Source organism: Homo sapiens, chromosome X (genome assembly GCF_000001405.40).
Source record: "Homo sapiens chromosome X, GRCh38.p14 Primary Assembly".
Classification (NCBI taxonomy): domain Eukaryota; kingdom Metazoa; phylum Chordata; class Mammalia; order Primates; family Hominidae; genus Homo; species Homo sapiens.
This window is the reverse complement of record NC_000023.11, coordinates 149469987-149520974: the sequence shown is the minus strand read 5'-3', so window position 1 is coordinate 149520974 and position 50988 is coordinate 149469987. Positions and strand designations below refer to the sequence as shown.

The 50988-nt window shown below is 45.4% G+C and overlaps 1 protein-coding gene and 1 long non-coding RNA gene across 5 annotated transcripts, besides 15 other annotated features; both read left to right on the top strand.

Annotated features, from left to right (window-relative positions):
• Nucleotides 8363-8657: an enhancer, noted in NCBI's record as "tiled region #15241; HepG2 Activating non-DNase unmatched - State 12:CtcfO, and K562 Activating DNase unmatched - State 12:CtcfO". NCBI's record gives its function as "activates a minimal TATA promoter and a strong SV40 promoter by Sharpr-MPRA in HepG2 and K562 cells {active_cell/tissue: HepG2 | K562}" and the evidence as "EXISTENCE:reporter gene assay evidence [ECO:0000049][PMID:27701403]".
• Nucleotides 9343-10542: an enhancer, noted in NCBI's record as "CDK7 strongly-dependent group 2 enhancer chrX:148591963-148593162 (GRCh37/hg19 assembly coordinates)". NCBI's record gives its function as "activates an origin of replication core promoter dependent on BRD2, BRD4, P300/CBP, MED14 and CDK7 cofactors, with strong dependence on CDK7, by STARR-seq in HCT116 cells {active_cell/tissue: HCT116}" and the evidence as "EXISTENCE:reporter gene assay evidence [ECO:0000049][PMID:35650434]".
• On the top strand, nt 15669-43987 carry IDS (iduronate 2-sulfatase). 4 transcript variants are annotated; one of them, NR_104128.2, is made up of 9 exons: nt 15669-15940; nt 16682-16818; nt 17486-17663; nt 19938-20026; nt 22668-22868; nt 24459-24629; nt 29308-29437; nt 30535-30661; nt 33662-33844. NR_104128.2 is itself a non-coding variant. In NM_001166550.4 (9 exons), exons 2-9 carry the CDS (start codon nt 16805-16807, stop codon nt 38227-38229), a joined length of 1383 nt encoding a protein of 460 aa, NP_001160022.1. In that variant the 5' UTR covers nt 15669-15940; nt 16682-16804; the 3' UTR covers nt 38230-43987. The 4 variants fall into 4 exon arrangements, 3 of the variants coding, with proteins under 3 accessions (NP_001160022.1, NP_000193.1, NP_006114.1); NM_001166550.4 differs by lacking the exons at nt 29308-29437; nt 33662-33844 and adding exons at nt 33877-34050; nt 37757-43987 and having other exon boundaries at nt 17530-17663; NM_000202.8 differs by lacking the exons at nt 29308-29437; nt 33662-33844 and adding exons at nt 33877-34050; nt 37757-43987.
• Nucleotides 15765-15924: an enhancer, noted in NCBI's record as "active region_30015". NCBI's record gives its function as "activates an Ori minimal core promoter by ATAC-STARR-seq in GM12878 lymphoblastoid cells {active_cell/tissue: GM12878}" and the evidence as "EXISTENCE:reporter gene assay evidence [ECO:0000049][PMID:35858748]".
• Nucleotides 15917-16418: an enhancer, noted in NCBI's record as "H3K27ac hESC enhancer chrX:148586087-148586588 (GRCh37/hg19 assembly coordinates)". NCBI's record gives its function as "activates a minimal SCP1, AML or CMV promoter by ChIP-STARR-seq in naive H9 embryonic stem cells {active_cell/tissue: H9 hESC(naive)}" and the evidence as "EXISTENCE:reporter gene assay evidence [ECO:0000049][PMID:30033119]".
• Nucleotides 16481-16580: a silencer, noted in NCBI's record as "silent region_21040". NCBI's record gives its function as "represses an Ori minimal core promoter by ATAC-STARR-seq in GM12878 lymphoblastoid cells {active_cell/tissue: GM12878}" and the evidence as "EXISTENCE:reporter gene assay evidence [ECO:0000049][PMID:35858748]".
• Nucleotides 16481-17090: a biological region, named in NCBI's record as "H3K27ac-H3K4me1 hESC enhancer GRCh37_chrX:148585415-148585963".
• Nucleotides 16542-17090: an enhancer, noted in NCBI's record as "H3K27ac-H3K4me1 hESC enhancer chrX:148585415-148585963 (GRCh37/hg19 assembly coordinates)". NCBI's record gives its function as "activates a minimal SCP1, AML or CMV promoter by ChIP-STARR-seq in naive H9 embryonic stem cells {active_cell/tissue: H9 hESC(naive)}" and the evidence as "EXISTENCE:reporter gene assay evidence [ECO:0000049][PMID:30033119]".
• Nucleotides 17905-33281: a non allelic homologous recombination region, noted in NCBI's record as "sub-region b, recombines with sub-region b' within the IDSP1 recombination region". NCBI's record gives the evidence for it as "EXISTENCE:nucleotide sequencing assay evidence [ECO:0000219][PMID:9801874]".
• Nucleotides 17905-34230: a biological region, named in NCBI's record as "IDS recombination region". NCBI's record gives its function as "recombination_partner: LOC106050103".
• Nucleotides 25673-26680: a meiotic recombination region, noted in NCBI's record as "meiotic double-strand break mapped by DNA meiotic recombinase 1 chromatin immunoprecipitation followed by single-stranded DNA enrichment and sequencing in the germ cells of some male individuals with the PRDM9 A/C genotype". NCBI's record gives the evidence for it as "EXISTENCE:chromatin immunoprecipitation-seq evidence [ECO:0000229][PMID:25395542]".
• Nucleotides 26133-26148: a nucleotide motif, noted in NCBI's record as "nucleotide motif; similarity to the predicted 16-mer PRDM9 C-type binding motif, CCNCNNTNNNCNTNNC".
• Nucleotides 31904-34230: a meiotic recombination region, noted in NCBI's record as "meiotic double-strand break mapped by DNA meiotic recombinase 1 chromatin immunoprecipitation followed by single-stranded DNA enrichment and sequencing in the germ cells of some male individuals with PRDM9 A/A, PRDM9 A/B and PRDM9 A/C genotypes". NCBI's record gives the evidence for it as "EXISTENCE:chromatin immunoprecipitation-seq evidence [ECO:0000229][PMID:25395542]".
• Nucleotides 32562-32787: a non allelic homologous recombination region, noted in NCBI's record as "sub-region a2, recombines with sub-region a' within the IDSP1 recombination region". NCBI's record gives the evidence for it as "EXISTENCE:nucleotide sequencing assay evidence [ECO:0000219][PMID:9097969]".
• Nucleotides 32788-33267: a non allelic homologous recombination region, noted in NCBI's record as "sub-region a1, recombines with sub-region a' within the IDSP1 recombination region". NCBI's record gives the evidence for it as "EXISTENCE:nucleotide sequencing assay evidence [ECO:0000219][PMID:9097969]".
• On the top strand, nt 48838-50071 carry LOC107985667 (uncharacterized). The gene is made up of 2 exons (XR_001755972.2): nt 48838-49426; nt 49598-50071. It is a non-coding gene; the product is annotated as an uncharacterized LOC107985667 (long non-coding RNA).
• Nucleotides 49723-50017: a silencer, noted in NCBI's record as "tiled region #6851; HepG2 Repressive DNase unmatched - State 12:CtcfO". NCBI's record gives its function as "represses a minimal TATA promoter and a strong SV40 promoter by Sharpr-MPRA in HepG2 cells {active_cell/tissue: HepG2}" and the evidence as "EXISTENCE:reporter gene assay evidence [ECO:0000049][PMID:27701403]".

Here is a 50988-nt window from a genome sequence, read left to right as displayed (position 1 = left end):
GGATATTAGACATTTTTGGATGCATACTTTGTAAGTATTTTCTCTTGTTCTGTAGGTTGTCTGCTTACTCTGTTGACAGTTTCTTTTGCTGTGCAGAAACTCTTTAGTTTAACTAGGTCCCACTTGCCAATTTTTGTTTGTGTTGCAATTGCTTTTGAGGACTTAGTCATGAATTCTCTGCCAATGCTGATGTCCAGAATTTTCTTCTAGGATTTTTGTAGTTTTAGGTCTTACATTTAAATCTTTAATCCATCTTGAGTTAATTTTTGTATAAGGTGATAGGTAAGGGTCCAGTTTCATTCTTCTGCATATGGTTAGCCAGTTTTCCCAGAACCATTTATTGAGTAGTAATTCCTTTCATTATTGCTTATTTTTGTTGACTTTGTCGAAGACTTTGTTGTAGGTGTGCTTCATTATTCCTGGGCTCTCTATTCTGTTCTATTGGTGTGTGTGTCTGTTTTTGTACTCGTACTATGCTGTTTTGGTTACTGTAGGCTTGTAGTATCGCGTGAAGTTGGATAATGTGTTGCTTCTGGCTTTATTCTTTTTGCTTAGGATTCTTTTGGCTATTTGGACTTTTTTTTTTCTTTTGGTTCCATACAAATTTTAGGCTAGTTTTATCTAATTCTGTGAAAAATGACATTGGTATTTTGATAGGAATAATTTTGAATCTGTAGAATGTGGATATATGCATATTTTAATAATACTGATTCTTCCAATCTATGAGCATGGAATGATTTTTCATTTGTTTAAGTCATCTATAGTTTCTTTCAGCACTGTTTTGGAGTTCTCCTTGGAGAGATCTTTTACCTCCTTGGTTAGATGTGTTCCTAGGTATTTTAATTTTTTGCAGCTATTATAAATGGAATTGTGTTCGTGATTTGGCTCCCAGCTCGAACATTTTTGGTGTATAAAAATGCTACTGATTTTTATACATTGATTTTGTATGCTGAAACTTCACTGAAATCATTTTCAGTTCTAGGTGACTTTTGGCTGAGTCTTTAAGGTTTTCTAGGCATAGAATCATCTCATCAACAAAGAGAGACAATTTGACTTCTTCTTTTCCTCTTTTTTTTTTTTTTTGAGATGGAGTCTCGCTCTCTCGCCCAGGCTAGAGTGCAGTGGTGCGATCTTGGCTCACTGCAACCTCTGCCTCCCAGGTTCAAGCAATTCTCCTGCCTCAGCCTCCAGAGTAGCTGGGATTACAGGTGCCCGCCACCACGCCCAGCTGATTTTTTGTATTTTTAGTAGAGATGGGATTTCGCCATGTTGGCTGGGGTGATCACGAACTCCTGATCTCAGGTGATCCGCCCACCTCGGCCTCCCAAAGTGCTGGGATTACAGGCATGAGTCACTGCGCCTGGCCCTTCCAGCCCTTCTTTTCCTAATTAGATGCCTTTTATTTCTTTATCTTGCCTGATTGCTGGCTAGGACTACCAGTACTATGTTGAATAGGAGTGGTGAGAGTGGGCGTCCTTGTCTTGTTCCAGTTCTTAAGGGGAATGCTTTCAGCTTTTGCCCATCATGAAGAGATGTTAGATTTTTATCAAAAGTTTTTTCTGCATCTGGTGAGATGATAATGATTTTTGCTTTTACTTCTGTTTATGTGGTGAATCACAGTTATTGATTCATGTATGTGGAACCAATCTTGCATCCCAGGAATAAAGCCTACTTGATTATGCACAATTAACTTTTCGATGTGCTGCTGAATTCAGTTTGCTAGTATTTTTTTTTTGAGGATATTTGTGTCTATGTTCATCAGGGATATTGGCTTGTAGTTTTCTTTTTCTTTTTCTTTTTCTTTTCTTTTCTTTTTCTTTGAGACAGAGTCTTACTCTGTCGCCCAGGCTGGAGTGCAGTGGCGCAAGGTGCAATCTTGGTTCACTGCAACCTCTGCATCCTGGTTTCAGGTGATTATCATGCCTCAGCCTCCCAAGTAGCTGGGATTACAGGCATGAGCCATTGTGCCAGGCCTTCTTTTTTTTTCTTGTCATGACTTTGCCAGATTTTGGTATCAGGATGATGCTGGTTTTGTAGAATGAGTTAAAGAGGAGTCTCTCTCAGTTTTTTGGAATAGTTTTAGTAGGATGAATACCAGCTCTGTTTTATGGATGTCTGGTAGAATTTGGCTGTGAATCCATTTGGTCCAGGACTTTTTTTGTTGGTAGGTGTTTTTCTTTTTTGTTTGTTTGGTTTGTTTGTTTTGTGACAGGGTCTCGCTTTGTCACGCAGGCTGGAGTACAGTGGTGCAAATTCAGCTTACTGCAACCTCTGACCCACAGGCTCAAGCCATCCTCCCACTTCAGCCTCCTTAGTAGCTGGGACTACAGGTGTACACCACAACGCCTGGCTATTTTTTTTTTTTTTGTCTTTTTAGTAGAGACAGGGTCTCACTATGTTGCCCAGGCTGGTCATGAACTCCGGAGCTCAAGTTATCTGCCCGCCTCGGCCTCCCAAAGTGCTAAGATTACAGGCGTGAGTCATTGTGCCCAGTCTTGTTGGCAGGTTTTTTTGCATTGCTAATTCAATTTTAGAACTTGTTATGGTCTGTGTAGGCTTTTAATTTCTTCCTGATTTAATCTTGTGAGGTTGTGTTTTTCTAGGAATTTATCCATTTCCTCTGTTCCTAGGAATTTATCCATTTCCTCTGTTTCTAGGAATGTATCCATTTCCTCTAGATTTCCTAGTTTGTGTTCATCGAGGTGTTCTTAATAATCTCTGAACAGCTGGGCACGGTGGCTCATGCCTGTAATCCCAGCACTTTGCAACACTGAGGCAGGTGGATTGCTTGAGTTTGAGACCAGCCTGCGCAACATAGTGAGACCCTGTCTCTATTGAAAAAAAAAAAAAAAGAATAGTCTCTGAGGATCTTTTGTATTTCTGTGGGTTATAATGTCACCTTTGCTATGTCTGATTGTACTTATTTGAATCTTTTCTTTTTTTTGTTTGTTAATCTAGCTGGCAGACTATTAATCTTGTTTATCTTTTCAAATAATTAACTTTTTGTTTCATTGATTCTTTGTCTGGATTTTGAGCCTCAATTACATTTAGTTCTGTTCTGATTTTAGTTATTTCTTTCCTTCTAGCTTTGGGGTTAATTTGTTCTTGTTTTTCTAGTTCATCTAGCTGCAATATTAGATTGTTAATTTGAGATCTTTCTATTTTCTTGATGTAAGCATTTAGTGCTATAAACGTTCCTCTTAACACTGCTTTTGCTGCATCCCAAAGATTTTGGTATATTGTATCTCTGTTTTCATTTATTTAAAGTAATTTTTTTGATTTCTGCTTTAATTTTGTTTTTTACACAAAAGTCATTCAGGAGCAAGTTTGGTTTCCAGGTAATTGTGTGGTTTTGAGAGTTTCTCTTGGTGTTGATTTCTATTTTTGTTTCACTGTGGTCCAAGAACCTGCTTCATATGATTTCAGTTTTTTTGAATGTATTGGGACTTGCTTTATGGCTGATCACGTGATCAATCTTAGAGTATGTACAGATGAAAAAAATAGATATTCTATGGTTGTTGGATAGAGTATTCTGTAGATGTCTATTAGATCCAATTGTTTGTGTCAAATTTCAGTCCAGAATTTCTTTGTTAGTTTTCTGCCTCAATGATCTGTCCAATGCTGTCAGTGAGGTGTTGAACTCCTCCACTATTATTGTGTAGCTGTGTAAATCTTTTTGTAGGTCCAGAAGTACTTGTTTTACGAATCTGTGTGCTCTATGTTGGGTTCATATGTATTTAGGATAGTTAAGTCTTCTTGAATTGAACCATTTATCATTATATAACGCCCTTCTTTGTCCTTTTTTTACTGTTGTTGGTTTAAAGTCTGTTTTATCTAATATTAGAATAACAACCCTGGCTGTTTTTTTGTTTTCTGTTTGTGTGATAGATCTTTCTTCATCCCTTTACTTTGAGCCTATGTAGCCCCTATTTTTTAGGATAAAACACCTAAGATAGAAGAGGCTATCTTTTTCTGGAGGTTACAAAGCTGTACTTGTGGGAGGACTGTTGGAGGGTCACACATGAAGACTTGATCTGGTTGTTTTACTGTGTATTCTCCCCCAACATGTTCCTCTTACTTTTATCCTGAATATCATGCCTCCAGCCCCCACTATGACAAAAACAAAGATTGAAGGAAACTGCTGACCTAACACCAAAAGTCTCTGATGCCTGCTCTTGAAACTGCTCCTGCAAGAGACTAGATAAGCCCGGACCTCGGGGAAGCAGGGAGAGGTGGGAGAGAAGTGACTTGGCCAGGAGAAAGAAAAGGGTCTAAAGGTTAAGGAATTTTTGGAATGGGAAGGAGAACTAGAGCTTGACATGGCATGTATTAGGGGCCAAGTGGGATAGACTCCAAGGACAAGCTTCAACACTTCTGCCTGTCCCTAGCTGTCTCCTGCCCTGTAGGCACCTGCTGTTTGGACACTTACAAGCCCACTTAAGAAAATGGTGGAGGACTCAGATATCACCCCCTGTTTGACGGATACATGGGTAAAACAGAATCGGCAGAGTACTTTACCTATGAGCGGGGAAGAGGGGTCCAAGTGTCACTGTTACACTTCCCTGTTCTTGGCTTCCTCCCACCACTTCCCACTTTAGAACCCACAGGGCCAATTCTTGTAGTCAAATGATTATTTGTTTCCATATCTTTCTGCAAAGGGTAAGGCCAGAACTTGGTTAAAGGATATATTTGCTTCATGCTGTGTCTCGCCAAACATCTCTCTTTTATCACCACAGCCTTTATGTGGCTGCAAGAAGAATTTGGCTCCTGTGTCTGAGCCTGTCCTGGGAGTTGGGAGACATGGGCTCTCAGCACAGCTCTGCTGTGGAAACTGCCTGGGAGATGTAGGCTCCCAATTTGTTGGGAGTGTGTGTGAGTATAGGTGTGTGTGTGAGTCTGTGTGGAGGTAGAGGAGGGATGGTCCCTGGGACTGAGTTTCTAGGCTTCTCTAAGTCTTTGTCAGGTTCTTTAGCAACTTGCCTCCTACCATCTCCATGAAAGGAAGTGGTCACTCTGACAGATGAGATAAAATCATCCTCATGATGGAAAGAGAGTAAATGGAAGAGGGGCTCTGCTTTGATGGAGGTGCCTGCTTTTATGCTACCCCATGACCCAAACCTGGCACCATCAGTTCAAGTCCACTGAGGGATTGCTGGCAAGGGAGCTTTAGAGATTTTGGTAAACTATGAGATTTCGTCCTATAAAGGAAAGGGGTGTGTGTGTGTGTGTGTGTGTGTGTGTGTGTGTGTGTGTGTGAGAGAGAGAGAGAGAGAGAAAGAGAAAGCTACCCAGATAAAGATAGTCAGGCTGCTGTCCTCCACAGGGGAAGCAGGGCAGGAAGCACAGACTTTGTAGTTATAAACCTGGAATTGACCCCTGGCTCCATCACTCAATGGATGTGTGACTCTGAGAAAGTCACTATACCTCTCTGAGTTATAATTACCTCATCCAGAAGATGGGTACAATATTAACCACCTACCTGCAGGAGTAATGAAACTTCTCAGTCTGTCTCCTGGGAGATGAGATTCCTGTGGGAGCGATCTGTAAACTATAAAGCACAGTATTACTAATAGTGGTGAAGATACATTTCTGTTTTCCCAGGAATGACCTTTGAATAAGCGTGTGGGGATGCTGGCCTGAGCCTCAAAGCCTGTAGATGGGAAATGGGCAGATAGTGAAAAGCCTCCAGCTTGGGGAGAAGGAAGAAGAGCCGTGAGACCATAGGTTTCCAGTCCTGAAGGTCCTACAGGATATGGCCTGTTTGGGGACTTAGATTCCATCCATGGGTTATAACCAAATATGTGTAGTGGCTCCAGGCCAATAGGGAGGCAGTGAGAGTTCTGACTTGGGTAAACTGACAGGTTTGAAAATTGAAGGCTATTTCAGTACCAGGAATCTGTAAGGCGGGAAGCCTCTTTTTTGATCTGTGTGGAAATTGATGCCTAGGGCAATACATACCCATGATCTGTTATTCACAAAACCCTAATCCATAAAGCTCTGGCAAGGCTTTTTCATAAGCCTGCTCTAAATTCTCTTGCTAGTAAAACCTAAAATGGATGATACGAAACTGTTTATAAAATACTGAATTTTCTTCATTTATCATATTTTGTATTAATATTCATACATCTCACTGCTTAAATGTCAATGTGTTGGCTAGACTCTGAGAGGTGCTACTTACTGATCTGTACACTTCATCCCCTTTCTGGATTCTGAAAATTATCTGTGCATATGTGATACTAACACCAGTAAGAGCCACCATTTGTTGAGGCCTTGCAGAGGGCTAGAGTTCCTGGATATGTGCTTTTTCTCCAGCCTTGACCTCATGAGGACGCCCTTCCCAGGACAGGTGAGACTGAGGCCCTGCCCCGGGTCAACCTGGATGGCTGGATATTCCACCCTCTGACCAAATTGCACCAAGTGGGTGAAATCTCATTTAGTTCCATCCACGGTTTTCCTTGGAGGAAATTGGCTGAACATAGGGCTAAAAAAATAGGAAGAGCCCTTGGCAAGCATGTGTGTACACCAGTCATTTCAGATAACTGAAATCTGCCCGCAAAGTCTTCTGTCGGGAAATCCTGCACTCTGTGTGGCCTCCCAGTGCAATCACACAGAGCCTGGGTCCACCCACAAAATTCTGGGGTGTCACTTGCTTTAAGAGTCCAATTTTGAAATGTGGTCATGACACCCAGTTGCTACTATCATAGCATGTTCCTCACAGGTGCCGAGTGGGAGACACAATTAATTGCAGGAGATGAAGTCACAGGATGCTGTGCGGCAGCCTTCTCAACATTACTCTGCTGGCAGCTCTCTTTGTCCCTAGGAAGTTTGTGGTTAATTTTTGGCAGGATGGAAAGATGCCTGAAAGCAGCTTTTCAAGGGAAGTCTTGCTTTTGTTTTTGTGGTCTCCGTTTTTCTCCCTGACAGGAGTCCGAATGCAGACCTTATCATGACTAGCACCTGACTTGGGTGAACATTAAGGAGGCAAGATGGCTAGGTGACACCACTTGGCCACAAAACTGAAATAGTTAGCACAGGATCTGGCTTATAGCAAGTGCATGGCCCAGGGTCTCTTCATGGTGCTTATTGTGGTCACGCGTTCTGTCGTTTCCTTCTTCACCAAATCTGTGTAGAGCACAGGGGATAAGTGAGGTGGCTTTTCACTAGCTGAAACTGGGTTTGAGTCCTGCCTTTGTCACTTACTAGCTGTGTGACCTTAGACAGCTTACGTCCACTTTCTCATCACGTAACATGAGGATGGTAGAACCCACATCTCAGCATTGTAGGGCCATAAATTTCTTTAGACAGTGGTGCTCAGGGCTTACTCACTCAGACTTGGTAGCTAACAGTAATAACTTAGAACTAATCTGGATCCTGAATTGTAAAATGTACTTTTCCCCCATGTAAAATTGGGGTTTTCTGACAGCCTATGTTCTGGAAACTCTCTTGCCTATCCACCCCTGCTCTCAGCCTTGTGACCTTCCATGTGCCCTGGTTGCCTATGAGAGCAGATCATGGTTACCCTTAAAGCACAGGGCCTAGCAGCCCAGCCCAGAGCCCTGGCCCGTGGCAGTGTTGCATAGTGATTAAGAAGCCAGGGGCTATGAGACCTTGGGCCAGCAATGACCCTCTCCAAGCCTCAGTTTGTGCATTGCTACTCTGGAGAGAAAAGTAGTGCACAGTCCCTCGGGCAGCAGTGAGGATTCAATGAGTTGAAAAGTCTGGGATGAATTTGATCCGCAAAGATGTTATCGGAAAAGAATACCAAAACAATCCTGGTGTTGGGGTCTTTTGTTTGACTTTGGACCCCACTGTGGACTGACAGTGGTATGAAGAGTGCTAATGTCATCCTCCCTCCAGCCTGCTGTTGTGAGAACTTAATCTTTTTTTATTTTTATTTTATTTTCTTTGAGACAGGGTCTCACGCGGTAACCCAGACTGGAGTGCAGTGGCATGATCTCGGCTCACTGCAACCTCTGCCTCCCAGGTTCAAGCGATTCTTCCTTCTCAGCCTCCTGAGTAGCTGGGATTACAAGCTTGCACCACCATGCCTGGCTAATTTTTGTATTTTTAGTAGAGACAGGGTTTCACCATGTTGGCCAGGCTGGTCTCAAAAGAGAACTTATTCTTTGAGCAGCTCGTTGTTGATGTTGAAAACAAGTTACACTGCATGATGGTAGCCATAGATGGGGCCCTCAGGAAAATGCTCACAAAGCCCTGGAGCCTAGCCAGATGCATCACCTCAGTGCAGGGTGAAAACCCCCACATGGCACAGGCTGTGGCTTCAGAACTGAAAATATTTCACTGGCCCTTATGCATCTCTCTGAAGTTCACTAGCCATGATACAAGCCATGTGGGGCTCAGGAGAGCCAGCAATTGCTACAGCTTTGCCTCATCTGGGCTGGAGCTGAAGCAGGCTAAGAAGGCTAGGATCTGGAACTCCACAAGCTAGTCTCTGGCCAGGCAGGCAGAACCTGCTTCACAAAGGCCCAGTTGATTGAGTACTTTCTGGAGGCTGGGAGTGGGTCCCTCTGCTGGCTGTTTGTGGGATTCACATTTCCTGATGGGGCCCAGGGAAGTTTAGCAGTGGCTCAGGGTCACAGAGGAGCTAGGGTTGAAATCAGGCCTGTCTGATTCCAGAGTTCATACTTTTTTTTTTTTTCTTTTCTTTGAGACAGAGTTTCGCTGTTGTTGCCCAGGCTGGAGTTCAGTGGTGCAATCTCGGTTCACTGCAACCTCTGCCTCCCGGGTTCAAGCGATTCTCCTGCCTCAGCCTCCTAAGTAGCTGGAATTACAGGCGCCCACCACCATGCCACGCTAATTTTTTTGTGTTTAGTAGAGACGGAGTTTCACTATGTTGGTCAGGCTGATCTTGAACTCCTGACCTCAGGTGATCCTCCTGCCTTGCCCTCCCACGCCTGCTGGGATTACAGGTGTGAGACATTGTGCCAACAGAGTTTATACTCTTTAGACTGCCCTATCATGTGACTGCTTAGCCACCATCAATCAGAAAGGTGGGAACCAGGCAGCCAGCTGGGGGCAAGCTGGTGGTTTCTGCATTGGGATACAAAGTAAGGGTTAAGACTGGGGGCCTCGAGGCTTTGCTCCTGCCCAGGATTTAACTGCAATGCTTAGGCTCCAAGATTCGATGGAAAGAAATCCCAGCTGTGGGCTCTGAGGACTTTGAAAACTATGTTTCATATGTGAATACACTTGCCCTTTAGCAAGAATCTCCGCTGATAAGCCTTCCTCCTCTGAGTGTTTTTATTGGTCCCTTAGAAAGTGTTAGAGAAATTTCCCATTTTGATAGACTTTTTAATGATGTTACAAAAATATCATTTCACATTGATTCCACAGGGGGGACATCTGCTGCTTCCCAAATGCCACATTTCTTCAAATAAAAAGCAGAAGACAGCATGCAGTACATAAGGAACTCATGTCTTGGTAAAGACAAAATTGAAATTCTTTTAATAATTAGTCTCATGTCATAGAAAAGAGGACTGATTTTCCTCACCCACCCAGCAAGGTTGCTCTTCTTGCTATACTTGTTTGGCATAAACTACTGACTTCTTGCGAGCACTGATCTTAAGAGGGCCATGGTAATGAGTCACGGTAATTTGGCATGTCTTTGAAGATCCTTCCTCCTACACTTCTGTTTGTCCCCTTGAAGGCATCCTATTTCAGGCTGTGTTTAGCTATTCCTTTTGTTGATGCGTCCACTCATGCCTGAGGTATGTCTCATAACACACCTGTGAGAGGGGACCTTGGAGGAACGTCACCAAAGGCCGAGGAGCAATGTCTTTGCAGTGTTTCCCAGTCCATCTTGTCCTCTGGCTTTTACTTCAGAAGGGACACTCCTGCCTTGCTGGCAAGAGGGGATGGGCTTTGCCTTGAATTCCAGCTGTGGGCTCCGCTTTGCAAGATATCTGCTTGTCAGAACCTGAGACTGCAGGTGTGCAGGGTCTGGTCTATATGACCACGGGACAGGTCCCAGGTATATGACTGACAGGCCTGAGGGACCAGAAGCCCTTCTCCTTACCCAAGCCCAGATGGAGAAAACTTCAACTGTGAGAGCCCTCCTTTATTCCCAAACGGCCATCATTGTTTCCCTTCCCTGTGGCTTTTTATAAAGAAATCTGGGGGAGTAAGAATAAATCGTTTCTAGATCAAAGAGAAACAGCGAAAACCAGGAGAAAAGGCGGTAGCCAATGTACCCACTCCATTCAGATGAATGCAGTCCAAACAGAAAGACAGCCAGTCATACATCACTCAGTGACAGTGCAATGCAATACTTCCAAAGATCTGATTAGGCACTTCTGTTTTTCTTATTTTAAGCTTATGCTTTACAAAGTAAGTTGTTGTTTTTCGTTTTGTTTTGTTTTAAACGAATCGCCTTTAAAGTAGTGGGGGCAAAACACCAGAGCTTAGGCAACCCCTGGTGGAGGCTTTTATAATTCCTCTACTTTTTGGCTTTGACAGCATGAGGGTTGCCTGCTCTAAGCCCTGCCTATCCATCCACCCAGAACTGAAGTGGCTGAATCATTGCCTGGCATGACAGGAAAGTCTTGGGCTTGAGGGGAGAAAAAAAAAGAAAAGAAGAGAGGGAAGACGGTGGGACGAGAACTGGAAAGAAGAGGAAGGAAGGGAAAGATTGTTCAGAGGACGATGCAAGATGTCCACAGGCAAACGGGACTGAGACTAACCTCTTCCATTGTGAGAGAATATCTCAGCTCCTAAAGTTTTTGATATAGTATGTGATGCAGGGTAGGAGCCCAGCAAATGTCAGGGCTTCTGTGATGCCCAGCCCCTTGGCTGCCCCCTCATGCTCCATGCGGCTTCACTTCTTCCTGGGAAGTAAAACAGAATCAGATTCTGGCTGTGTTGCCATTCACTTTCACTCCTCTGGAACCCCAGGGAGCCTAGGGCTGCTACTGCTGCACCTTAGTCCTCAGGGTAGCACAGACCTGGCTACGGAACTAGATGCCTATGGATGACCATCTATACTCTCCAGAGTTCAGATTGAGAGCAGAGTTCTAGCACGTTGCCTCACGCACCTTGAGATAGTCTCTTCTGGGAACAGTGCCCTCCGTGCCCAGCGCATTTGGGTAACATTCACAGCCCACGTTAGACTCCTCCTTGGAACACCATTTCACGTGCCTACAGAGCCCAGGGCCCTCCCTATGACTCTGCAGGGGAGAGAGCCCTCACTGGCATTGGGCTGAGGACAGCCTGGGACACTCCCTTTCCTCATCCAGGTAGTTCTCATCATGGTTCTCATCCCGAGCCCTTGAAACCCCACGAAGGTACTAGCCCCTGGGATACAGTAGTAAATGGACAGGGCAGAGCCTGCCCTTGAGGGGTGCCCATCCAAGGATCCCTGGATCTGGAATGAGAGACAAATCTTGAATTCTCCCCTGAATCCTCATCCTACCATTGTGTGGGACTATATACCAATTTGCCAGTGTGCATTGTCCCCTCCTCCTGGAGTTAGGCTCAAAGGCGGGGGTAGGGTAGAAGTCCAAGAGCAAGGGGACTCCCTTTGCTGTATGGTACCCTAGAAGGTCCAGAGTCCTAGAACTCCTCTCACACCAAATCCACATATCTTAGCTGCAGAAGTGTCTGGAGCAGTCCCCTGAGCTTCCTGTGACACTAAAGTGGCATGGGAAAGCAGTTGAATTTTCCCGTGCCTCCAAGGAGGTAAGAGAGGGAGGGAGAGAGAAAGAGGGAAAGAGAAAGAGGGAGAGAGGGAGAGGGAGAGGGGGAGAGAGAGAGCGAGAGGGAGAGCACGTCTCCAAAAAATGTCACATAGAAAATGGCATGGACTGTGCAGCTAGGAACCAGGTTAGAATGACGACACCACATTGGAAGACAGCATGAAGGTATGCCATCTCTGAGCGCTGGATGGGATTGTACATTGGGAGTGGATGCTGGCATGGACAGGTTGCCATTGACAACAAGCAGATTCTCTTCTCTCTTGCTCTCTCTCTCCGAATTTAAGAGTCTCACAGAATTTAGGTGATAGGCTGGGGCAAAGGAGACAATCCTAAATTGCTTGATAACAATAATTGGTAATTAGTAAGACAATCCCGAAGTAACTGGGAAAATGTGGAATTGACTAGATTAAATTTTCTGTTATCTGTTGGAGTTGAGACTCAAGATAGGGCTCTTTTGTGGTAGATGCCATTCTAGATGGCCCCCAAGTTTCCTGCCTCCTAGTGTATGTGACCCCTTGTGTATGGGTAGAATGTACTACAATCAGCCTCCTTATCCATGTGTTCCACATCTGTGGATTCAACCACCTGTTGAATTTGAAAAAGATGGGTGGTTGTCTCTGCAGTGAACATGTACAGACTTTTTTCCCTTGTCATTATTTCATAAATAATGCAGTATAATAACTATTTACATGGCACTTACATTGTATTAGGGATTATAAGTAATCTAGAGGTAATGTAAAGTATACGGGAGGATGTGTATGTATGTTATATGTAAACACTGCACCATCTTATATAAAGGACTTGAGCACCTGTGGATTGTGCTATCCACAATCCCGAGCTTTAAGTGAGAATGTAGTCCTTCACTGCAGCCTTTTGAGACCCTGAACCTAAGACCCAGCTTAGCTGTGCCTGGATTTCTGACCCACAGAAAGTAGGAGGTGACAAATGAGTAGTGTTTACAGCCACTAAGCTTGTGGTCATTTGTTACATAGCATTGATTGGCCCTTATCCCTCATTCACTGAAGACTCAGGTACCAGGCTCACAGGTGACCTTGGTACCCTGTGTCCTGTCATCATTCTGGGGGACTGCAGTGTATTCATCAGCAGCCTGTGCCACTCACAGACCCTTGACTTCTTCCTCATCTCTAACCTCTAGCAATCTCTTCCCCCCCACCTCAGCCTCCCAGCTTCAAGGCCACATCCTTGACCTTTAAATCACCAGGATCTGTTTTACCTCAGAAATCTTAAATTTCAGGGTCTCATTCTGGGACTAAAACCAGTACTCTCACACCCTTGCTGCCTCTCTATATCCTCACCCATCTCCTAGATCTTTGTTTGTCCCCAGTCCACCAGTCTTCTTAACCACTGTCAGCCACCTGAACTGCTCTCTTACTGGCTCTCTCCACTTGCTCCCACTCTTGTCCTTCTGCTGCTATGAGCCCCAGCAAAACCTCGAGCTTACACCAGAGCAAACAAACAACAAAAACAAACACACACAATTGTGCCAAGTGGCATATATAATTTTCTATCCCAGCTGAGACAATCAATCTTGTTAAATTTTGAATTGTTTATAGGTAGTGTTAGTTTTCTAGGGCTGCTGTAACAAAGTACTACAAATTACATGGCTTAGAACAACAGAAATGCATTGTCTTACAGTTTTGGAGGCCAGAAGTCTTAAATCAAGGTGCCAGCAGGACCATGCACCCCCTGAAACCTATAGAAGAAGAATGCTTCCTTGCCTCTTCCTAGCTTCTTGTGGTTTGCTGGCAATCATTGGCATCCACTGGCTTGTAGATGCATCACTTCAATCCATTGTCTTCACATGGATGTCTTCTCTCTATGTGTTTGTGTCTGTGTCCAAATTTTTTCTTTTGATAAGGACCCCAGTCATATTGGATTAGGGCCCAACCCAATTACCTCCTTTTAACTTGATTACCCTGTTAAAGACCCTGTTTCCAAATAAGATCACATTCTGAGGTACTGGGTGTTAGGACTCCAACATACAATTTTTGGGGGGAGGACACTAACACCTAAGTCAAAAAGGACCAAAAGACATACCATACAAAGCAAAGGCCCTCTGCCCTGCACCTTCCCTCTTCTGTTCTCATTTTAAATGTTTCTACTTTCATTTCTTCTAGTAGATTGTCCCTGTCTTTCTAAATACTATGCTATTTCTATATCAACTTTCTAATGTTTTCAACTTTAGACATTGCTGACTTCTTCCTATGATAGATGAGATCACTTATCCATTCCTCTTTTTATGTACATATTTTTAACCTTGGATTTTGGAAATTGATCAAACCTATACAAGATTACAGAAAATAGTATAATAAACCCCAGGTGTTCATCAATGAACTTCATTGGTTATCAACTCATGACAAATTTTGTTTCATCTCTCCCTGCCATTTTCCCTTCTCCTTTTACTATATAGATTTATTGCCATTTTTAAGTTTTCTATTGTTTACTTTTGTATCTTTAAGTAATATCCCTAAATCTGTATTTCTCTTTCTATGAACTGGGGACAGCGACTATTGATTTATTATTATTATTATTATTATTTTTTTGCGATAGGCTGGGGCAAAGGAGACAATCCTAAATTGCTAACCCTAAATTAATGTGCCTACATTTCCTGCCATCTCCCTTCCTCCTCCCAGCTTTTTGTCAACTGTTGCTGCAGGCCAGGTTCCCAAGGAAGCTGACTAAGATGTAGAGTAATGTGCAGGAAGTTTCTTAGGGAGTACTCTTAGGATCAACACCTGTAGAAGGGGAGGGGAGGGAAGAAATCAAAATTCAACAGACAGAGAAAGTGGGCAGTCTCAAAAAAGGCTTCAGTTAACCCCACAGGGAGCTCTGAAGCTGAAATGGCCTTTCAGAGATGTCCCAAGTTGGGGTAAGGGGCTGCACCTTTGTACCTTCAAGTTGAATCACTGATGTGGGCTTCCTGAGAACAGGGGTGACCTTGGCTGAGGTACCTATCTTTTTCTAAGACAATTTCTGATGAGGGCTAACGACAGCTAACAGCTCTCAAGCCAGCTAGGGAAATAAAATTTTTGGTGTTGAAGGGAGATCTGAGCAGTGCACCACAGCACCATCACAGCTGTATTTGTACCTTCCCATTGTCCATTGTTGTTTAGTCATAATTAAGTCATCTGGGCTTTGTTATAGATTGATTCTCAAAGTTGAAAATCAAACTGTGTTTGCAGTATTAGGACGGTATAATAGTATTCAGTACAGTACAGTGTAGGGCTAGGATTCCATCTCCCCACAATTGCTGCTCTCTCTGTTTGGCGCACCCTTCTTGCAGACCTCAATGCGGCTTGCTCCCTCACTTGCTTCAAAATTTTGTTCAAATGCCACTTCACTAGTGAGGCCCTGCCTGGCCACCCCATAGAAAATAACAAGCATGCCCCGCACCCACGCTTTATTTTTCTCCAGACCGGGTATGCCCACCGACACTCTCTATATTTTTTTATTGTTTTAAGCTCCACCAAAGCAGGGACATAGAGCCCCAGTGCCACCAACAGCGCCTGGTATACATATTTGCGATACTTAATAAGAATTAGTTGAAGAAATGAATAGGAAAGGGAGTCCCTTTAGATGGAGGAAGGGACTTTCTCAAAAGGCCTCATGGAAGGAGAATGGCATTGAGGCTGGCTTACAAGAAGTGTGTCTTTTATAAAAAGAAGGAAGGGCAGGGCTTCCAGGTGAAAGGCATAGCACAAGCAAAGGCAAAAAGACGGGTAACTGCTAGTTGTTAAGGGCAGTGGCTGAATCGCTATACCCCTAGCAGTTCTACACCTAGGGGCCTGCGGGCCGCTGGGTCTGCGAAGCTTGCAAGGCAACTGGCCCGCCCCCGCTCTGCGCCTGTCTCTCGGCCACGCCTATTGCTGCAGGATGACGCGCACCTCTAGAACCCGCCCCGGAGGGGAGGGACGCAGGGAAGAGTCGCACGGACGCACTCGCGCTGCGGCCAGCGCCCGGGCCTGCGGGCCCGGGCGGCGGCTGTGTTGCGCAGTCTTCATGGGTTCCCGACGAGGAGGTCTCTGTGGCTGCGGCGGCGGCTGCTAACTGCGCCACCTGCTGCAGCCTGTCCCCGCCGCTCTGAAGCGGCCGCGTCGAAGCCGAAATGCCGCCACCCCGGACCGGCCGAGGCCTTCTCTGGCTGGGTCTGGTTCTGAGCTCCGTCTGCGTCGCCCTCGGATCCGAAACGCAGGCCAACTCGACCACAGGTGCCGCCCACGCCCTCCCTGCCATCTCTTCTCCCTTCCTCCCTCCCTTCCTTCCTCCTTCCTTCTTTCCTTCCTTCTTTGTTTATATCCATTCTTTTTACCCTTCCTCTCTCCTACCATTCCTTCTTTCATCCATCATTCGTTCCCTCCCTCCATTTTTCACTCCTTCCTACCGTCCCTTCATCCCTCCCTTCCCTCTTTCCATCTATTCATCCATCCATCTCCTATCCCTCCGTGCTTCCCTTCCTCTTTCCCCCCATCTTTCCCATCTCTATCCATCCATCTTTCCCCCTCCTTTCCTCCCTCCATTGGTCCATCCGTCCCTTTTACCTTCTATCCATTCATATTTCTCTCTCTTCTCCCCTCCTTCTCTCCATCCTTTCTTCCCTTCAGCTATTCATCTTTTCCTCCTTATCTTCCTCCATCCAACCATCTGTCCTTTCCTGCATACATCATTCTCTTTTTTTCCTAAATTCATCTTTCCTTTCCACCATCTTTCACTCACTATCTCGCTTCCTCACCCAGGTTGGAGGCCATGACCAAAGCCTAACCCTGCCACCCAGGACTCAGGCTTCCTCCTCGAGCCCCACTCCCACCCTTGCTGAGGCACAGCGCCCTCCCTGGCTAGGCTGTTAAGGTGCAGGGTCCAGCCTTGGGCCTCTTAGTAACCTAGCACCTACCATGAGGGAGGGTTCAGTGTCAGTGCAGGTTACCTCACCAAAGCCCCTCCCTCCTGTGTAGATGCTCTGAACGTTCTTCTCATCATCGTGGATGACCTGCGCCCCTCCCTGGGCTGTTATGGGGATAAGCTGGTGAGGTCCCCAAATATTGACCAACTGGCATCCCACAGCCTCCTCTTCCAGAATGCCTTTGCGCAGGTATGTCTGGGAACCTCTAGCTGTGGGTGTGTGCTGCTTCGTGCACTGAGGGTTGGGGGCGGGGAGCTTCAGCTATTGTCAGATGGCACAGATTGTGCGGGACATCTTGTTAGAGGGAAGCATAGTCTGGAAAATGGTAGTGGAGAAAATCTGGTTTTCCACTCATGGGAAAGCTTGACCTTCAAGGGTGGCCTTCTCCTTGGGTGCAAGGTGCGCCCTGGCCCTGATGTGTTCATGGCAGCCCTGGCCAGCTTTCTCCCAGAACGGGCGCTTGCCTGGTGCTCAGAAGGAAGGGGTGCTGCAGAAGGGCACCCACAGGTCTGCAGGCTGGGCCTCAGGTGAGAGCTAGCCAGGGTGGCCCTGCTCCCTGAACCCCCTCATGGCTCTGCCCCCAGCAACACTGGCCGCTCTGTGTGCCTGGGGAGGCCATTGCGTAGGAGGAGATAAGCATCTGCTGGTTTCAGGGGCTGATTGCTTCCCTTTTCTCTCCCGGAAGCAGTCTGTTGCCTAGGTGACACCCAAATCCCAGTGTCTGGTTTGAGCTCTGCATGACTCAGCTACCAAGCTGTTTGCTAGGAGCCTCGGGAGGGCGGTTGCTTGGTTACCTAAGAGATGGCAGACATGTTTTGCTGTGGCGATGCTTACCTCTGCTTCTGCTCCCTAACAGCAAGCAGTGTGCGCCCCGAGCCGCGTTTCTTTCCTCACTGGCAGGAGACCTGACACCACCCGCCTGTACGACTTCAACTCCTACTGGAGGGTGCACGCTGGAAACTTCTCCACCATCCCCCAGTACTTCAAGGAGAATGGCTATGTGACCATGTCGGTGGGAAAAGTCTTTCACCCTGGTACTGCTCCATGTCCAGAGTCTGGGTTCTCTTGGTTTGTGGTGTCTGAATCCAGCATTCCCATCCTGGGGATGGGGCTGTCTTTGCAGAGCCCTCTTCTGGCTGGGCGAGTCCCTCGCTAGTCAGTGCTTCCTTTCTAAAAAACTGACTTGTCAACCCAGCCACGTTTTCACCCAAAGTGAAAAAGGGTAGAAAGAGCTTTGCTTCCTTTCAGAAACCACTGAGGGTGTGCTGTTGGGTCTTTCAGCTCCTCGGGTGGTAGGGAGGACACAGGCTGGGGAGGTGGCAGTGTTGGGTGGAGTCCAGCTCAGGGCCCCACCCTCTCCCCTGCAGGGTACCTGTCAGTAAACCTAGGGGTGGGGTGAGGACACCTGAGGGCCTCCCGTGTGGCCAGCATTGCTGTTGCTGACTTATTGCCCAATGAGGGGGCTGTGCTTAGGTAGGGGCTGCTATCCACTCTGGAAATTAAGTCAGAAAGATGAGTGTAATCTGGTACCCAGGATCTATAGGGTCCCAGAGACGGACATTCCTTACCTCAAATGCTGCCTGATAAACTGGCTCTCTTTAATGCCAATATGGGGATAGTGAAAAGCAAACAAACTTTAAAACTTTTTATTTATAGAAGTAATGCATGAGTATTTGAGAAAAAAAATGGAGAAAAAAGTATTGGAAGACAAGAGCACCATAGGGACAATAATGCTTATCATTTGGGAATGACGAATGTTTTCAGTCTCTTTCCCTTTGCTCAGTGGTTACACCGGCAGGCTTGGCAGCCTTCTGCAGGAGCTCAGCTGGCCAGCCCAGGTTGAGAGTGACATTCAGCTCTACTAAGTCAGGCCAGTTTCAGAGGTGAACCTGTCAGGAATCATATTGCACAGCCAAAAGTCCAGTGTCAGGAGAACTTTCTGCAGTTTGGTGTTCTCATTACCATACCCCTTGCCCAAATGCAGCTGGAGGGAAGTGATGATTTTGGAGAGAGGAGGAAACACAGCAGAGGGAGGAGATTGTGCTTTGGGAGGGGAAACCAGGCAAGGACTGAGTGATGTTGCTTGACCTCCTCCCTCCTGATGATTGGATTTTGGCACCAGGCTCTAAGCACCATGTCCTTCTCAGAGAATAAACCTTTCCCTGCAGCCCTTGTGGGAACACATTTTTCAGCTGAATCTTTGTTCTCAAGACCTTTTTCTGTTAGCATTGGGCCTGCTTCAAGATGACAGTAGCCACCACTGTGTGCCAGGTATGTACCGTTTACCATGCTGGCCACTCCTTTAATCCTCCCAACAGCAAGCAAGGTGGGTTTTTATCATCATCATCATTTCCCAAGGAAGACATGAAGGCTCATGGGAGTCAAGTAGCTTGCCAGAGGTTGCAAGGATGCTAAGAGGCAGCATCAGGATTTGGACCTGTGGTTGTTGGCTTCCTGTGTGCTCTTTCCACAGTGCTTGCTGTCTTCATAGGCCCTCCACCCGCTGCCCTCTTTCTCTCCATTCCTGTCTCTTCTGGTACTCCCTATGGGAGTCCCACTGTGTGACTGCTGCTGATGCTTTCTCACGAGGTTCTGCCTGTGATCCCCTCCACTCCCAGCTAACCACTATAGGCAGCACTTCCCTTCAGATCCCTCACAGGCCTCACTGGCTCCTAGAAGTCCTCCCTGCCAGTCCTCACCTGACTCACAATAACCTCTGTGCTTGGAGGATCCCCCACTTGGCACTTCGATGCTTTTGAAAGCTGGAAGTCCTTCCTTGGTTTCCAGTGCTGTTATACTGTCTTCACAAATAAACTATAAACTACTAAGCTTAAGGGTGGGTTTCTGCTTCATGAATGAGCACTTGAACTTGGAATTCTAAAACAAGGTTTTGAGTCCTGGCTCCCTTATCTAATATCTGGTTAGCATAGGTAAGTCACATACCTTCCCTGAGCCTCCCTCTCCTGCCCCCATCGGCTCCCTGATGGTGCTGATGCCTCTGCTGCCTCCTTCATAGGGTGAGAGATAGGTTTCAGCATGGGCTCTAAGGAGCTGACTGATCTTGTCCTTGTGGGTCCCTTCCACAGAGCCTAGCACAAATCATCAGGGCTTAGGGACCAGGAAGTCAGATGCTTAGTTCTCAAATAGAAACTAGAGAGTTTGGCTTTAGAGGGGACCTTTTGTAGATGAGGAAACTGAGCCCCAAAGAAGGGAGGTTCCACTTGCCCATTTGTTTACAGAGTTTTAATTATGGGGAGTGGGGTGTTGAAAGACTCATCATGTTTTAACAACCTTTTTTTTTTTCCAAGGGATATCTTCTAACCATACCGATGATTCTCCGTATAGCTGGTCTTTTCCACCTTATCATCCTTCCTCTGAGAAGTATGAAAACACTAAGGTAAGGCTGTGAAAGGGACATTTCTGAAGAGGAACCACTTTTTCCTTTGTCACATAAACTACTGGGTATACTGCATGTTCTGTGAAGCTGGTTATATACCACGAAGTTGTGGGTTTCATTTGTGATAATGTTTTGACAGAAGTAAGTGTTGGGATCTTCAGCATTAGGCCCGACAGGAGCAGTGGCTTCATTCTAGAAGCTGGTGGGTGCTACTTGTTCTAAAACCTTGGGCTCTAACGTGTCAGACTCATTGAATAGCTCCCCAGTGCTCACGCTGGATGAGACTGAGAGTTGTAGGAGATGCTGAGACATGGGAGGGAGAAAAGAGGCTGAGCTCCAGGAGCCTCAGCCCAGAATGGGAGAAAGGCATGCCGTGTATCTGTCTCTGACCTAATGTGTATGTTCAGCAGCTGAGACCTCTGATAGGGGTTTTGAATTTTTAGAGCATTATGAAAAAAAGTAACCTACAAAGAAAATCTTGGTTTAGAGGAATCCCAAATGTATAAATGAAACTAAAACCCACATTTAAGAAACTCAGAAAACCAGCTAGGGAACTGAGACATGAAATGTATCTCTGAGGTTTTAGTAAACATCGTGTTGGGAAGGGTGAGGATTTGGAAGTGAGGTGGAAGGTATTGTTCTAAGTTCTTGACAGCTTTCCATTTCAGAATACAGTGAAAACTGTGAGCTCTGGCCTTTGGCTTGTGGCTTGAATAGGGAAGATCCCATCTTAATTCCCTGAAGCCATCTTGCTTCTTTTTAGTGGCCTCACTTACGAATGCCAGGTCCCTGCCCTAACTGCCCCCTACCCATTTCTTCTCAAAGTGGTGGGTCTGACAATACTAAATCTCCCTCGAGTGCTGCAAATCGTGTATATATAGATGATGAACAAGTGGTCTGAGGCGGGTGCTGGGCTGTCCTGCCCAAGGGTGGGGTGAGCAAGGCAGGGCTGTGAAAAGGCAACACTCTTTGAGATGGAACAGCAGCTGACACAGCCCCTCGGTCTTTGTGGTATACAAATCATGGTCAGAACTAACTTTGGTCTCACGGCCAGCATGTCTACTTTAGGAAGCAAAGCAGGAGGTTTCATTCTGTGCCTAGTGTAGCTGAAGTTCTGGAAATTCCATGGACTGTCACCTTATCAAGTTGATTGGGACCCTGTCACTTACAAGCCTTAGCCTGTCTTTGAAATTTGAAATGGGTTTTTTTTTTCTTTTTAAATTTTTAATTAAAATAGAGTTCATATACCATAAAACTCTCCCTTTTGAAGTATATAATTTAATGGTTTTTAGCATACTCACGGAGCTATGCAGCCATCACCCAAATCGATCTTAGATCATTTTTATCGCTCTCAAAAGAAACCCTGTACCCATTACCAGTCGTTCCTCATTTTGTCTCAGCACCCAGCGTGGGACAACAACTGAACTATTTTTGGTCTCCATGGATTTGCCTATTTTGTCCATTTGGTATAAATAGAGTCATACACTATGTAGCCATTTGTTTCTGGCTTCTTTCACTTAGAATAATGTTTTTGAGGTTCAGCCACATAACAGTATAAATTGGTACTTCATTCCTTTTTTTTTTTTTTTTTGAGATGGAGTTTCACTCTTGTCACCCAGGCTGGAGTGCAATGGCGCAATCTCAGCTCACTGTAGCCTCCACCTCCCAGGTTCAAGCGATGATTCTCCTGCCTCAGCCTTCCGAGTAGCTGGGATTACAGGTGCCCACCACCACACCCAGCTAATGTTTGTATTTTTAGTAGAGACGGGGTTTCACCATGTTGGTCAGGCTGGTCTCGAACTCCTTACCTCAGGCAATCCACTCATCTCCCAGAGTGCTGGGATTAGAGGTGTGAGCCACCGCACCCAGCCTTTCATTCCTTTTTATGGCTGCATAATTGTCTATTGTACCACATTTTGTTTATCAGTTCATCACTTGATGGATATTTGGGTTGTTTCTACTTTTGACTATTAGGAATAATGCTGCCCTCGACATTTTTGTACAAGTGTTTTTATGGGCATATGTTTTTAATTTTTTTGGGTATAATAACTATGTTTAACTGTTTGAGGAATTGCCAGACTGGCTTTCAAAGTGGCTGCACTATTTTACATTCCCACCAGCAATGTGAGAGGGTTCTAATTTTTCTGCATCCTCGTCAACACTTGTTATTTTCCATCTTAAAAAATTATAACCATCCTTTTGGGTGTGAAGTGGTTTTGATTTGCATTTCCCTAATGACTAATGATGTTAGCCACATTTCCATGTTCAATTGGCCATTTGTATATCATCTTTGGAGAAATGTCTATCCAAATCCTTTGCCCATTTTTAATTGGCATTTTTTAATTGTTGAATTAGAGATGGATTTTTTTTTATAATTAGTCTATCGGGGTTTCTTTTAATTAGTTATGATCTGGAGAAAGAGTATTAGTAGCAAGAAACCAAGTGCTAGTGGATTTCTGGCCCCTGCCTGGAAAACAAGAAACACCTTTTCTGTCTTAGTTCTACTTCTGATGTCTCTGTTCAGTCTGAGTGACTAACACGTGAAGGGCTGATTATGTGAACATTAAATCTGTGTGTGTAGCCTTCATGGCTTCATTTCTTGCACTTAAAAAGCTGATGTTATATTATTTTGTTTTGAAAGACATGTCGAGGGCCAGATGGAGAACTCCATGCCAACCTGCTTTGCCCTGTGGATGTGCTGGATGTTCCCGAGGGCACCTTGCCTGACAAACAGAGCACTGAGCAAGCCATACAGTTGTTGGAAAAGATGAAAACGTCAGCCAGTCCTTTCTTCCTGGCCGTTGGGTATCATAAGCCACACATCCCCTTCAGATACCCCAAGGTGAAGAGCTGGTTGAGGGCTGATCCAGCACAGCTGTGACAGCTGTGTTGTTTGTTGAGGGAGGGATTTGCACAGGGAAGGTGGCTACATCCTGCCATCGCCAGGCACCATGGTTGCCTGATGGGCACTAGTGTCCTCAGTGGAGTAAAGATGGGATTTAGAGGTCAAGGCCAAGAACATGTAAGAATCTTGTAAGAAATGCTTGGCTTTCCGCTTCACTCCACTGGAGGGTTTGATTTCCTTTCCTTGAACTTATTGAGCAGATGTTGGGTTGGATGGTGAGATCACCACAGAGTAGTGAATCAGAGCTGGCTGCCAAAGCCTGTAATAAGGGATGGCCCTTCCAAAACAGCCCCAGGGAATGTGAAACTCTCTTCAAAAACTGCCTGTTCCCCCTGAGCCTGTCAGGTTAGATCATCTAAACACAAAGCACTGCATTGCTTCTTGGAACCTCAAATCCTGTACTTGCTTGTATGTCATTTAGAGCATGTAGTCTTTTCTGTTTTAGAATCCTTTTCCATTTTTCCCTATCATGTTTTATGAGGGCCTGAGCATCCCATCCTTTTGACTTTGCAGAGAATGCCCCTCACATGTAATGAGAGTAGAGACCAGCAGTATGCTCTTTGATGTTGCAGGTATCTTGCTTTGATTGGCCCAGGGGATCTTGCTTTCCTAGTAGGAGCTGTCAGCCCCCTTGATAGAAGAAGGCTGTGAGGTTCACCTCTCCTGCCTCTTTGCAGAAAACAGTTAACAAAGCTGGCCTGGCTGTGATTCTTTGAAAGGCCTGCTTATAAGTCTAGCCCTTGGCTGGCATCTGGGAACTTTGATTTCTGAAGTGTTCTCACTATTCCCAGAATTGGCTTACTATGCTTAAACCGTTTAGACAAACATTATGGTTGATGATAAACCCCTGGGTTTGTTTTTTTTTTTCTGGGAGCCTGGAATTTTGATATGTTCCAGACAGATAGTACCTACCTGACCAGCCCCAAATAAAAACTGGATAATGAGGCTTTAATGAGCTTCCCTAGTTAGCAGCATTTCACATGTATTGTCACACAACTCGTTGCTGGGAGAAGTAAGTATCCTATGTGACTTCCCTGGAAGAGGACTTGAAGCTTGTGCCTAGTTTCCTCTAGACTTTGCCTCATGTGCCTTTTTTCTTTGCTGAGTGTGTTTCACTGTAATAAGTCATAGCTGTGAGTGAGACTAAATGCTGAATCCTATGAGTTCCCCTAGTGAATTGCTGAACCTGAGGGTGGTTTTGGGAACCCAACACCTCACCACACTTTTCTAGCCAGGCAGGAGGTGGGGACAGGAACAGAAGGGCGTCTGTTTGTATGAAGGAAGAGAGTTGTTGCTGCTCAGTTTGTAGGAAACAGAAGTCGTATGATTTCATTGCCATTGGCATCTCATGAGAGTAACTTAAGGCTGGACTTCCAGGTCAGGGCCGAGCACGTGGGGAATGCTAGTGAGCCACCACTCAAATGCATCCCAGGCTTAGAGAAAAGGCAGTATAGACAGTGATAGAGCCACAAGCTTGTGCTTTTGCTAAAAGAGTGACAACTTTGTGGCTTTGTGTTTTTCCCCAAGGAATTTCAGAAGTTGTATCCCTTGGAGAACATCACCCTGGCCCCCGATCCCGAGGTCCCTGATGGCCTACCCCCTGTGGCCTACAACCCCTGGATGGACATCAGGCAACGGGAAGACGTCCAAGCCTTAAACATCAGTGTGCCGTATGGTCCAATTCCTGTGGACTTTCAGGTATCAAGGACATAGTTTGGGGATGTATTGGACACTGATGACATAGTGTCGTAGGTGAAACCACTCTTCTCAGTAGACACAACTCCACCTATAATGTCTTATTAAGAGCTTTCTTTGTGTGAGTTATCAGGCAAAGTGCTGGGGTGGAGGTGTCCTATAGGTATTTAGGACACAGGCAGTGTTGCCTGGATCAGGACTCTCCCAACCAGTGTCTTACTTTCTAAAGAAGGGAATGTCCAGAGAGTTGGTGACTTGTTGTGTGTGGACACAGAGGTGGGGAACCAGCCTGGGTGACCGTTCCTAACCCAGGGGATACTGTTCAGGTGACAGCTCATTAATTGTAGAGTGATGGGCAACTCCCGAGCAGCCCAGAATGCTTGGTTTGCTGGTACTTGCAGGTTCCCTCTGTGGGAAAGCCCATCCTGGCTAGCTGTCACTCTCAGGGGGTGGCTTGGTGAACAGGCCCTTGGTGCAGAGGGAACTGGGACACCATCATGGCCAGTGCCACCCAGCTGTGATGTCCGGCATTCCTTTGCCATGATTTAGGGGCGGAGCAACCACACAATTAGAATCCTCACACTGACTCATCAGTCACCCTTTCTCCCTGGAGAGCAGAATACACATTGACTAATGCTCTTTCTGGAATATTCCACACAGAACCCTGCCCTTCTCTTACCACATGAATGCTGTGGCAGGCAAGCTATAGCGGATGGAAGATGGCAGTGTTTTCAAAGTGTGCATCCTGGACTACCTGCCTTAGAATTTCTGGGAGGGCTTGTTGGAAATGCAAAGTCTTGGCCCACTCAGATTTACACAATTGGAAGCTGGAGGTGGAACTTGACCTGACAACCGACATTTCTTAAAAAAAAAAAAAAAAAGCACACCAGGTGATTCTGATTCATCAGAAGTTTGAGAGCCTCTGCTGTAGAGTATTGTTTAAAGCAAACACAGAACAAAACCACTGCATACAGATATCCCTTGCTATCCAAACTTACTTGGCCCCTGAGTTTGCACAACAAGAGTTTGGTTGGTGAGAGGTGTACATTCCTCAAATGTATTTGATTCCTGTTTCACTGAGAGTTTGGAAAGCAATGCATCCATCTGTTTGTTTTCTAATTTTGTGTTTCTGGGCTCCTGATGGTGAAGTGGCTTGAACTGGCTCTGAGGCTGCACCTGGATGCTTTATTAGTGATGGTCACTTAAAATGACCCTTCAAAATGGACTGTGTGCCAGGAAGGGCGCTGATTCATGTGTGGTATCGCCTTTAGTCCTCATGGGGACTTAGTGAGGTACCTGCTCTCTGTTGTCTAGGTGAGGAAACTCAAGGCATGGGAGGTGTGCTGACTTGTCTGACAGCACAAAATTAGTGCTGGGTGGAGCCAATTCATCCCCAGGGACTGTAACTCCAAAGCCCCATGGTTGGATCTGTTGGTTCCCAGCAGTGTGGGTTCGAATTCATGTTCTACCTCATACCAGCTGCCTAACCTCTGTCAAGTCATGTTACCTCCCTGAGCCTCCCTGAGTTTTCTTCTCTATAAAACTGAAACAAGGTAGGTAAAGTTTTTCCATGATAACACCTACTTTAGAGATTTTCAGCAAGAACCAAAGAGAGCATGTAGAAGTATCTAGGACCGTGTCGGCTGCACGGAGCTATCTCCTTCAAGTTCTCTTAGTCCCCTCCTTACACACAGTGGACAGCATGACTCAGAGGGCCTCCCTGATGCCTGCATGTGCTGGTCTCAGCCCTGTGTTCCCCTTGAACTCTGGCCTGCTCACTGTCCTCTTGTAGCTTTGGATGTCCGCATCCAAGCCCATCTCACTGCACCCTTGAGACTCAGCTCTGGGATCTCTTCAGCTCCAGCCCTCTAACTCAGCTCTACATGAGCCAGTGACCTCAGGGGCCACACTCAGGAGTTTGTTGCCTGCTCCTTCCGAGTCACCATACTGACCACAACCTCTTCTCCTAGCACTTCCCTTGCTCTACCTCACGGGGATTGCTAGAGTATGGATTTCTATCTCCCCCTTGTGTCCAGGTCCTGTTGGCTTTGTTGCTTCCCTAAATAGCTAAGGCCTGGTGGCAGGTGACTTACTGTACTTCCCAGCCGCCCAGCTCACCATACTTGTCCATTTATCCTTGCCCCTCCTGCAGTACCTTTATCGTCAGACACTCCAGCCACACCCTCTGCTCTGTAGTCCAAGTCCTGAAAGCTGCTGGAGAAAATCCATGCCCCCACGAAGCAGGGAGGCCCTCAGATGCCCCGCCTCCAGCCCCAGCAGCCCAGGCAAGCTCTCTGCTCAGCTCACCTCACTTGTCCTCTGCAGCTGCTCCGTTTGCATGACCTCTTCTCTACTCCCTTTCACTGCTCCCCTCCAGGCCTTTGCCACCCCTGTGCCCCATTTCTCAGTGGATAGCACCTTTCCTCTTGTAGAAATGGAAGCTGGTGGACAGCCAGAGGTAGGGGATCGGACAGGGTGGATGTGGGTACGCATCCTGGCTGTGCCCCTTATCAGCTGTGTGACTCTGGGCAAGTTAACCTTTCTGAGTCTTGGAGTCCTTAATGTGCCGTTCACAGGATCAGATGCCACCTAGTGTGTACTTGCTGAATGGGCTCTATTAATAATCTCTGTCACTGAGACCTGGAATTTTGTGTATGCATGTTCTGGGCTCGAGGCCTCTTCCCTCAACTCCCCACCACTGTCCCTGCTTCCCACGTCTGCAAGCAGAATGAGCAAGATCTTCCTTCTCACCTACCTACCCTGCAGCCTCTCCATCCACTCTCATCCCTCCCAGCTGCAAAAGTGCCAGCCCCCTTGCCCCTGCCTGTTTCTGCTTTCCACTCCTTCACCTGACCTCCAAGGCAGAGCGAGTGCACACTGGGCTGTTCTGGCTGTGTCTGTGGCCTCATTGTCCATTTGTTCTTCACCATCCTCTACACAGGCTTCCACCTCCCCAATCCACTAAACTCTCACCTCAGCACTGACCTTGGTGGCCAGTAAAATCTATCTGTGTAGGTCCTGACCTTCCTTGAGCTCTGTGTCACTTCCTCACTGTTGGCCAGCTCCACCCCTTCTGGGACTGTTGGCCTCCCAATCCTTTCTGTGTCTGCCACTTAGGTGCCACTTCCCAGGCCCCCCACTATATCCTTTCCACCTCTTCTTCCCCTGCTGGGCTCAGTTGAGCCTTGGCAGATGACTCCAGAACTACCCCTTCAGCCCAGGTCTCTCCTGATTTTCAGATATGTGTGTTGACCTGCCTGTGAGAGCCATTCCTAGGCAGATGACCCTGGAGACCTCAGCTCCATAGGCTTCCGCGTGGTCAGGCCACCACCCCTGCCCTGCCTTTTCTCCTTCCTCCTCCTCCTCTTGCGCCCCCTGCCCCCAAATGCCAGCGAATTATGCCACCAGCTGAATGTGAAACCTGGAGTCACCCTTGGGTTCCTCAACACCTCCTCCTCCTCTGCTCCCTGCCCCCATGTCTGCTTGATGCCCCTGAATTCCTCTCACATCCACACAGTCCTCTGGATCCTTCAGCACATTGTTCTGGACCACCTCAGTGGGCCTTGCTTTGTTTTGTTCATTCAGCAAGTGTAGTGAGCACCTCTTATGTACCCAGCAGTGGCCTAGTACCATTTTGTCTAAAGCCTCTGGAATCTGTGTCTGTGTCCTGTTGCAACAGGACTCTTAATAACTTGAAGCCCAGATCATGTCAATTTCTCGCCTTGAAAGACCTCAGTGACTCCATTGGCCTAGAACTTGGAGTCTCCACTCCCTGGATAGACCCACCAGGTCCATATTATCTGGCCCGGACCTAACTTTCTAGTCACCCCTCTGCCCTCCCATTTGATTCTCCAGTCACATGGGCCTTTCATTGGCCCCAAATGCAACCTGCTCTGTCACAACTCCACACTGTTCCGTGCCCTGCAGCCCCTGCTTGGAGCATCTGAGCCCCATTTGTCTGACTGCAGGTGCTTCTTGTCAAATTCTAACTCCTCTGTGAAGCCTTCCCTGAATCTCCCAGGCAGATTTGAGGGCTTATTCCCCTGTGTCACCCCTGGGCCTCTGTGGGGGATCGGTCAGAGTGGTGGGAAAAACTATAGGGAAAGGATGCAAACCTTCTGAAAGGTCAGAAGGTTCTGCAGAGCCCCAGGGGAGAATAGCTGTTCTATAACCCTGAGGCAGAGGGCAAGGAGTAGGTACAAGGGAGTGTGGGAGAATTTATCTTAAACAGGCTTGTTTACTTATGTTGACCAGGAACTGACCTTTGATCGTCTGTGCTTGTGAGGTTCCCTGAAAGGGGAACAATAAATGTTAATTACCTGCAGGTTGGCTCTAGGTTTTTGGCATTATGCCTGCACTGAATAAAAGCCAGCAGCTCCAGCTTCTCGGGGCTGCTCTCTGGCCACTAGAGCCAGGCAGTAACCTAGCTGCTCTTATGCTGCATACCTGTGTCTGAGTACTCATTTCATCCATAGGCCAGGGTCTGCAGGACAGACCCAGCAGGCCTCACTGATAATTAAGCATTTTCTTGTCTCCATGATTGTGTCCTCACTGGATGGGGTGGCTCATCAAGGGTGAGGACCTTGTCTGCTTATTGCCTTACGTCCAGGGGCTAGCATAGGAAGGAGGGAATACCTTTGTATAGGACATAGCCATCCTGACAGGTGTCTTTCATCCCCAGGAGGACCAAAGTTCCACAGGTTTCAGACTGAAGACTTCATCTACCAGAAAGTATAAGTAGGCCAGGGCTCAGCATAATCCTGCTGGAAGGCTAGATGTATATCTTTTCTCTTGACTGCAAGTGAGAACGGGTGAGTCTCATGATTGTCCTCACCCTGGCAGTGATGAGAAGAAGCTGGTGGGTCCAGCTGATAAGTCAGGGGCTGGTCTGCGAAGACACGGCTCTCTTCTCACCCCTCTTTGGGGTGGAAGATTAATTTTTGTCCTTAGCATTTGTGAACCAGGTTGGGAATGAGAGTCAGCCCAGGAGGGGCCGGTGGCTCATTTACTTCAGGGCATGATCTGGCTGTTCCCAAAGTGCCTCTTGGGTTCAGGGACTGTGAAGGACGTGCTGCTCTCTGGTATCTCCTTTGCTCTTCTCCTGCCTGCTGACAGTTTGTTAGAAATGAGCTCCACGTAACGGCCATAGTTCATGAAGATATGCAGTTGTAATCTGCTGTTGGGTTAGCAAGTGATCAGAGGGAAAGGCTCAGTCAGGGTTGCTGTTATGTGTTAAATTATGAATTTTTTTTTCCCTGAAAAGGGCTGTTGACATCCTAACCCCCCAGTACTGCTGAATGTAACCATATTTGGAAATAGGTTTATTGCAGATGTAATTAGTTAAGATCAGGTCATATTGGAGTAAGGTGGGCTCCTAATCCAATATGATCGGTGTCCTTTAAGAAGAGGGGAGAGAGACACGGGAAGAACACATGAAGATGGAGACACAGTGATACAGCTGCAAGCTGAGGAATGCCAGGGACTGACAGCCACCACCACCAGCTAGGGAGAGGCAAGATTCTTCTACTTAGAGCCTTCAGGGAGAGAATGGCCCTCCCAGCACCTTGATCTTGGACTTCTAGCCTCCAGAGCTAGGAGACAATACATTTCAGCTTAAAACAACAGAGCAGTAGGTGACACATTCATCCACTGTGATCTGTGCCCTAAAGTGAAATCTGATTTGCTTAGAAATGTATCTTATTTGTAGACCTACAGATTTTGCTGTGACTCTGTGGGTGAAGTGATGCTGATGGTAGGGAAAGGAGTGTTACATTTTGGCTGAGAAAATCATTAAGGGCATCAACTAAGGGGTAGGGATTGGGAGAGATGCACAGGCAAGCATTATCTCTGTATGCCTTGGCAATTTAAATTGCAGTCACTCTCATTTTTATTTTTTTTCAATTTGCAGCGGAAAATCCGCCAGAGCTACTTTGCCTCTGTGTCATATTTGGATACACAGGTCGGCCGCCTCTTGAGTGCTTTGGACGATCTTCAGCTGGCCAACAGCACCATCATTGCATTTACCTCGGATCATGGTAAGCATTTTGAAATTCCCTGGTGAGTCAAAACATCTGAACTTTCCTGTGAAACATGCTTTGCAAAATTGCCATTGACATAAACATGGGTGTGTTCTCTTTTGTGAACCAGTGGTTCACAAACAAAGTGGGATCCTGGGGCATTTTTATGATCAGCTTGTTAGTCCTGAGACCTCTGTCTTAGATGCTTGACGGATAGGTGTGGGTGGGTGGGGGAGGGTCTTGCAGCAACTTTTTTTTTTTTCTTGATGAATGCAGCAGGAACCCTCCATTTGTGTGGCAGAGCTCTTGTAACCCCCATTTTTAACCTGGAGGGTTGGAGGACTTTTAGTTTGGGTGGAGAGGATCCAGAACAATCCTGGCAGAGCCCAGCAAGCTCTTCACGCCTGGCTCCAGCCCTCCCACCCCTATCCCCGCTGTCTTCTCTGCCGAGAGCCTGGGCTTTTCAAGTCTTTATCTCCCCCTAAGGCTGTTTCCTACTTTTCCAAAAATGAAACTATCTTTTTAAAAGCATTTTTTAAATTCTTCAACATTCCAAGAGCAGGGAATAAAACAGCAGCTCCCCCCGTTTCCCACTCACATAGTCTTGTTCCTCTCATCCTCACCCACTCCCCCATCTCTGAATTGTTTCGAAGCAAATCCCAGATGGTTCCATTTTCCGATCACTGTCTCTGAAAAATATTGCCTCTTTTGAAGTATAACCATAATACTGTTATACTTAGAGAAAGGAAAATAATTTTCATATCATCAAATATGAAATAGGATAATAGTAAATCATAACATGTGCTTATCATGAAAAGAAAAAAGGATACAGAGCATGTAATTCAGGGCCAGAACATCCTGCCCTTTTCTCCCACCTGCTCAGGGCTAACAGATGACAATGGATTAGGGATCCATCTGCCAGCCATCAGTTGTGCACATATGCACACAGGGATATATGTTATACATGTGTATGTTTGTAACATGTATGTCACAAGATGTGATTGCTTGTTCTGTGTGTACTGTTAACGTTCCCTGGTTTTGTACACTTAATGTCATAGGCAATCTCTGTGTCATTTCTCAGAAGCCTACCTTTTCCCTTAGAAATGTCTGTAATATTTTATTATATATGGAGGTGCCATAATTTTTCACATATTCCTGATTATCTGCCATCTGCTTCTGAGCCCTCGGTGCCCAGTTTCCTCTTCTCCACGAACACACTCTGTTGTGAGGCAGTTGCCGTAGATTACAAATAGCCCATCTCAGAGTCCCCTCCTGGGACATCCTCCATCAGAACCGCCTGGGAGCCAGTAAAACATGCTGGTTTCTGCAACTGGTCTCAGGAGCTCGCAGTTCTGGGCATGGGAAAGTGCACTTTAACAGGTGTCTCAGGTGGTCTGGCCACCTCTCCCTGAGCTCATCATTCCCTGGGCCTCCCTATGTTGCCACGTCCTCATCTTGGGCCTCTGGGGCAGGAGCCAGAAACCTCCTGAGCTGCCTGTCAAGGTCATCGGGCTTGTTCCTCCTGATCTGGAGATGGATCCTTGGGGCCCACACAGGCACGCGTTCTCCTTAGCCAGACTTCCCCGTATTTGCTCCTGGCTGCAGCAGCACAGGCTGAGGCCCGGCACCAGATGTTCAATACGATCTTGCAGTCAGGCGGTCCACAGCTATTTCTGTAGCATTTGCCATGTGTCAGACCCTGTGCCAGGCCTGGGGGCCCCCTCTGCCTGGTGCAGGGCAGCTCACAAAAGCTGGCAGAGGCCGAAGGCTGCGTGCCAGTATTCAGAATGCCACAGAGCGCCTGGCTGCTGTACCTTCAGAGCCTCCACAGGCACCCCAGTCAGAGTTCCGGGAGTGGATTCCTGAGGTCGCACTGCCAGGTTCCCTCACGTTGCCATCCTGCAGGCTTCTCGATCCTTGACCTTTTAGATTCCCGCCACACTGAATCTAAAAGGGACAATGTGACCTCTAAGCTGGTGGCCTAGGAGCCTGCCGATAACCTACCCATTCATCAGCCCTCGTGGGTCAAGGCTGCCTCGTCCTCCCCGAGAGAGTGGAGAGGTCGAGCAGTGGGGATGCCCCTCAGGCCCCGGGGCTTACTGACTGGGGCGGGTGTCAGGGGGAACTCCCTCTCTTTCTGAGCTCCACTGAGCTATCTGAAAGTCCCCACCATACTCCCCAGTACTGACAGCCAGAGGGAGGAACGGCTCACCAGAATCATTGGGCATCTCTGATGGGCATCAAGTCTGCTTTGATTATTGATGAGTGGGTAAGAGGGTCCTCTCAACTTGGGGTCTCCTTGGGAAAGCACTGTCAACTCAGAACAGGTTTCAGCCCTGTTCTGGAGACCACAGGCCCTGGAAGGCTGGGACATCATTTGCAGCCCCAGCGTCATCTATTAGACGGAGCCAGCAAGGTCTCATGCTGTGCGGTACATTTCAACACTTTCTCAAATTTACCCGTGGCAGCTTTTGGTGTGTTTGGTTATTTTTATAACACTACTCACTGTACAATTTCTGTCATGCACATTTTTTGTATCAAAAAGGGTGCTGTAACTTTAAAAGACTGGGTATTTCCAACTTGGAATATTCAAACCATCTTTTGCAAGGGATGTTTTAAATAGGCATGAAGGGTTGTTTTTAATTGAGGTTAAGGATCTGAAATGAGAGGTTTTGGTTTACCCTATCTATGGTATGTCTTAAAAATCAACGAAGATGTCCTTGTCTTTTTTGAATTTGCCGAGTGTGTTGCAGTTCCACAGCTCACTGTTAGGTGGCACATACCCCAAACTGAAAACCTGACCTCGTAGGGCATGAGTCAAAAGACAGGTAGGCACAGGACAGGGCAGTGGTGACACTACAGCTTTCAGGGTTCCCAGCCTGTCAAGAATGAGCATGTCTTAGCAGGGGAGGAACGCATGTGTGGGAACCGCCACAGAGTCCTACGTTAGGTATATGTTGCTAGTAGTTTGTTAAGATATTTGAGTTTGGGAATTTAATTATTTTTTCTTTTTTAAAGGTTTCCTCATGAGGACAAATACCTGATTTTGAATAAAGCAGCATTCAGTTGAAATAACCCTTTCTGTGGTAATTCCAAGTGAATATTTTTCTTCTAGGTGATGAGTTTCTACTTCCTCTGGTTTTTACAACAGGAAATGAAATGGTATCTAAAATAAACAAGCTGTGGTATGATGATTATTCATTTTCTGTCATTCTGTGCTTTTTATGAACTAGGGTGGGCTCTAGGTGAACATGGAGAATGGGCCAAATACAGCAATTTTGATGTTGCTACCCATGTTCCCCTGATATTCTATGTTCCTGGAAGGACGGCTTCACTTCCGGAGGCAGGCGAGAAGCTTTTCCCTTACCTCGACCCTTTTGATTCCGCCTCACAGTTGATGGAGCCAGGTATAAAATATGCTGAAATGATATTGCTTGACAGTAAGATCACCTTTAGTTTATATGTGAACCACTTTATTGAATCATAGGCTTTGGGGGTTACACAGACCCCCCCTTCCTGCCTTGTGTTGGAATTTCTTCTCAACATTTTGTGGTCAGCACACGCTTTCTGAACATCTCCCATACTCTGGGTGGGGAAAGAGTGACAGAACCAGAATTGACAAGTATGGCCCCTGTCCACAAGGAGCCTTGTGGGATGATGATGGACAAAGGAACAGGTGCATCCCCAAGATGGGGAGGGCTGTGGTACAGTCTACAAGAGCCTGCTCCAGAGCTTAGAGTAAGGGGCTGCCCCCGTAACAGACGAGGAGAATCCTTTCCCTCGATGCGCACTTTTGGTAGGGACTCAGCCTTCTTTGTGGGGGGCACATTTTCCATTTTGACAGCTCATCAATCTAGTGAACCACTAGATCTGTAAAATCTACCAGGTGATTCTACTCTGCCCTCCCCAGCAGTGAAGGGCAAGTTTACTTTGACTTCCATGTGCCAGTCCTTCAAAGCTTTGAAAACAGCACTGATGCCCCCGACCCTGTCCATCCACCAATATCTTCTCTTCTCTAGGCTGAAATCCCCAGCCCTTCAACCATTCGTCACAAGGTAGTGTTTAGACGCGTGGTTGTCCTGGTCTCTGTCTTCCAAAAAGTTTCAGTTTGAGAAAGCACTTCCAGAATACCAGTTGGACCAGATACCCCTCCTGGATGTGTGGGCAACCTGTATGGGTTCTTGTGAGTTCTATCCTGACTTGATCTGCCCAGTGCATTTCAGGGACAGGTTGTACACTGTCTCTGAAATGACGTATGACGTTTGCTCTTTTTGGAGTGCCTCTTCTATGAACTATGCTAAACCAGATTGCCCCCTTTCTGGACTTAAGCATTTAATCCATCCTTAACATCTAAATCTTGTACTGTATATTGATTCCTGTTTAAATTTGTCTTGGTTCTGGACCATCATTCGGGCCTTTCTGGATCTTTCTGAGCTTGCTTTATACTACCCAATTTTATTTTTTGCACTTTGATTTTTGTGCACTGCATGTCCTGTCTTCTTTCATGTCATTGATAGAAAGGTTAAACAGTTTCAAGGCATGATTTTAGCCCTTTGTTTGCTGGGAAAGATCTTCTGATTGGTTGAGAATCTTTTCTGAAACTTTTGTTGGGAAGTGTTCAGCAATTTAGAAATTGATGTAACTGCACGGCCTTTCAGTTTATTTCCAAATTTTATCTCTAGCTGTGTCTTTTCCCTGAACTTCAGACTTTTGTTTCCAATAGTCTTTCCCACTTAGCCAGCCTAACATATCCAAAGCTGGACTTCACATCTTTCATCTTCAGCTTTTCCTTCAACACTCTTCTTGTCCTCAAGAAATGAGAATAGTCACTCATGCCAAAAAATCATGGAATAATCTCAACCCCTGTTCTTCTCTTACTCCATATGCAATATTCAGTCTATGAGAAAGCCTGTCACACTCCATTCAGACTCTGTGTACCACTTCCCACCACTTCGCCTGCCACTGTCTTGGACCAGACTGCCACTGTCTTGTGCTGAAGTACTGCAAGAGCTTGCTAAATGGTCCCCTTGCTTGTGCCCTGGATCCCTTGGAGGTTTTCCTCCTCAGAGCAGCCACAGTGATTCCATTAAAACCCAAGTCAAGTCATGTCACAGCCCGGCACAGGAGCCTCTTATGTACCCTTCTTGATCTGAGTAAAAGTCGTCACAGTGGCCTTACATGTTCTGGCCCCATTATCTCCCTGACCTCATCTTTTTATAAGTATCCAGGCCAGTTGTCCTATAACAGTGTCCCACAGCCTGGATTTATCTGATTGCTTCCACATGACTACATTCAGGGTAACATTTTTGACACGTGTGCTACATGGGCTGTTGTATTCTCCCATTGTGTCACATGGTGGGGGCACTTCATGGCCAGCGTTACTAGTATTGTAAGTTTGAACACTCGGTTGAAGAGCTAGCTAGCATCAGCCAGATCTTGCCATTGTAAAGGTACCTTTTTCAACTTTCTTTACTTGTTTTCTTTTTATTTTACTTAAAAATTAAGTGTCTAGAAAATGAAATCAAGCATGATAAAGCACTGTCTTAAAGATCCAGAAGGGCCAGAATGGTAGTGCAAATCCAATTGCAATTTTAACAGGAATCAATATAAAGTACAGTATTTAGACTTTAAATATGGATGAACCGCAATGAAATACTACTTCATACCCACTAGGATGGCTATTAATAAAAAACAACAACAAAAGCTGTGAAAGGCTGGGCGTGGTGGCTCACGCCAGTAATCCCAGCACTTTGGGAGGCCAAGGTGGGCGGATCACGAGGTCAGGAGATCAAGACCATCCTGGCCAACAAGGAGAAACCCCATCTCTACTAAAAATACAAAAATTAGCTGGGTGTGGCGGTGCATGCCTGTAATCCCAGCTACTCAGGAGGCTGAGGCAGGAGAATCACTTGAACCTGGGAGACGGAGGTTGCAGTGAGCTGAGCCGAGATTGCGCCACTGAACTCCATCCTGGAGACAGGGCTAGACCCCGTCTAAAAAAAAAGAATGAAACAAGTGTTAAGAGTGTTAGTGATTATATGGAAAAATTGGAACACTTGTGCATTGCTGGTAAGAATGTAAAATGGTGCAGCCACTGTGGAAAAGAATTTGGTGGATCCTCAGAGTTAAACATAGAATTACTCTATGGCCCAGAAGTTCCACTCCTAGGTATATATCCACAGAGCTGAAAACAGGTATTCAATCAAAGGTTGTACATTACTGTTCATAGCAGCACTATTCACAGTAACCAGAAAGTGGAAGCAATTCAGATGTCTATTGACAGAAGAACAGACAAAATGTGGTCCGTCCATGCAATGGAATATTATTCAGTCTTAAAAAGGAAGGAAACTGACACATGCTACATCATGGATGAGCCTTGAGGACATTATGCTAAGTGAAAAAAGTCAGTCACAAAAGGACAAATACTGTATAATCCCACTCCTATGAGGTATCTAGAGTAGTCCAGTTCATAGACATAGAAAGTAGAATGGTGGTTTCCAGTTGCTGGGTGAGGATGGAGAAAGGGGAGTTGTTACTTAATGGGGACAGAGTTTCAGTTGTGTAAATTAAGAGGAGTTCTGGAGATAGATGGTGGTAATGATGGCACAACAGTATAAGTGTACTTAATTCCACTGAACTGTATACTAAAAAGTGGTTACGATGGTAAATGTCATGGTGTGTGTATTTGATCGTAATAAAATGCAAAGATAACTCTAATGCAGACATCCAGAAGGGAGTAATGTGTGGGGTGATCCTGTGGGAGTCAGAATATCCTGTTCCTCAACAGACTCTTTTACCTAGTGGTTGTAGCCTTAATTGATGATCCTTGTCTGAGTCAGTTATTAAATCGGTGGTTCCAAAATTCAGGTTGTTTTAAAAAGCGCCAACAGCCTCGTGGGGCCCTAATTTTGCATCCTGCTATTTGATTGGATGAGTAATTAATGCAGGGTGAGGTGCCGAGGTGGTGTTTCTAAACGTCTGTTGCTAAAGATAAATGTTGTAAATTAAAAAAAGAAAACATATGGAGCCCAGACAGGTTCCTTTACTGCTCCTGCCTGGCCATGGCAGGCTTTTATAATGTAACCCATTCTGCTCTGTCGCTTCCTGTTTCAGGCAGGCAATCCATGGACCTTGTGGAACTTGTGTCTCTTTTTCCCACGCTGGCTGGACTTGCAGGACTGCAGGTTCCACCTCGCTGCCCCGTTCCTTCATTTCACGTTGAGCTGTGCAGAGAAGGCAAGAACCTTCTGAAGCATTTTCGATTCCGTGACTTGGAAGAGGATCCGTACCTCCCTGGTAATCCCCGTGAACTGATTGCCTATAGCCAGTATCCCCGGCCTTCAGACATCCCTCAGTGGAATTCTGACAAGCCGAGTTTAAAAGATATAAAGATCATGGGCTATTCCATACGCACCATAGACTATAGGTATACTGTGTGGGTTGGCTTCAATCCTGATGAATTTCTAGCTAACTTTTCTGACATCCATGCAGGGGAACTGTATTTTGTGGATTCTGACCCATTGCAGGATCACAATATGTATAATGATTCCCAAGGTGGAGATCTTTTCCAGTTGTTGATGCCTTGAGTTTTGCCAACCATGGATGGCAAATGTGATGTGCTCCCTTCCAGCTGGTGAGAGGAGGAGTTAGAGCTGGTCGTTTTGTGATTACCCATAATATTGGAAGCAGCCTGAGGGCTAGTTAATCCAAACATGCATCAACAATTTGGCCTGAGAATATGTAACAGCCAAACCTTTTCGTTTAGTCTTTATTAAAATTTATAATTGGTAATTGGACCAGTTTTTTTTTTAATTTCCCTCTTTTTAAAACAGTTACGGCTTATTTACTGAATAAATACAAAGCAAACAAACTCAAGTTATGTCATACCTTTGGATACGAAGACCATACATAATAACCAAACATAACATTATACACAAAGAATACTTTCATTATTTGTGGAATTTAGTGCATTTCAAAAAGTAATCATATATCAAACTAGGCACCACACTAAGTTCCTGATTATTTTGTTTATAATTTAATAATATATCTTATGAGCCCTATATATTCAAAATATTATGTTAACATGTAATCCATGTTTCTTTTTCAAATCTAAAGTTAAAAAAAAATAGCAGAAGCCAGTGTCTTAAAGTCTATCTTTTGTTTCTAAGACCATGGGATTTCATAATCTCAAGATAAAATATGTATGAAGTAATTAATGTAGAATTTTTACACCAAATAATAAATAATGCTTAATAAACTAGAGATATGAGATGTGTAGGAAATTTGGTTAAACTTTTTTCAGATACTTTCTGGCCCAAATAATAATTTGTTAGCAAATAATATGACCCTTGAACTCAATGGCCATCTATTAAAAGACTGTTGTTCACACTGGAAAACATTTAAAGATGTGACTATATCCATGGGTGGATTGAATCACTCAAAATATATTAGTATCCTTCTTTAGGGATGGTTGGTTACAGACATGTATTTATTCAGGAGGCAGAAAATATTCCATTTTAATTGCTTATTAAAGAAAACATTAAATTCTAAATTATTTTGAGGACTGTGAAGACTTTTCATTAGTGTAATATTAGGTCATTGTCAATCTCCCAGAATGTAGTTCTATATTCTCTAAATATGAAAGTATCCAGAAAGGCCAGTGGTAGTAAAAAGCTTAGTGTATATAATCTCAAAAGGGATGGAATATTTACAACTCATATTTATAACATGTTGAATCTTCTCAGTTATCAGTAGTCATCAGAAGTGTCAATAGCTTTCTAAATAAATATTAAATATCTACTGTCCTGTAGTGAAGGAGTAATTTTTAGTAATTTTCTCTTTACAAAGTCTCCAGTGTTTCCAGGTAAATATTTGTGAAACAAAATACAGCAAACTACATTGTTACTTCAGTGTATTGTTGCCAAAAATGACAAGATATTATATTAAAATCAGTAAATTTTAGACAGATTTTAAAAATTAATTAGCCTACAATAGAGGTTATATGGTAACACGGTGATCTTCTAAGCAGTTAAGTGACTGACTGTTCTGGCAACAACGACTTCTCCGTGACTGAAGGGCCCTGTTCATTTCCTGATCCTGAAGCTCGTCTCTCTTTTGAGCCTCCGCTTGCTTTGGTCGATGGTTTCCCTCAGCTTTTTCTTTGCTGTTCTTCATCCTCGTTGTTGCTGTCATCATGTTCACTGTGGCTTTTACAATACAGCCTGTAAATTCCTTATGACATAGTTCAGTGCATTTGGCTTTATTGCCTGCTCCACAGTTCTTTACCTTTACTTGGCTTAGAGAAACTGTATCTTTGTTGCTTCATATAACCTTTCCCCAACCCCACTAAGCTGGACATAACTTATTAGTGGTCCTCCCGTCACTTTATTTGTAGAAATCTCTCTTTCACATGAGCAGGGGTTCTTTCATGTGGTTTAGCTGACAGCAGAACTAGTGATTCTAGACATTTTGCATGGCCCTCATTCAGTGGCTCACAAACATGAGGGAGCATCAGAACTACTTGAGGGGCTTGTTAAAACCCAGTGCGTTAGAAGTCGGATGCGGTGGCTCACACCTGTAATCCCAGCACTTTGGGAGGCCCAGGCAGGCGGATCACTTGAGGTTAGGAGTTCAAGACCAGCCTGGCCAACATGGTGAAACCCCGTCTCTACTAAAAATACAAAAGTTAGCCGGGTGTGGTGGTGCATGCCTGTAATCCCAGCTTCTTGGGAGGCCAAGGCACAAGAATCGCTTGAACCAGGAGACGGAGGTTTCAGTGAATGAAGATCGTGCCATTGTATTCCAGCCTCGGCAACACAGCAGGACTGTGATTTTCTTTGGAGACTCCTAGATTTTCTGTGGTTTTGAACTGAATTTGTTGGATGTTGGCAAGTGCCTCTTATGAGCTGTTTCTTTATCCTGCATTTGCCCCACAAAGACTTATCTGGAGGTGAGCAAAGTATGTTTGGTAGTGAGGTCACAAAGGCAATCAGCCCCTTCCTCCCCACTCCCATTGCCATCTTCTCAGTCCTTCTCCCTTTCTTTCCAAGTAGTTTACCCACCCCTCCTCTTTCCTCCCCTGTCCCTAAAATAATCCACGTGTCTTCCTAAAATCTCTCTTTGATCCTGTCCTTTGATAACACCGTCAGTGCCTACTACTGGGTCTAGACAGACCTCTGTTGAGCAGTCAGAGTCTTCCCTGACTCCACAATGCCCCTTTCCTTGGCTGACCAGTATGACTACTGGTCCCCACCTTTCCCTTGCCTATCCCTACCTCCCTCCTACTAGGTTGTCCCATCCCTCTCTTCACCCATTCATTCATGACCATTTTTCACTACCAAGCTCCCCCCCTCCCGAAGGAGGCTGAGGTTTTTGTGACTCTCTAGACTCTATTGTGGGATGGAATGAACATTGCTAAAGAATCTTGTGTTCGCTTTACTTTAAAAAGGTATTTTTTTCCTAATTATAAAACTGATGTGTCAGTTACGGAAAAATTAGAAATGCAGCACAAATACATGAATATTTTACCACAAAATTGCCATATAATATCTTGTCTTTTTTGGGGGTGTGAATTTTTTGCATTGTTCTGGTCATATTCTTTATCATGTAATTTATGTTCTTTTTTACTAAGTATTATGTGTGGTTATTATAGATTTTCACAAAGATATATTGCTGGTAATATATTTTATTGTGTAGTCTTATAATTTACTTAACCTTCTTTCAATTGTTAGAAATTTAGGCTATTTCCAGATTTTCAGTATTGTAAATAATGCTGTGATGACCAATTTTGTGAATAAAATGTTTTTATGTATTTCAGATTATTCCCTTAGGATAGTCTCTCAGTGCCAAGTTGTCAAAAACATCTCTATTTTGCTTATCTTCCTGCTCTCTTGCTGCCTTAGGGGGTAGTAAACTGAAACATAAAGTAAACATGCATACAAATAAAAAACATAAAACAAAAATAAGCAACCTGATGGTAATAGGTGAAAGTGGTAACCTGTTTTAACTTTGAATTCTTGCCGGGCGCGGTGGCTCACGCCTGTAATCCCAGCACTTTGGGAGGCTGAGGCGGGTGGATCACGAGGTCAGGAGTTCAAAACCAGCCTGGCCAAGATGGTGAAATCCCGTCTCTACTAAAAATACAAAAATTAGCCGGGCGTGGTGGCGGGCGCCTGTAATCCCAGCTACTTGGGAGGCTGAGGCAGAGAATTGCTTGAACCCAGGAGGCGGAGGTTGCAGTGAGCCAAGATCGCGCCACTGCACTCCAGCCTGGGTGACAGAGCGAGACTCCGTCTCAAATAAAAAACAACAAAAAACAAAAAAAACTTAAAATTCTTTGCTTGTTAGTGACCTTGATCATGGTTCTCTTTGTACGATAGTTGGGCATCTGTATTTCCACTTGTGTGAATTTGCCTTTAAATTTTGGTTATGGGTTTCACCTTTTAAAATAATCAAACATATTTATCTTTTCCTGTGTGATAGGTTTTTTTCTGTATCTTTTCCTGTTAAACACACAGACCCCTCCCCAATCTGGACATTGAATAAATATTCATTTTCCTTTGCATTGTTTGGGGTTTGGTTTTATGCTTACTGTGTCTCTCCACCCCATTATCAGAGTAATATATGCTCATTGCATAAAATCTGGAACATGTGAAAACTGGAGATGAAAAGAAGCCCAGCATTTGAGACATACCCACTGCTGACATTTGTATATTTCCTTTCATTCTTTTACCTGCCTAAAGACATATATGCAGATATGGACATATTTAGCTTTACATACATGCAGACTACCACATATAATCTATATCTTGTTTTTTTGATCTAACACAATGTTAGCTTGGTTTTTTATGTCATTGACAGTTCTTGATTAACAGCTGTAATGGCTGCACAGCCCTGCTTCATTAATTTTTTTTTTTGGACTGAAATGTATGTACCACGTTCCGCTTATCCATTCATCCACCAGTGACCACTTGGGTCATTTCTACCTTTTGGCCATTGCAATAATGTTGCTGTCAACAAGGATGTACAAATATCTGTTCGAGTCCCTGCTCTTAATTGTTTTGGGTATACACCCAACCTACATTAATCTTTAATCACTTAAGATGTTGGGGTTTGTGCTGGGAGGTAACCAAGTGACTCTGGAGCAGCCTCACCCTAGCTACAGAGGGAAACTGACTCTTCCCTCTCTGCCCAATCTTTTGCCGCCTGTCAGGTTCCCAAGCTGTCCATACCTTACTGTGTGAAGCGCTTTGGGTATAAACTCCCAAATAGAGGCTCAGCCCCTTTTCCTTTCCCAAGTCCATCCTGCAGGTTATAGCTCTTCAGAGGAATCTCTTGAATTCTGGCCTGGGATCTGGGATTAAAGTAGAACCCAGGGTGTCCCTTGGGGCCTTAGGCATAGCCCGTTGTGGTGGAACCTGCCATCAGCCCCACTGCACTCAGTGGTCCCCTGGTACTTCAGGACAGTTTCTCTCTTCTGCACATGAGAACTTCAAGCAGAGAGGACTGTCAGTTGTTGCCTTCACATCACCAATCGTTTGGCCATAATGGCCAAGAGCCCTCACTGCTCTTGGGTCTTGCCTTTCCACATGTTACTGAAAGCTCCCGTTGGTGTCCCTGTCCACTAACTCACCTGATGGGACAGATGCCACTTTCCTCTGAGTGTCTGATAAAACACAGTCTGTTGTGGGGAGCCCACGCTCAAGGGTTTTCTTTGGGATCAGAGTTTCCCGGCTATTACTCCATGCCCTGCCTGACATCACTGTCATGTATGGTGCTAATCACCAAAGGATGCCCTTGTTTGATTCTGGATTCTAGGTGATAGTCCTTATCCTCTGATGGGGGAAGAGTTTGGGTGGGAGAGAACAAACCGACAAGTTGGTTCCAGATGAGGTGGCTGGGAGCCAACCCTCAGGTACTTGGCTCTGAGTAATGTGACGGCCCAGGCAAGAGGGCTCCCACTGCCAATGAGGAACAAAAGCTCAAGGTCTAGTAGTGTATTCAGCACATGCTAGGAAACAAGAGTTGGGACGTGGACAAGGAGAGGAGCAAAGGCCAGGGGTTAACTGCTTTTGGTTTTTCCTCTATAAAAGTCAGGGACTATGATTTATATGGGTGAGAAGGTTTGGAGTAGGACTGAAGCTGCCATTTACAAACCCCTTGCCCTAATTTATTGTAGTTTTGGGTGTGTTTCTGAAAGAACCTTTTGCAGGTGATTTTTATTCAGTACTCATTAACTTACAGCTTTTATGAATTCACATCTTCTACACTATTGAAAAACATAAGTTTGTATTGTGTTAAGTGCAGCATGAGTTATTATATGAATAAATCACATTAAATTTGCCATTATCGTGTGTGCAATTCTTGCTGCTGGTTTGGGACCGCTTGGTGCTGCCTTAAAATAAAAGGAGCCATTTAACAGAGCTTGATACCGTGGTACAGGTGTGCCCCCTTAAAGTATCCAACCTGTTCCTCCCCATGTGAGGGCCAAGGCAGCTGTGGTGTGGGTTTTATTAGGGAGTTGAATTCTTGAGGGTAGATGGTGAGTTGCACTTGACCATAGACACACTTTTCTGGGCAGTGGTATGTCTCTCAGCTTGCCCTGCAGTTACAGTACAGAGACTCCCCAGAAAGAAAGAGGAAGTGGGCTGACCAATTAGGTAGGCTTAGGGAAACCATATATGCAATAGCAACAAGGTAAAGGAAGCAAATTAGTGGGTTCTTGGGGTTCCAACTGGAAATTTGCCTGTTTAGTGGTCTTGGCTTAGTGTCTTCATGAGCCTTAGTTTATCTTTTTCTACCTATCCTACTGGTTTCGACTAAAAATTCGGAAGGCAGTGCTTCTTATATTGGTGAGGACATTGGAAGACATACATTTCCAAATAGATAAAGGCAGGCTGGAAGGATTGAGTAAATCTCAGCAGGTGAAGTAACTTCAATGTATTCATTTACTGGCTTGTTTATTATGTATGGTGCGAAGTTTAAAAGGCACAAACATGAGGGAGGATTGCTTGAGGCCAGAAGCTCAAGACTAGCCAGGGCAACATAACAAGACACCCATCTTTACACAAATTTTTAAAGAAATTAGCTGGGTGTGGTGGCATGGCACCTCTAGTCCCAGCTACTCGGGAGGCACAGGCAGGAGGATCACTTAAGCCTGGGAGTTCAAGACTGCAGTGAGCTCTGATCATGTCACTGCGCTCTGGCCTGAGTGACAGAGTGGGACCTTGTCTCAAACAAAGGCACAAACATGTATACAATGAAGAGTCATTTCCTCTTCCATGCTGTTCCCAGCTACCCTATTATCCTCAGAGGCAAGCATGCCTACCAGTTCTTGGAAACTGCTGAAGTTTGAAAAGGATAAATGGAGACCTAACAGGAAGGCCCCAGAACCAAGGTGCTAGTGAGGGGTGACCCAAGGGAGCAGTATTGCACATGCAACCCTTTTACATTGTGGCCAACAGCTCAGAATGGGGATGCGGTGTGATGTGGCTGCCAGGAAGTGAAAGGCATCTCAGGCTACATAAATGGATATCCAGGAGGAAGGAGGAGGTAAGCTGCTCTGCCTACGTGTCACGGTCAGCCAGCACCTGGAGAATTGTGTTTAGTTGCGAACATGGAGCTGTCATGGAAATGTGGACAAACTGGAGCCTGTTCAGAGGACAGCCCTAAGATGGGTGAGACCCAGCATATCATGTGAGGAACAGTTGAAGAAGTGTTCAAATGGGGAGAGAAAAGACTCGGGTGGGTAAAAGTAGGGGGTTGGGGGGAGAGCATGGCACTATCTTGAAATTTCTGAAGAACCATCAGAGGCAAGAGAGATTAAACACATGATATCTAGAGCCCCAAGGGAAGATCCAGCACTGGACCCTGCAAGGAGACAGATGGCCATCCAGAGGTTGAACTTTCGGCCGGGTGTGGTGGCTCATGCCTGTAATCCTAGCACTTTGGGAGGCCAAGGCGGGTGGATTGCCTGAGCTCAGGAGTTCGAGACCAGCCTGGGCAGCTTGGTGAAACCCTGTCTCTACTAAAATACAAAAAAAACCAAAAAAAATTAGCCAGGCTTGGTGGCGTGCACCTGTAGTCCCAGCTACTTGGGTGGCTGAGGCAGGAGAATTGCTTGAACCTGGGGGGTGGAGGGTGCGGTGAGCTGAGATCGTGCCACTGCACTCCAGCCTGGTGACAGAGTGAGACTCCGCCAAAAAAAAAAAAAAAAAAAATTAAAAAACAGAGGCTGAACTTTCTAACATAGCAGCTTACCATTGAAGGAGCCTGCTCCTAAGTGTGGTGAGCTGTCATCTGAGCTATGTAAGCATCACGTAGGCAAGAGGTTCTCAATAGAGAGCAGTTCTCCTCTTGGGACATTTGTCAGTGTCTAGGGTCATATTTGGTTATCACAACTGGGGAAAGGCTGCTACTAGCATCTAGTGTGTAGAGGCCAGGGATGATAGGAATCACACACAGACAGCACCCCCTCCCCCAGAACAATAAAGAACTATCTGGCCCAAATGGCAATAGTTCCAAGGCCGAGAAACTCTAACATAGGCAAACATTTGCTACAGAAAGAAAAACTACTAAAATCCCCTCTTTCTCTGAGACTTCTATGATTGGAGAATGCATGCTCAATTATTAAAATAGCATGCTGACTATATCAGGTGATTGGCCCTTTGCATATAGCCTTGAATACATTTTTAAAGATTGCAAGGAGCTTTCAAATCAAGATGATTTAATAACAAACCATTTCATGTAGTAGTAGTAGATTGGATTTCTCTTTCTTCCTGTTCAGTGGAGAGACCCTCCCATCTGAGTTTCCTCACCCATAGAAAAGATGTTAAATAGGTGATTTCTTTTAAAAAATAATATTGCATTTTTTCTCAGTTGAAAAATTATTACATATTCATCACAGAAAAATTAGAAAAATATACAAAAGCAAAGAAAATAATCTAACACCACTGTTTACTTGGCATAGTCCTTCCCCTGAATAATACATATATAAAAAAATGGTTCATACTCTATCTCCTATTGGTTTTTCTACATCCTGTTTTACAACCTGGGTGTGTGGTGGCATGGCACCTCTAGTCTGCTTTTCACACTGTGTGATTTCTAAGGGCTTCCCCAATTCCAAATTTCTGTGACACACAAATTGGAAGAATTTCCATATAAACATGTGAGGCCATTTCCTGGAGGACAAAACTAGAAACCTCTGAGTTTCCTTCCTCTCCCATGACGTCTAATAAATGTGAGTGTTTCCACAAAAGATAATACTGAGGATGCTGCTTTTCCTAGCCTTGAGTTTCATGACTCTGTTTGCTCACAGAGTGCCCTGGATAGCCCAGAAACTCTATGGAATAGAGACATCCATCACCAGGCCTTGTGGATTTTACCTCTTTGTGTATCCATGTATCCATCTGATACATGCATCCACTGATACTTTGTGTATCAGTGTATCCATCCAGGTTTCTACCTCCACCGGGTACCATTCTGAAGCCATCTCCTATCACTTGGACATGGAACCACTTCCTAACTGATCTCCTACTCTTGCTACACTGCAAACAAGTTCACACAGTTCTGAATATGATCTTTGCAAAATGCAAACCTGATTGTGTCTCTGCCTACCGCTTGTACCTCCCTGCTCTCCCTCCCTCCCAATGGCTTCCCATTACTATGTGGACAAGCAGAAAACACCTGAACCTGCCCTTTGTGTAGACCATTCATGGTTTGCCCCCTGCTGACCTGCCACACCTCCTTGTTTTAACTCCTACTCCATCTTCATGGCCAACTTAACCCTTCCTTTCCAAGGGCATTCTTCCCTGATGCCTTTGACTAGGTTGCATAGCAGCTTGCATCACACACATACCACTTCTTCATAGTCCTCAGCTTGGTTGTACTTTTTCACTGGTTTGTGTAATTATTTCATTTGTATCTGTTTCCCCAGAAAGCTCCATGGGGGTAGAGAGTGTCTATTTTTGCATCATTGCCTCCTAGTGCCCAGTACACAGTAACACCCACAACAAATGTTTGTGGAATGAATGAATACAGTGTTCATAATGGCCGCATTGTTTTCTGTCATTTCCCTAAGCTCCTATTGCTGACTCTTTAGGTTGTTTCCAGTGTCATTTCTATTACAAACTATGATGCAGAGAACATCACCATGCAGCCATCTTTGTGCACTTGTGTATTAATGTATCTCTAAAGGATAAAATTGTAGAAATAGAATTCTTGGGTCAAAAGCATGTGTAGAGGACATTTGACATGATGTTGGACACCAGCATCCTAAGTGCCTTTCTCTACTTGGGAAATTCTGCACTCAATTATTTTGAGTGGCAGGCAGGGAGAGCCCTCTTGCCACTGCAGAGGTGCAAAGTGCCAGGAGCTCATTTTCCCATGACTTCCTTGTGGCTAGACAGCAGGCATATGACTTTGACTCAACTCAGCAAGATGCTTTCCTCCTTGAGTTGGTAAAGCAGGAACCAGTGTGAATTCATCTTCCCCCAGAGGAAGGCTCTGTGGTGATGTTAACCACCAGTGTCCAGCACTGGTAGTGTCACTATGGTTACCAAACTGTTTTTGTGTGGTTATGGCAGCTTGCCTGGTCACCTTTGTCCTTACCTGTTTTTTAGGTTTGAGACTTTGGCCTTCTCTGGGATTCTATGAGCTACTCAAGCCTTTCAAAAACAAACAGACAAAAAAGAAAAAACCTTTTTTTTCTGCTTAAATTAACTAGTCAGTAAAACAACCAGGGCTCCTGATTGATGAAGTGTCTGCATTTGAAAATCTGGAAGTTAGTGCCAAATTTCCTCCAGAGAGGTAGCACAAATTCACACTCCCATCAGCAGAGTGCACAGAACCTGAGTTCCTATCTTCCCTCTAGTACTTCTTACGTTGCTTTGCAATGACCTATTTCTAAGGAAGGGGACATTTCTTATTCATTTTTCTAGACTAAGCCTCTAACCTAGGGCCTGGCAAATTTAGGCACTTACATGTTTGCTAAATGAATGAATGAAAATAATTGTCTTTAAAGAGTTTGAGAAAGACCAAAGGTACCGTAGCTTGAATCAGAGACTGGGAGTTGGAAGGACACTCATCCACCTCCTTATTTGTTTATTTTCCTTTTGCTTTTTTAGAGACAGGATCTCCCTATGTTGCCCAGGCTAGCCTCGATTTCCTGGGCTCAAGCGATTCTCCTACCTCAGCCTCCCAAGTCGCTGGGACTACAGGCATGCACCACTGCAGCTCCTTATTCTGAGGTGGGAGCTTAAAGCCCAGAGGAGGCAAGCAGCTCCACCAAGGAGACACAGCTAGCCAAGTGGAAGCAGCCTCAGATCCAAGTCCACCAAGTCTATTTTCAGCCCACCTCCAAGTCCAGTCTTCTGCAAGGACTGCTGCTTCCACAAGGTTTCTCTTCTTGGGTCTCCCGATCCAGGGAGTAGATTTCAGCTGAAATGATGTGCAAAGGAGCCACCTCAAAGCTATGAAACCGCCAGAAAATCACTTTGTGAAAGGAAGAAGGCTGGCGACCACCCGTTTGGAAAATTGCCTTTGTAGTAACTGGGGGGCACACATGTGTGTGGAAGGATCAAGCGTCAGCCTTGCTATGGCCACAGTTTTGATTTTCCTTTATTCTTTGTATTGCTTTCAAATCAAAGGGAAGCCGTAGCAGAGAACCTCTTGCCCTGAGCTACACATATGAAAATGAACAAGGTTATGGGAGTCGCGTGTTTTCAATAATGGATCGCTGGTGCCGCCCTTTCTAGGAAATGAAGCGAGGCTGTTGCTAGGTTGGCGGTAAGAGGCACTGGGCAGGGGTAGGGGGTCCTAATTCCAGTGGTTTTACCTTTCCCACTATTCATTCCAGTCCAACCAATTGATAGAATAAGAATCAATTCTGAGCAGAACAGTGTCTCATTCTATTTCAAGCCCCCCCCAACCTGCTTTTTGACATTTCTATCACCACAGCTTGATAGAGAAAAATATTCACAAAGCCGAGTCCGTTTTGAAGAGAACATCTGTAAAATTGGGTCAGCAGATACGTTACACGTTGGCGTGGAAGATGAAATAGAACCCTGTCTGGTCTGAGCTTCACAGCAACAGGGAAGGGCTTTGTTTCCACGGCGGCGCGCACTTGGATTTGTGCCTTACAGCTCTGATCCGGCCACACAGCCCAGGCCCCTGGGCAGCCACAGGGCGCCGCCGCCTTCCGCCCTGGCTTTAGGGACAAGCTGGAGCCTGGCGGTGGAGACAGCGTGTGGTTCCTCAGAGAACCACTGGAGGCCGCTGTGGCACCAAGAACGCACGAAGGGCGCCCGGCTGGCGGAGTGGGAGTCTCCAAGGAGTAATGACTGTCGCACACACTGACTGTTCTCAAATTCTAGTCCAGGATTTTAAAGACACTGTTATGAATTAACGAGAATAAAATACTCGGCAGATGAAGCTCGGGTCTCAGATCCCCTGGGGTTCTTTTCTAACTGCTTTCTCATTCCCACCCCCCCCGGAACTGGGTCTCATTTGCAATCCACGAGGCACAGGCTTTATACATGATGGAAACGTCTTCCAAAAACGACACAAATGCACAAATGTTACCCTTGCAGCCTATAGTATTCATCCCCAAATACTATTGCAAAATATTATGCTATTTTCTCTATCAAGCAGTATTGGCGGCAGGTGCCAACCACCACGTGGGCCGCAGGAATACAGCTGCTGGATAAAATGCAGGATGCCCAGTTAAATATGAATTTCAGATGAACAATAAATAATTGCTTAATATAAGTATGTCCCACGTAGTACATGGATCATATTTATACGACATAATTATTCATTGTTTATCTCAAATTCAAATTTAATTGGGAGTCCTGTGTTTTTATCCGTAAAATCTGGCCTCCCTTCACAGAAAGGGTGACTCCGGTGAGGTAGCAAGGAGGTACCCTGGTGCCCTGAGGGCACTCAGAGCTGGGAAGTGGTCAGAACTGAAGCTGAGCACAGAGTTCTATTCCAATGTGGGCGGTAATATGTGTCACATGTTCTCACAGAGAACAAATAGGCTCTTAGACCTGCCTGTTGGGAAGGGGTCTCAGAGGAAGAGATCTGTACAGTAACTGGAGGTAATGTTCCATTTTTCACTTTTTGGTTATTGCCTTCACCCTAATACCTACATAGGCACACGAGCTTCGAGTAGCATTAGTCCAAGCTTCACTGAAAGGCAGAGTTCAGTTCTATTGAGTTCAACCAAGCGCCATCATGCCCTGGTTCTGGAAGGTCGAGCACACACACACTGCGCTGATGTAGGCCTTGCCCCTGGTGTGATCACCCCAGGTCCCAGAGTGAACCTGGGTCTGCAGGTAGACTTCATA

What these genes read in the sequence shown, in the direction of transcription:
- IDS (NM_000202.8), top strand. Translation starts at nt 15,838, where the DNA reads ATGCCGCCACCCCGGACCGGCCGAGGCCTTCTCTGGCTGGGTCTGGTT. An exon ending in TCCCCTTCAGATACCCCAAG is followed by an intron (nt 22,869 to 24,458) that starts GTGAAGAGCTGG and finishes TTTTTCCCCAAG; the next exon opens with GAATTTCAGAAGTTGTATCC. An exon ending in TGCATTTACCTCGGATCATG is followed by an intron (nt 30,662 to 33,876) that starts GTAAGCATTTTG and finishes TTTATGAACTAG; the next exon opens with GGTGGGCTCTAGGTGAACAT.